The sequence below is a fragment of the Lycium barbarum genome, chromosome 4, assembly GCF_019175385.1.
Source record: "Lycium barbarum isolate Lr01 chromosome 4, ASM1917538v2, whole genome shotgun sequence".
Taxonomy (NCBI): domain Eukaryota; kingdom Viridiplantae; phylum Streptophyta; class Magnoliopsida; order Solanales; family Solanaceae; genus Lycium; species Lycium barbarum.
The window spans coordinates 90,934,292-91,006,380 of NC_083340.1; positions in this window are offsets into that span (position 1 = coordinate 90,934,292).

Here is a 72,089-nt window from a genome sequence, read left to right on the forward strand (position 1 = left end):
CACCTCATGTCCAAGATGGATCCATTAAGCTATATCTTCTGCCAGCCCATGCCCATTGGGAAGTTGGCCAAGTGGCAAATGCTGCTAAGTGAGTTTGACATTGTAAACATACCATAAAAGGCCATCAAAGGACAAGCTTTGGCCCACCTGTTGGCTGAAAGTCCCGTGGATAAAGATCTTGATCCCTTTCGAACTCATTTCCCGAATGAAGGAGTATTGGCCATCGAAGAAGAAATGGTAGAGGCCTACACGAGATGGAGATTGTTCTTTGATGTGGCTGTCAACTACAAAGGTTCAGGAATCGGGGAGGTTTTGATACCAGAAACAGGGCAACATTACCCGATGGCCGCAAAACTCAAATTCCGTTGTACTTAAAACATGGCCAAATACGAGGCTTGCATCCTAGTCCTCGGAATGGTACTGGACATGGATATCAACAAACTAATTATCATAGGAGACTCTGATCTCCTAATTCATCAGGTACAGGGTGAGTGGGCTATCGAGAATGATAAGATCCTGCCATACGTGAACCTGGCACAGAGGTTGTGCAAAAAATTCAAAAAGATCGAATTCAGGCATACCCCAAGAGCCCAGAATGACTTTGCCGATTCTTGGGCCACGCTAGCATCGATGATTCGACATCCCGAGAGTAGTCACATTGACCCGCTGGAAATAAGTCTTAAAGAAGAGCACACACATAGAAGCAGAGCCGGATGGCAAACCATGGTACAACGACCTCAAGCTGTATTTGGAGAAGCGGGAGTATCCCAAAGGTATCACAAGTAGCCAAAAGAAAATCATCCGAAGAATGGCTAATGGTTTCTTATTGAACAAGGTAATACTCTACAAGCGGACAACAGATTTGGGTTTGCTCCGATGTGTGGACGCGGTTGAAGCCACGAAGCTTCAAGAAGAAGTACATGCTAGGACCTGCGAGCCCCATATGAATGGTTTCGTGCTAGCCAAGAAAATCCTCCGAGCAGGATATTACTAGATGATAATGTAAAATGATTGCTGCAAGTTTGTATAGAAAAACCATCAATGTCAAATCCATTGAGATTTAATCAAAGTCTCGCCAAGCGAGCTTAATGTTATGAGTTCACCCTGGACATTCATTGCTTGGGGTATGGACGTCATTGGACCCATGAGCATCGATTCATTTTTGTTGCCATTGACTACTTCACCAAATGGGTGGAAGCAACGTCGCACAAATCAGTGACAAAGAAGGTAGTAGATGTCTTTGTGAAAAACAATATCATATACCGCTTCGGCATACCTTAGTCCATCATAATGGATAACGGGGCAAATCTGAACAGTCACCTGATGAAGCATATCCGTGAGCAATTCAAGATTACTCATCAGAACTAAACGGTCTACCGGCCGAAAATGGATGGAGCTGTAGAAGCAGGTAACAAGAACATCAAGACGATATAGAGGAAGATGACAAACAATTACATGGGTTGGCACGAACAACTGCCATATGCTCTATTATGATACCGTACCACAGCCCGAACTTCAATCGGGGTAACTCCTTACCTGTTTTTTTATGGTACCGAAGCGGTCATACTTACTGAGGTTGAGATACCATCATTGAGAATCATTCAAGAATCTGAATTGGACAACGCAGAATTGGTCCGAGCTCGTTATGAGTAATTGGCTTTAGTTGAGGAAAAGAGGATGGTTATCGTATGCCACGGTCAACTATACCAACAAAGGATGGCACGAGCCTTCAACAAATGAGTCAGAGCTTGACTTTTTCAAATAGAAGAAATGGTACTCAAGAGAATATTCCCACAGCAGGACGAGTACAAAGGGAAGTTTGCTCCAAACTAGCAAGGCTCCTATGTGGTCCGCAAAGTACTCTCCGGAGGAGCGATAGTGCTAGCAAAAATGGACGGGCAATAGTGGCCCAAGCCAATCAAGTCAGGCTCAATCAAGCGGTACTACGCATGAAGACACGCCTTTTTTAAATTGTAATAGTTATTTATTTGCATTTAATAGTTATTCCTTTACATGTAATCGTTTGTAATAGATAGAAAAACAAAATGAATTCCTTATAATATAAACTATGCAATGACCTGACTTCCCCACAGTGGGATACGTAGGCAGTACATTTGGGACCCAGTCATATTATTAGTAAAAAAAATAACTCAATTACTTTTATTCTGAACTACATTTTACCTGATTCCTATTGTGACAGGACACGTAGGCGCTCTTTGTACTCGATCGTACTAAAAGAAAAACCCAAAAAACCCCTAGGAAGACTTAGGGATTAGACTTCAAGGAGAATTCTGAATTGGCATGAAGAGATTGCCATACATGCCTAACAGGGGCAGAATTTTTGAGAGGACCTTAAAAATTCAGGCCACCAGTCCGTCATAAGAATCAGGCAATCCAGAATCTCAAACTGGGGTAGAAATTTTGAGAAGATCTTAAAATTTCTCAATCTTAAGCGGTCAGCGAAGGTTAACCAATTTCAAGACCTTAAACTGGGGTCCTACATTTGAGATTCAGCATCAGAGTTCGCCATGGAAGATAGATCTCAACTGGGGCAGAACTTTTGAGAGGATCTCAAAAATTTCGTACATGGAAACGAGAAGCCCAGCCATTAAAGAAGCACAGAAGGGATTATTTTTCATTCAAAGAGCATGTCATGACAATTAACTTAAAATAGTTTAAGGAAAAGATGCATGTGTTTTCATAAGTAATTAATTCTTATGAAAATGATTTTCTTGCATGATTAAAATAAATTCATCTTTCCAATACCCAATCCAAGGGGATTTGAGTTCCAAAAGAGTCAGCGAAGCCTAAGCCCCAATCAGAGGCAGCAATACGAATCAACTTTAATAGGAAACTAACCCTTTGCTTATGCAGGTCTCCATGTCATCAGGAGGATGACCCATTTTTCTGACATTGTTTCATGTGCATGTAAAAGACGGTTCACCAGACAAGGTTGGAGCCGCTGCCAAAGATAGGGTCCGTAACAGTCGAAGCCACGAGGGCTATAAAAGAATCTGAACGCCATAAGGAAAAATATCTAGCCACGAGGGATTTAAAGGATCAGAACGCCATAAGGGAAAATATTTAGTCACGAGGGCTATAAAGGATCAGAACGACATAAGGGCAAATATCTAGCCACGAGGGCTATAAAGGATCAGAATGCCATAACGGCAAGTATCTAGCCACGAGGGCTACAAAAGGATCTAAAATGCCATAAGGGATACAAAATGACCAAAATACCACAAGGGAAAATATTCGACCAAAAGAGTCACAACAAAGCAAAATGGCACATCCGACCACGAGGGTCACAACTAATATAAATGACGAAAGAAAGATGATTTAGCCGAAGGGGCCAGATCTGTCATTTGCATGCCGTGAGGGCCATTCATTCATTCCTTGAGGGCTATTCATTCAAACACTCCCAAGAGGTTCATTCATTCAAACATGCAAAGAGGTTCATTCATACAAATATGCCGAGAGAGCCATTCATACAAACATGCTAAGAGGGCCATTCTTACAAAAATTACCAAGAGGTCCATTCATTCAAACATGCCATGAAGGCCATTCATAAAAACATGCCAAAAGTACCATTCATTCAAATTTACCAAGAGGGCCATTTATAAAAACATTTCCTAGAGGTCTATTCATTCTAACATGCCGAGAGGGCCATTCATACAAACATTGCCAAGAGGTCCATTCATTCAACCATGCCAGGAGAGCTATTCATACAAACATTGCTAAGAGGGCCATTCATTGAAACATTCCAAGAGGACCATTCATTCAAACATCCTGAGAGGGCCATTCATACAAACATACTGAGAGGGCCACTCATACAAACATTGCTAAGAGGGCCATTCATTAAAATATGTCAAGAGGGTCATTCATACTAATATTTCCAAGAGGGACAATCATTCAAATATGCCAAGAGGGTCATTCATTCAAACATGCCAAGAGGGCAATTCATATAAACATTGCCAAGAAGGCCATCCATTTAAGCATTCCCGAGAGGGCCATTCATTCAAGCATTGCCGAGAGGGCCATTCATTCAAGCATTGCCGAGAGGGACATTTCATTAAAACATCACCGTAAAGGCCATTCATTCATGTAAATTGCCAAACATAATCAAAAGGGTCAGAGCAATGTAAATCCGGTCAAATGAATGCAGTTTTCGCTTTGAAGGTCAAAACAATGTAAATCTGGTCAGACGGCCGCATTATTCATTTCCAAAATCAATCATAGCGTTACCCAATAGACGGAAGTATATTGGAAGTTTCCAAACAGAGCAGGTTGATCAAATCAAATTTAGATATATGTGGAGCAAACGTGAAACTTTTTCTTATACAGCCGGTCGCGAAAGGGTGCCCATGAGAGTCAAGCTCTCTTTCCAGGACTTAGAAGATCACTCCGCTCCATGCTCAGCCACACAAAATTGCTTACATGCTTATTTACCAAATTTCCTTTTCTCTAAATTTTTACCGCGCACACACAAAGGCATTCCCGCATAAGGGATACCCTTTTCCTCCTATCGAGTCAAACTACAAATGCGTTGATTCCTAAAATGAATGATATGTAGACGGACTCAATACTAGAGAGTTAGTCACACTCCAACCAGTCACCCTGGACTTCCCAGTTTTTTACAATGGGGTAATTTGAGATTTGCTTAAATTACATTTAGAAATCTAAATTAAGTCAAGCTACAAGTGGCCTGAATTCTCATGTCACCTGAGATATGTAGGAAACCCATAAACCAGGGTCCGACCATATATTTGAAAATCGCATAAAAATAAAGGTAGTTTGGAGTAGGTTAGCCAAAAATCAGGGTTAGTCAAATTTCGTTGCTCAGGGATCGTCCCGCCATCCTCGAACACCAAAGGGGCAGTTGTTGACACATTATTTTTGACCTCCCATAACTTATTTTAATTACCCAGAGTTCTTGGATATCAAACGGAGTGAAATGTGTATATTTTTTCACATGTAAAATAAATTTTATAAAATTATTTAGATAATATTTTGTCATTTCATTTGGGAAAACAACTTCAATAATATTATAAATCATTTAGAAATTAATTTATACATTTTTATAGTTAATATGGAACATTTTCTAAATTCAATCAAGAAGATAATTTAAAATAATTATTTATTAATTGTCAAAACCATCAAAAAATCAATCAGCAAGCATTTTACTCCGTTTAATTTTAGAAGTCTGATTAATTAAATGAATTAATAATTTTACTCTCAATTCTTAATTTTTCATATTCAATTTGCATTTATGCAATTTCTTGAGTTAATCATAATTAATCAAGTGTCTAATTATGGTTAATCTCATAAGTTGCTTACTAAATGGTTAATTGGGGCCACAATTGAAACAATCAATTGTTGGCTAATCTGGCCTTAATTGAAATAGCCAAATTCATGGCTTAAAAAATTGAGGTCATTATTGCAAAAGTTGTCTTTAATTGTTTAATTAGGCGAATTATGGTCATAATTGAAAATAACCAATTTCATGGTGCAGCTCAATTAAGGCTATATTTGCAATTTAAGTTTTTTTATGCAATTGACCGTGGATTTAAAATTGATTACTTGGCTAATTAGTTTTAATTAGGTCTTAATTGAAATGCTTAATCAATGGACGTTTTTCAATTTTGGCCATGTGGTACAAGTTACGTATTTTCCCCGTTATATATACACATATATACGCGTATATACAGGTATAACATGTATATATAATTAATGATTTGGTCTCCCTTCATTTTCTTCTTTAATATCAGACCGAGTCCAGGCCAAATGGCTGAGAACCGGCCCAAGTCTTCCTTTTTGTACCAAACATATACCAGAGGTATATGCCAATCAACCCTTTCGTTCACAATGAAGGGTTTCTCAACAGAAACCCTAAAACGCCGCCTCAACCCACCTTTCTCTCCCCGCGTTCACCCATAACATTTGTGGAGAAATACGGGTGTACAAACACTTTTTGCAGTCCTTGCATAGCCGGAACGGGAAAAAATTTAATGCTCCGTCTATTTCTTCAACAAACACAACCCAAACACGGTATTTACTCGTCCTTTTTCTTATTTTTCTACAAATTAGCGGTCGAAAAGTACAAATCCCTTAATGGAATTTGTCTCAGTGTGATTTTAAACTCTCAAATCCCATTGGTTTGTTCAGAACCATGTGGATCTATTGAGGGTTGCTCACATCTACCCTTTATTACTTGTTTGTCTCGAATCTCAGCTGTTGAATGTGGGATTAAGGGTTTCATACCCTGAAATTGTGAAAGTCCCACATCGAATTGGTATTAGGTTTTGAGAATTCGGGGTTCTATATAAAGAATCCCATTCTTCACATTTTATTTTAAAAGGGACCTTTGAGCATACTTAAATATCAATATACTAAAAAAAATTGAATTACCTGGGGTTTCTATTATTTGAGACCTTACTTATTCGATTCAGTTAGTTTTTAAAGTTTTTATTCTTTTGTGTGTGGCTGAGTGTGGAGGAGGAAATACCTTCTTCAGTCTATTCTCGACAAGGTTGCGACCAATAAAGGTAATTCCCTATCCTTTTCTTTAATTTTCTGCATTTTTATTGCTTTTATATGCCTTTCTGTGTGTTTAGGTGTTTAGTTTAGCTTAGTTTAGTTAGCTTATGCCTTATATGTATTTATGTGCTTCATTTAGTTTAGTGTTAATTAGTGTTGTTTATTGTTGGGCTGGTTTACATTTGGCTATTAGTGCATGCTTGTTTAGTATAGTTAGTTAGGTTTTGCCATTATGCTTATGTTTAGTTTGAATCATGATGAGGCCAATCAATCATTGAGTATGATTAGCTTGTGATTTATATATCCTTACTATTAACTTAGATTAAATATTATTCATTTAATCATTTGTGAGTATGTCATTTGTTTTATTTAGTTAGCAGTATATCAAGCATGACTGTTGGTTTAGGTTAGTCAGATTTTGTGTATGCTAAGTGTGTATTTACCAAGTTTGTTTTCCTTTAATGTTTAGTCTAGGTTTATCCTGTTTTCAAAGTCCTTTTGTACACATGCTTTCATTTATGAAGAACCTGCCCAATGTTTTTGAAACTAATCATCTAACTTTTCAAGATTGATCATTCAAACCTTGAGCATAAACCTGTCCTGTCTAGAAATTGGGGGCATCTGCTTATGTGTGAGGTTTGTCTTGTGTGATTGAGGTGGGGGCATGCTATATTTGAATCTTTTGGTGCATATTCTTCACTGTGTGGGACTTTGTAAACATAACCTAAGTCTGGACTGATTCTTTCCTATATCTGAAGTGATGCTTTCAAAATGTTGCTGGTTCTTTCATCACATGCTCCTTGAACTGAACATGTTTATTTTTGCCTATTTCACTGTTGAAGCATACTTTCCTTAGCATGATTCCCTTTGTCTCAGTTTCATTAGTCATCCACTGTGTGAGTATTTGTTTAGTTTGATATTGATATTTCTGGTAGAGATTAGTTTTGTCGTACTGATAATCCTGAGAGTAGTTTATAAACGTATTTGTTTTGAGTGCAGTTTATAACTATCTGTCTATCTGTTTGAAAATGATGTTTAAATGCTTGTAGGTTAAGTTAACAAATATCTTATCAAAATATTTTAGCTGAGTTAGTTGTTACTAGAGGTTAGCCTGGACATATAGGACAAATCTTTTATGCTTTTGAAGAATAGGGATATCATGTTTACCTAACCAGTGTTAAATATGTCATTTTGGAGCAGTCCTCTATTTTATTTATTTATTTTGAATCACAACCATGCTTGTTGTTTGCTTAGCTTTAGCCACAGTGCCAACCATCATGATATCTGCCATCTCATGACTACTCAAATGTCTGTCTTTGTCTTGGATCAAGTTTGTTTCAGTCTAAGTTTTTTCATGTATGTATTCTATGGATAAGACCAACCTCAATGTCATGAAGCATGCCACTTGACCTAGTCTGACTGCTTTTATTCTGCACATGTGTTATATATTCTATCTGCTTGATCCCTGTCTAATCGAAATGAATATGCTAATAGGCTCTGTGTGGGTTGATGTTGCTTTATATTTCGTTTTTCACTCTTGGGGGACCATTTTCTTCCAAAATAAACCCAAACACACTTCTAAAACCTCTCCATGAGTACTTATACCAAACCAAATCAAAACTCAAGATATTAGAGAGAATCAAGTGCTAAGAAGATCATTTGTGTTTGTTGAGTGCAAGAAGTTCCTGGTGTTAAAGTTGGAGGTTTCATCCTAGTGGAGTAATTTGATCCAGAGCTTGTTCTTTCATGATTAAGGTATGGTTTCACCTCTATTATACGTTCTTGATATTGTTTGGCAATTATGCAACTTGATTGGAGGAAGAAAAGGTGAAGAGCAGTCCAAACATGAGCTAGGAACTATGTTGAATTCATGGACTGTTTTGAGCATGTTATGGTTGTGTTGTTGAGCTAATTTCCATGTATATGAGTAGCATTTAATGTAGTTGACATGTTGATGAGATTATGCTCCTTGATTGAAAAGAAAGGAAGTGTATTGTTACATCCCGTAATTTATACGTTTGGATATTTCATGGTGGTCGCGGTGAGTTAAGGGAACGACCATCTTCCAAATGCAATTTAATGTACAAGTTGGTTATAAATATTATTTATGAACATCGGTTGTATGGAAATATTGAGAAAGGTTAAGGGTAAAAAGAGAAATTCAAGAAAATTCTAAAATTATCTAGGAAATAAAGAAAGGAGCATGTGGCCATTTCATAAGTGAAAGGGGGCTAATTATAAATAATGAAAGAGTGTATGGACCAAGCTTGCTTAAGAAGACTTTTAGTCTTCTTTGACCATTTTTAGAAATTTCAAAAAAGAAAAGAAAAAGAAAGAAAAAGAAAGAAATCTCTAGAGAGGGGCATGTGCCCCTCACATTCTTGGAAGCTTATATATATATATATGACTAAGTCTTGAAAGGAAGACTAATTCATCAATTGCCAAGTCTAGAAAAATCAAGAAAGATCAAGAAAGAAAGAGAGGAGGAGAAAAGGGAAGGCAATTTCGGCCAAGACCTTGGAAAACTAGGCCCTTGATATCTTGTTCCAAAAATTAGTCTCTTCATGTATTCCTACTAATTCAAGGGCCCTCTTCAACGTGGTGCAATTGTTGGGGCAAGAAAACTATCCTTTGTGGCAAGTCCAAGATTCTAGTCAAGTGGAAAGTTAAGGAAGAAGGTAAGGATTCATGCTCTTTTATGTGTTATGGATGGTGTGTGAATATTGTTGTGTGTAATAATGAATGAAAACCATAGAAATAATGTGTGTTGTAGGTGTGGCCGTGAGTGTATATTGTGTGTATGGCCGTGCATATTTGTTTTATTGTGATGGGATGGTAAGCAAATTTTATGTAGTATATTAGTTGTTGAAATGTATGGACATGGATGAAGAATTCATGAAAATATATATGTAGTTGTGTTAGCCGAAAATAGTTGCATTTGTGGAGAAATGATGAATCAATTTTAGTAAGTATTTTAATTGTTGTGTTATGAATTCCATGATGTTAAATGAGGATTTAATAGTTGGAAATGAAGTTGTGATTGTTTGTGGATCATGGAAGGTAGTGTGATGTTATTAGTATGATGTTGTAGTATGTAGTTCATGAATTTGAAGGAGAAAGGGGGTGTGTTGTTATTGTTCTTATTGGAATTGGAAGGCATCGGGTGAAGTAGTATGTCGGTAGAATCATTTGAATGTTATGCAATGTTAATTGAATATGAATGAAATGTCATTAGATTGTGTGACAAAGGTTGCCAAGGTTACATTGTATCTTGGATTAAATTGTTGACATTGTTGGCATGATTGTTGGTAATGTTGTCGATAGTTTGGCCGGGTTGAATTCCCGGATTATTGTTGATTAAAATTTGACCGAGTCAGAACCTCGGGGATGGTATATTTACAGGGGAAATGCTGCCGAAATTTCGGCAGACAAAGTGTTACTTTAAGGAATCAACTTCTAAAGGCCCTAATTACGTTTTGGTAAACATGACCAATTTGTAGATTTTGGCGGATTTGGAACGTGAATTTGGAGTATCAAAAGGAGCGGAAAAAGGTATGTAAGGCTTCACCCTTCTTTCTATGGCATGTCTTAGACGTAATAAGTTGGATACGAGCCGCGGGGACAATTCTATTCTCCGGAACCCGGACCCAAAGTTTTCCCTTTTTCGTTCAGTAGAATTGAACTAAAAATTGTGCGAAATGTTAGAAAAACTTCCTAAACATCTAAAACTTGTATATAGAGGACCCGACTACCCTAAAACCCTCCCAAGTGACGTCATGAAATGTAACGAACGTAAATTTGGTACGCCGCCTCATTTGACCCGAGGTGGGCCCATGGTTCCCGGATTTTCCTTATTGTTCCGTTTGACCTATTTTGAAGTAGAATCTAAAGGAAACTTTTGATCCTTATGCCGCTTATCAAACGACAAGTAATGTAGCTATTCTAATGAGAATACTTCTATGATGATAATGATAATGATGAAGTAGGGAAGAGAATATGTCTATGACAAGTATGACGAGAATGATTGTATGTCTAAAAGTCTTAAGTGAAGGATTCAATATGAACACAAGAATAATGGACTAGTTCTTGAGTCCAACCCTATTCGTTTGTCATGACTCTATTTTCTAAAGACTCTAAAGTACATGAAATAATGTTTTATAAGCTTTACCATCTTGTCCCATATTTTCCCTTAATGCTATTTTTCATTGATAGTCTCGCCTCATGATATTAGTTCCTTCAAGGTGAGGCATAACGATCATGATTGTTTCATAATGTAATCGGAGGCTACCTACCTTACGTCACTCCGACGTGGACATGGTTTTCTTGGACTCTCGAGCGTGTTGTATGCATGTTATAAGTATATGTATATGATGTATGTAAATGTATATGATAAAAGAGCCAGAGCGCTATAGACGCTGATATATGTACATGATACACGTATATGTATATGATAAAAGAGCCAGAGCGCTATAGACGCTGATATATGTACATGATACACGTATATGTATATGATAAAAGATCCAGAGCGCTATAGACGCTGATATATGTACATGATGCACGTCTACGTATACGATAAAAGAGCCAGAGCGCTATAGACGCTGATATATATACATGATGTATGCATATATATACGGGGAAGATGGGAATGAGGTCAGAGCGTCATATACGCATATCCACCTGATCAGTTGGCATTATATGACATGACATCGTCCCGGACGCGGGATGCCCAGACGCGGGGTGTATATATTTATGGTTAAATGGATCGGCTGCCGACGCCTCGGCAATATGACATGTTCTATTTTTATATATATGAGCAAGAAATGTTTTTTTTTAAAGGAAAGCTAAGCATGCATGGTATCCGCCCTCAGCGGCCCTCATATGTACAGGTTACGCTTTTATCCTATGACATGTTCTATGTTTCCATGCAGTTGTTGTTCATACGCATATTTCTTGCTAAGTTACTAATCTTGCCTTACATACTCAGTACATTGCTCGTACTGACCCCTCTTCTTCGGGGGCTGCGTTCATGCCGCGCAGGTACTCCCAGATGATTAGAAGACCTTACTGAAGATGTTCCAGTGGAGATGGTGAACTCCATTTGTCCCGGAGAATTGCCAAGTCCAAGTATATGCTATGATGTTTTGTTCTATGTTAGAGACTTTGCAGACAGAGCAATGGGTATTGGGTTGTCAGTCTGTAAGCGGCTCCAGCAGCCGATATGTTATTATGTTTCACGTCACGAGTCTTACATGATGTCAGAGTTTACTGATGAAAAGAAAAAAAAATATTGGAGAGCTTACTATGTATTTCTTTCTTTACTGATCCACGAGTTTATATGTGTAATAAGAGTCAGCGGGTTCGCTCGGCTCCAGATATGGGGTCGGGTGCCCATCACACCCTAGGGAGATCGGGGTGTGACAGAGTGGTATCAGAGCAGGTCGGTCTAAGGGTTGTCTGCAAAGTCGTGTCCGGTAGAGTCCTGTTTATAAGTGTGAAGCCGGCCACATTTATAAATAGGAGGTTGCGGGGCATCTAGGGATTGTTGACCTTCTTTCTGTCTCTGATCGTGCGATAGAGCCAAGTCATAGGAAATAAGATTCCTGATACTAACCGTTAATTCCCGCAGACGCATGGTAGCGGCGGGAGCAGGCGAGTGACGATATGACAAGTCACAAAGGTAAGTCCAGATATTTTGTTCTGATACTTGGAACTGGATGTTTTGGATGGCTGGAATAAGTCATATAGCCGTAAGTTCTATGAAGCATTGTCGATATTTTCTGCGAACAGATCTGGAATAGTATAAATGGTAAAGGAGGTTCTGCCAGAACGGATATGCTTAACAGGAAGAAGCGTGGAAAGGAAATACTGTAAATAGGTAATGAGTGAGATGCGTTATTTCAGAAAGGCTAAGGATTTTCCATGACGACGAAGGTGCGATCATTACCATCGGGAATCTGGAAGCCCAGGACAGGAAGTAGTCATACACACAGGTGGAAAGTGAACATTGGGAACCGAGAAGGGTAAAATGGTAATTATGAAAGAATGGACGTGTTACCAAAAATGTCCCGGAGCCCGTAAGACTCCGATTTGCTCCAGAATATGTAATAAAGGTAATGTAAGGAAGTGAACGCGAAAATATCAACATTGAGACATCGAATTCCAGTGAAGTTTTTGGGTTAAGCGTGCTCAGGTGGGAGCAATTTCATGATGGGTGACCCCCTGGGAAGTTGACAAGAAATTTTATAAATTAAGACATAAGAGACAAATGAAAGGCTAGGATAATCTAAGGAAAACTAGAGTGTATAGGATGGTTAGAGACCATAATAAGACGCGTAGGACAAGGCGGATTAGCTCGGTAAAGAGACAGGGAGTACATCACAGCCCCAGAATTAGGATAGGCTTGAACGACATTTGGACGTACCTCGTGGATTAGTTGATAGTAAGTATATACATATATATGTTAGGATGTAGGATATTCCAAAATGAATGTATAGGTGAATCTCACAGTTCCAGTAACCGGCACTATGGCAAGGTTGGCATTAACCAAACAAAGGAATCAAAGCCCGAGCGATAGCGAAAGTAAATGGTACTAGCGCTATAAGGTAAGCTGTTAGTGCCTCTGCGACCGATTAAGACTGGAGAATCTAATACATTAATAGTTGGAAAACAAAAGGGAGCGAGCTAATGGAACAAGGGTGAACAATAAGAAATTGCAGTGAAAGAAAAGTAGGAAAATCTAGCAAGGAGAAACTCCGAGAGAAGCTATCGACAAGACACGAGACTACTTGGGCCCAAATTTAAAAGATAGGTGTGAGAAGGGATAGAGTGTGGCAATATATATCAAAAGGGAAAAATGTGGAGTCTGAGGACCGATTCCAATAAGTAGGGCCAAAGGAATAGTTCACGAGCCTTAGAACCCATATGAAGAAATAACAAGAGAAGGAAGGTACTCGAAGACGGTTAGCATATAAGGAGCCCCCTAAAGGGGGGGAGGCCATATTATAGTAGACCTAAAAAGGAATACCAACACTATTAAGTGTCAGGAAAAGGAATCTATTAGCCTGGAATCAGGGTTCAAAATACGTCAGCGCGTCGCAAGAATACTTGGGAGAAGAATAGAAGCGAAATAACAATGAATATACTAAGAGATAGACCTGAGGATAAAGAAATAGCCTACGACTACATTGAATCGTTAAGTAAGGATTGTGTACTAAGACATGGTTTCCGTTAAGGTGCGGTGACGAGACAATAATAAAAAAGGAAGGACCCGGAAAGAACAAGGATACTAAGGTGACGCAGTGAGTTAGAAAAATCTATGACATGGAGCAGTGACTCATGAAAAGTCAAGGGGTTCGATTATAAGGAAAATAAGGTAAAGGATAAGGAACGGGCATGACGAAAAGAGCAGCTATAAAAGAAACCCATGACATGGAATGAGGACTCATGTAAGGATCCAGGAGTTTGATAGTAAGGAAAGTAGGATAACGAATATGGAATGGACATGGAGAAGAAAGGGCAACTATAAAGGAACCCCCTCCCGAAGTACTACAAGACCCCACAAGGTTAGTTGAACATTCGAGGACGAATGTTCTAAAGGGGGGGAGGATGTTATATCCCGTAATTTATACGTTTGGATATTTCATGGTGGTCGCGGTGAGTTAAGGGAACGACCATCTTCCAAATGCAATTTAATGTACAAGTTGGTTATAAATATTATTTATGAACATCGGTTGTATGGAAATATTGAGAAAGGTTAAGGGTAAAAAGAGAAATTCAAGAAAATTCTAAAATTATCTAGGAAATAAAGAAAGGAGCATGTGGCCATTTCATAAGTGAAAGGGGGCTAATTATAAATAATGAAAGAGTGTATGGACCAAGCTTGCTTAAGAAGACTTTTAGTCTTCTTTGACCATTTTTAGAAATTTCAAAAAAGAAAAGAAAAAGAAAGAAAAAGAAAGAAATCTCTAGAGAGGGGCATGTGCCCTTCACATTCTTGGAAGCTTATATATATATATGACTAAGTCTTGAAAGGAAGACTAATTCATCAATTTCCAAGTCTAGAAAAATCAAGAAAGATCAAGAAAGAAAGAGAGGAGGAGAAAAGGGAAGGCAATTTCGGCCAAGTCCTTGGAAAACTAGGCCCTTGATATCTTGTTCCAAAAATTAGTCTCTTCATGTATTCCTACTAATTCAAGGGCCCTCTTCAACGTGGTGCAATTGTTGGGGTAAGAAAACTATCCTTTGTGGCAAGTCCAAGATTCTAGTCAAGTGGAAAGTTAAGGAAGAAGGTAAGGATTCATGCTCTTTTATGTGTTATGGATGGTGTGTGAATATTGTTGTGTGTAAGAATGAATGAAAACCATAGAAATAATGTGTGTTGTAGGTGTGGCCGTGAGTGTATATTGTGTGTATGGCCGTGCATATTTGTTTTATTGTGATGGGATGGTAAGCAAATTTTGTGTAGTATATTAGTTGTTGAAATGTATGGACATGGATGAAGAATTCATGAAAATATATATGTAGTTGTGTTAGCCGAAAATAGTTGCATTTGTGGAGAAATGATGAATCAATTTTAGTAAGTATTTTAATTGTTGTGTTATGAATTCCGTGATGTTAAATGAGGATTTAATAGTTGGAAATGAAGTTGTGATTGTTTGTGGATCATGGAAGGTAGTGTGATGTTATTAGTATGATGTTGTAGTATGTAGTTCATGAATTTGAAGGAGAAAGGGGGTGTGTTGTTATTGTTCTTATTGGAATTGGAAGGCATCGGGTGAAGTAGTATGTCGGTAGAATCATTTGAATGTTATGCAATGTTAATTGAATATGAATGAAATGTCATTAGATTGTGTGACAAAGGTTGCCAAGGTTACATTGTATCTTGGATTAAATTGTTGACATTGTTGGCATGATTGTTGGTAATGTTGTCGATAGTTTGCCCGGGTTGAATTCCCGGATTATTGTTGATTAAAATTTGGCCGAGTCAGAACCTCGGGGATGGTATATTTACAGGGGAAATGCTGCCGAAATTTCGGCAGACAAAGTGTTACCTTAAGGAATCAACTTCTAAAGGCCCTAATTAAGTTTTGGTAAACATGACCAATTTGTAGATTTTGGCGGATTTGGAACGTGAATTTGGAGTATCAAAAGGAGCGGAAAAAGGTATGTAAGGCTTCACCCTTCTTTCTATGGCATGTCTTAGACGTAATAAGTCGGATACGAGCCGCGGGGACAATTCTATTCTCCGGAACCCGCACCCAAAGTTTTTCCCTTTTTCGTTCAGTAGAATTGAACTAAAAATTGTGCGAAATGTTAGAAAAACTTCCTAAACATCTAAAACTTGTATAAAGAGGACCCGACTACCCTAAAACCCTCCCAAGTGACGTCATGAAATGTAACGAACGTAAATTTGGTACGCCGCCTCATTTGACCCGAGGTGGGCCCATGGTTCCCGGATTTTCCTTATTGTTCCGTTTGACCTATTTTGAAGTAGAATCCAAAGGAAACTTTTGATCCTTATGCCGCTTATCAAACGACAAGTAATGTAGCTATTCTAATGAGAATACTTCTATGATGATAATGATAATGATGAAGTAGGGAAGAGAATATGTCTATGACAAGTATGATGAGAATGATTGTATGTCTAAAAGTCTTAAGTGAAGGATTCAAAATGAACACAAGAATAATGGACTAGTTCTTGAGTCCAACCCTATTCCTTTGTCATGACTCTATTTTCTAAAGACTCTAAAGTACATGAAATAATGTTTTATAAGCTTTACCATCTTGTCCCATGTTTTCCCTTAATGCTATTTTTCATTGATAGTCTCGCCTCATGATATTAGTTCCTTCAAGGTGAGGCATAACGATCATGATTGTTTCATAATGTAATCGGAGGCTACCGACCTTACGTCACTCCGACGTGGACATGGTTTTCTTGGACTCTCGAGCGTGTTGTATGCATGTTATAAGTATATGTATATGATGTATGTAAATGTATATGATAAAAGAGCCAGAGCGCTATAGACGCTGATATATGTACATGATACACGTATATGTATATGATAAAAGATCCAGAGCGCTATAGACGCTGATATATGTACATGATGCACGTCTACGTATACGATAAAAGAGCCAGAGCGCTATAGACGCTGATATATATACATGATGTATGCATATATATACGGGGAAGATGGGAATGAGGCCAGAGCGTTATATACGCATATCCACCTGATCAGTTGGCATTATATGACATGACATCGTCCCGGACGCGGGATGCCCGGACGCGGGATGTATATATTTATGGTTAAATGGATCGGCTGCCGACGCCTCGGCAATATGACATGTTCTATTTTTATATATATGAGCAAGAAATGTTTTTTTTAAAGGAAAGCTAAGCATGCATGGTATCCGCCCTCAGCGGCCCTCATATGTACAGGTTACACTTTTATCCTATGACATGTTCTATGTTTCCATGCAGTTGTTGTTCATACGCATATTTCTTGCTAGGTTACTAATCTTGCCTTACATACTCAGTACATTGCTCGTACTGACCCCTCTTCTTCGGGGGCTGCGTTCATGCCGCGCAGGTACTCCCAGATGATTAGAAGACCTTACTGAAGATGTTCCAGTGGAGATAGCGAACTCCATTTGTCCCGGAGAATTGCCAAGTCCAAGTATATGCTATGATGTTTTGTTCTATGTTAGAGACTTTGCAGATAGAGCAATGGGTATTGGGTTGTCAGTCTGTAAGCGGCTCCAGCAGCCGATATGTTATTATGTTTCATGTCACGAGTCTTACATGATGTCAGAGTTTACTGATGAAAAGAAAAAAAAATATTGGAGAGCTTACTATGTATTTCTTTCTTTACTGATCCACGAGTTTATATGTGTAATAAGAGTCAGCGGGTTCGCTCAGCTCCAGATATGGGGTCGGGTGCCCATCACACCCTAGGGAGATCGGGGTGTGACATGTATATTGGTATACTTTGGGTTGTTTGGTGCATATTCTTTCTATGGACAGTGAAAGGAGTATTTAAGGACTTTTGTAAGCTTGTAGTTGTTATTGTGGGTTGTTGTATATGTTGATATGATTGGAGAGTAAGGGGAAATTCTGCCCGTTTCATTTTAGAACCAAGTTATCATTGATATACGTGATATACTAGCGCCATCTAAGTTTGCATATGTATTCTTTGTTATAGGATATGCGTGCTAGTTGTAAGTAGCTCGGTCGTTGGATTGCTTGGACGACTTGAGGTACGTTAAGGCTGTCCCTTTTCTTTCTTATGGCATGATCTTGCTAATACAAACCTATACGAATGATATCCATAATAACTCCACTCTTGGAAATAATGGAAGCTTATGTTCTTGATCCTCTTGTGATTTTACTGATATTGTCTAATGATTATTGACCTTATATCATGATTATTGATCTTGTTTATGGTTGATGATCTCATCTTATGGTCATTGATTCCTTCAAGATGAGATATTTCGATGATGTTAGATCCATAATGAGATATTTCGACGATGTTGATCCATAATGGTAATCGGTGGTATACCAACCTTTCATCACTCCGAAAGAGTCGTAACGTTTCTTTGAGATCTCATGCATACTTTATATATATATATATATATATATATATATATATATATATATATATAGCTATTTTCTGACACCGAGCCACGCTATAGTCAGTCGGGTACGCCACCTATTGTGCATACCACTGCAGTGGGGTATAGTAACACCGAGCCTATTATGGCCGGGTATGATGACACCGAGCCTTATTATGGCCGGGTACGATATGATGATGGTATGACTTATAGATATGTATGAAAAAGTATTTTTTTAAAAGGAAAGCGTGCATGTCATCCGCCTTTAGAGGTGTTCAGATGGACAAGTTGTTTCTCTTTTATCTCATGTTACCTTCTCGCCATTACTACGTTACTTTCATTCCTTACATACTCAGTACTTTTTTCGTACTAACGTCCTTTTTGCCTGGGGACGCTGTGTTTCACGCCCGCATGTCTTGATATACAGGTTGGCTCTCCCAGTAGGATGTCGGCTCAGTAGACCGTTTCGTTGCACTCCACTTGTTCTGAAGTTTCTTTGTGAGTCAAAATGGTTACATATGCATATGCATGGGTATGGCAGGGCACTGTCCCGATCATGTTATGTCATGTATTCCAGTATAGGCTTGTAGACAGTTATGTACAGTTAGACGTTGTATGGCCTTGTTGACTTATGTACTATTGCATAGATGTGTGTGACAGCCTTGTCGGCTCGTCTGGTATGTCAAGCTTGTTATGCCGTTAGCAGACTACCTCATGGTAGACCTAATGGCCCACTTATGCTTTTGATTACGTTGCGGATGCATGTCCAGTGGTACACTGTAAGTAAGACAGGGTGCCCGTCATGGCCCTCCAGTTTGGGTCATCTTGTTTATGGGTGTGTTGCGCGGCACACTTATAAACAGGAGACTACATGGCATTTAGGATGGTTACCCTTCTTTGTTTTCTAGATCGTGCTATAGAGCTGAGTCATAGGGTGTAAAATCTTCAACCCTGACCTCTGTTGTTTTACAGTTTGAGAACGACTTCTTTAGAAAGAACTACAAGCGATTCGGGGATTGTAATGATGACAAGGGGAGGATTAAGTTACTCTTTGGAGGAGGACCCGAGTGAGGATGTACCCTCAATTAAGATGGACCCATCTGAGATCATGTCTTCTATGGAAACAGACCCCTCGGTTATTCAGGATGAATCAGTGCTGTAGGTATCATTGACTTTGATAAGTATTGAAGAGCAAGGAAAAGCTCCGATGTTGCCAGTTTCACCCTTTGGCCATAGCTGACCAAGGAAAGGAAAGGCCAATGCTGGGAGTTGATCCCTAAGCTTCGTATTATGGTAGACCAACAGAGAGTTCAGGGCCTTTCGAGAAACTGAGGAGTTTGCAGCCTGAGGACCCTATTAACCAAGACTTGATGGCATCTTCGGAGCAAGGTTCAAATGAAGGTAGTGGCCAAACCGGACAGGTTGGTATAGTTGGTACATGTGTAGAAGTTCTGGGTGGCGGTGAACAACCGATAGAGATACAACTGGAAGATGAATTTTCCCAACCCATGTTAGAGTGATTCATGCCAGATCAAGGTTCTAGAGTAGGGCCATAGGAAGTCCCACATCCGTCGGAGTTTCAGGACCAGAGCAACCAATAATGGAAGGTATATTTGTCGCTTTTATAAAGTGTTAAAATTAATCAAGTATGATTTTGAAATGTTTTATGTTATGCAACGACGATAAGTCGTAAAACCCCAATGATTATATTAAAGAAAGGGAAAGGAGTAATATTAAAGTGGAACCTTTAATGGAATCTGTGGTCCGGTTAAGACTGAGCCTGGTAACATGGCAATGGTATTATTAGATAGGAAAAGTATATATAAGACATGGTTCGACGAAGAAAATATATCCACTGAATTTCGAATAATGGGTGTCAAGAGGAATCCGCAAGATATGAATATCTTGTAAGTAAGAGGAGATAGTACAGTATGAGGGGATGAGTGATGACGCCAGGTACAATTAGTGTTGTATTAATATTTATACACTTTTGATGATGGTATAGATATATACTATATAATATTTTTGACATAACTTTTGGAGTACTACTGATCTGACTTAAAAAGAAGAGAAGTTTGAGGGGATTTTTAGCTAGACGATAGCAAAAGATTGTGTTTATATTTTGAGTGGCCAGTAACCTTAGAAGTATTTTATAAAGAGACATCGATATGATTAGATAGGAGTTGTAACTTTCCTTTCAGGTAAGACGTGGAAAGGATACATATGTGTTTAAATATGACCCTTGAGTGTAAATATGCAAATGATTTACGAGCAGAAAGAGTTAAAACAGGAATTACGAAAACGAAAAAGAGTATCAATTATAAGGATGATGGTGGTTAATGTCTCAAGGCGGTAGGATACGGAATGCACGATTCTCCAAGGATAGTTATTGTTTTGAATATTAAAAAAAGATATGATTGGTTAGAAGAGGTAAAAGAATGATATATGTCACTCAATGAGCTGGATATTGACGAGGGCCTTCTTATCATATAGAGTATATTGGCACGGATGTTATACAGAGGTATGAGTATAAGGATATATGAATCATGTGTTGATCTATAGGAATATATAAGACGAAGGTAGGACCGAGTTACAGGAAAAAACATTCCTCTAGAAGTTTTATTATTACAGGATTATTGAGTTAGTAATACAAGGCTGAATAGCTAATGAAGGAAGTAAGTGATGTTTTGAAAAGAATTATTTGTACGATGGACATTGGATGAGTTTGAAGTCATAAATTGTACAAAATACGCCCTTCATTGATGACACGAACTTGTTGTCTAAAATAGACCTACCTAAAGAATGGGCGTTTATGTAACGAAGAAAAGGAAGAATATTTACAATCAGGTCAACTTTTTGAGAATAGAATTTTGTGCTAGATTGTTATACCCCATACTTTATATGCTGAGTTTCGCCGTAAGATAGCCGACAAGAAGTTGGTAAGCCAGGATGTTTGTCAAGGCTACAAAAGACTCTATTTAATTATTCTAAATATGCGGAAGTTTAAGTTGTGTACACCAAGTATCGAAAGATTGGAGGAGGAATAAACCAGAAAAATCTGAGTTCTCCAACAGAGTAATTCGACGGTCAAGTCAATGGACTATCGACTGGTCGACGGATCGTCGACCTTCCAGTCGAAAATCTCTAAGAGATTCAGAGGGTCCCGCAGGTCGATGGTGGCAAGTCGACGAACCGCGGACATGTCGACCGACCTTCGACCTCGCCGTCGAACAGCAGACGGTGGAAAATTTTCCTCTCTCCTATAAATAAAAGGCCACTACTTGGAACATTATTTTTCAACAAAAAGCAAACCTTTCTAGATCCTTCAAGTTCTCTCTACACACCCTACTCATCCATACATTCCCTAAGCCAAATTCAAGTAAGAATCAAAATTTGAAACCTTAAGCTAGTCCATGGGTGATGATGATCTTTGCTCTTAAGATTAATTTTTATGGTGGTTTTGGGTTGAAACAATGTTGGGGAGCTAGGGTTCTTCAGGTTTGAGGTATGTTCTCTCTTTATTTCCTATATTGAGTTGATTTGGAGATTAGTAAGTCATAAAAATGAAGAAACTTTTGGTAGGAAAGAATATGGGACATGGTGTTGTAATTATTGGTTGTGAATGAAACTTGGAAAGAAGTTTTGGAATGTTTTACGCGTAAATTGTATATAACCTCCTAATTATGGAGTTGTTGATGTTGTTATTGTTGATGGGAGTTGAATTGGAAATTGGTGGAAGTTAATAAAATAGGAGAAGTGCTACCCACATTCTGTTAGCCACTAATTACTCTAGTTTGAGCTTATAAGTGTTTTCAAGACCTAATTCTAGAACTACTAATTTTGAATGTAGACTTGCGAACTTGGGGAGAGAACGTTCGGTAGTTAATGAGACACAAAGGTATGTTTAAGGCTGTCCCTTTATTTCTTAAGGCATGATTTCATTGCTTCGAGCTTACACAAATCATGTCCATAATGATTCCTCTCTAAGAAATATTAGAAGCATATGTTCTTAGTGATCTTAAGATATTATTGACCTTTGTTTCGTGATTATTGATTATTGATCTTATCTTATGATTATTGATCTTGTTTATTGACATTGATCTCATCTCATGATTATTGATTCCTTCAAGGTGAGATATGTTGGCGATGATTGATCCATAATGATAATCGAAGGTTTACTGACCTTACGTCACTCCGATAAAGTCATAGCTTTTATTTGGGCTCTCATACATGCTTTATATATATGTATGTATTTTCTCACACAACGCCGCACTATAGTCGGCCGGGCAGGCACGTAGATGTGTACACCACTGCAATGGGCAGATTATGATGTTACCCCAGATGCAGGATGTCCCGGACGCGGGATGATATATATATATATATATATATATATATATATATATATATACATATATATATGTATGTATGAAAAATGTTTCTTTTAAAAGCTAAGCATGCATGATATCCGCCTAAAGAGGCATCCAGATGTACATGTTACCTCTCTTATCTCATGTTACTTTCCATATTTTTATTATGTTGTTATTCATGCCTCGCATACTCAGTACATTATTCGTACTGATGTCCTTTTACCTGTGGACGCTGTGTTTATACCCGCAGGTAGGCAGGGAGACGGATCAGACCCTTAGGAGCTTTATTAGCAACTTCTCAGGAGTGCTCCATTTTCTTCGGAGCTGCAGTCTAGCAGTATTATCCTTTTGTGTACATATGGGCACGACGGGCTCCTGTACTGTCCTTATGATTTTTTTTAATCTTTGTAGAGGCTCGTAGACAGATGATTATTGCTAGATGTTCAGTAGCCCCATTGGTTCCTATCTTGTATATCATTCTAACAGCCTTGTCGGCTTGTACATATGACATAGTTTATGATGTTTATGTAGATGTGTTTTATCTTGGAGCTTATGCCCTTATGGATTATGATATCTATGAGTTAGCCTTGTGGTCCACCTAGGTATGAATATGAGAAGTATGTTAGGTGGTGCTCGACAGGTCAACTCCGGGTACCCGTCATGGCCCTCCGGTTGGGTCGTGACAGAAGTGGTATCAGAGCTAGGTTTGTACTAGGGTGTGTCTACGAGTCGTGTCTGGAATGATTGACCTTTCTTTCTCCTCTTAAATCATGCGATAGAGCCATGTTAAAATATTTCCCTTTTTCCTAATTGTGTGTTATGATTTCAGCGATGCTCGTGAGGAGAAAAGCTACAACATCTCAGAAGGGTAAGACAGTGGCAGGCAGGATGACTGAGCGGGTACTGCCTACTGATATAGAGAAGGGCATGTCTCAGAATGAGATTCCATCTTGGTCTTCTCATATTGCACCCGCTCTAGAGTAGCATAAAGGAGCCTCAGCTCCAGCTCCAGCACTTCCAGCCCCTCCACCGGATGCTTCAAGCCAGGGAATGAGGAAGGTCATTCAGTTGCTGACCCAGTTAGTAGCCGCTCAGGCTTAGCGGCAAGGTGTGGGTCATGGTGACAAAGCTATCAGTGCCAGAGTCTGTGATTTCATTAGCTTGGACCCTCCAAAATTATTTGGGTCAAAATTGGACGAGGACCCACAAAACTTCATAGATGAGATGTTGAGGAAACTGCGGGTAATGCATGCTTCGGATGTGGAGTCAGTAGAGTTGGCCTCTTATAGATTGCGAGATATAGTTGTCCATTAGTATTGTACCTGGATATCTTATAGAGGGGCGAATGCGCTTTCACCGGTATGGCAAGATTTCGTAGATGCATTTCTCCGACACTATTATCGGCCAGAGGTACGATGGGCCAGACTTGATAGATTCCTAAACCTCAAACAAGGGAATATGAGTGCCCCGGAATATAATCTTTATTTTAATTCCTTGGCTAGGTATACTCCACCTATGGTTGCTGATATGGAAGATAGAGTCCACTGGTTTGTGAATGGTTTGGGGCCACATTTGGCTGATGAATGTTTGACAGCCTCACTTCAGGAGGGTATGAATATTTCTCATATTCAGGCCCATGCCTAGAACCTGGAAGAACGACAACAATAACGAAAGAGTGAGCTAGTGCACGTCTGCCTTTTGTAGGAAAGAGGTTTGATCGCCCTATTTATTCCGGACAAGGTCAGAGTTCTAGAGCTCCGAGTTCTCAGTACAGGGGTGACTCCGATTAGATTAGACCACCCTTGCCATAGTACACTCAATGTGGTAGGCTACATTCGGGACTGTGCCGCCTAGGTATAGATGCTTGTTATGCCTGCGGACTGACAGGTCATTTGATGCGTGATTGTCCGTTGAGAGGTGGCAGAGGTATGGTTCAGCCCACAGGATCAGCAGTGGTTCTTCATCATTGGTACACCCTCTAGGGCAGCGTTCACAGACATTGGGAAGCCGTGGAAGTGGTAGAGGGGGAGCGTCCAACTCGAGCGGCCCTCAGAACCATATTTTTGCATTAGCTGGGCACTAAGATGTCGAGTCTTCACCCGATGTAGTTACAGGTATATTATTAGTATCTTCTCGTGACGTATATGCATTGATTGATCCAGGGTCTAAACTATCATATATTACTCCTCATATTGCCGGCCGAATTGGGGTGAAACCTGAGTCGATTAAACCTTTTGAGGTATCTACACCCGTTGGTGACCCTGTTGTAGCTAGTCGAGTATATAAAAATTGTGTGGTTATAGTTTGTGATCATCGTACCATGGCAGATCTGATAGAGGTCAATATGGTAGATTTCGATGTTATTATGGGTATGGATTGGTTGGCTTCTTGTTATGCAAATGTTGATTGTAGAACAAAGATGGTTCGTTTCCAGTTTCTAGGAGAGCCAGTTCTAGAATGGAAGGGTAATGCAGCCTCTCCGAGAGGTAGGTTTATTTCTTATCTCAAGGCAAGAAAGATGATTGCTAAGGGATGTATTTATCATCTACTTTGGGTTCAGGATATGGAGGTGAAGCCACCAACTCTTCAATCCGTTCCAGTAGCGAATAAGTTCTCAGATGTGTTCCCGGACGAGCTTCCAGGTCTTCCACCAGAACAAGAGATCTACTTTGCTATTGACGTGTTTCCGGATACTAAGACAATATTTATTCCTCCCTATAGAATTGGTCCTGCAGAACTGAGGAAGTTGAAGGATTTGCTTGAGAAAGGGTTTATCAGGCATAGTTCGTCCCCGTAGGGAGCACCCGCATTATTAGTAAGGAAGAAAGATGGCTCCGTACAGATGTGTATCGACTATAGGAAGCTGAATAAGGTGACAATAAACAACAAGTATCCCCTTCCAAGAATCGATGATTAATTTGATCAGTTGCAGGGTGCCAAATAGTTCTCAAAGATAGACTTGAGATCGGGGTATCACCAGGTGAGAGTTAGGGAGAAAGATATTCTGAAGACAGCTTTTCGAACCAGATATGGTCATTTCGAGTTTCGGGTAATGTCATTTGGGTTGACTAACGCTCAGGCGGTATTCATAGATTTGATGAATAGTGTATCTAGGCCATTCTTAGATTTGTTTGTGATTGTATTCATTGATGACATTCTCGTATATTCTCGATCTGAGGCAGAACATTCGAATCATGCGGATCATTTCTAAGAACTCTTCAAGCTCAGGAGTCATATGAAAAATTCTCAAAATGTAAGTTTTGGTTGAATTCGGTAACTTTTCTAGGGCACATTATTTCAGCTGATGGTAGTCGGGTGGATACCCAGAAGATTGAAGCAGTGAAGACTTGGCCAAGACCTATAACACCTACTAAGTTTGTAGTTTTCTCGGTTTGGCAGGTTATTATAGGAGATTTGTAGAAGGTTTTTCTTCCATCTCTGCGCCATTAACGTAGCTAACTCAGAAAGCAGCTAAGTTACGATGGACGGATGCTTATGATAACAGTTTCCAAGAGTTGAAGAACAGATTGACTTCTGCCCCGGTCCTGACACTTCCAGAAAGATCCGAGGGATATGTTGTTTATTGTGATGCCTCAGGCATTGGCCTAGGCTGTGTGTTTGTCACGACCCAACCAGAGGGCCATAAAGGGCACCCGGAACTAACCTGCCGAGCACCTTTGAACATACCTCTCATAATCATCTCTAGGTAGACCAAAAAGATAGCTCATGGGTGTCATGATGTATAAGGGCATATGTCACAAGATAACGACACATTTCTATATAATCATAAACAATTATACCCATCATCACAAGCCGACAAGGCTTCCAAAATATTATACAATACTATGAACTACTAAGGTTATGGGACATCTAGCTACATACATCTGTCTACTAGCCTCTATATAGCATATAGGAATCCATAAAGACGTGGCAGGACTCCGCCATGCCAAGTACATACACAAAAGATGTAATACCAACAAACTGCAGCTCCGAAGCAAATGGAGCGCTTCTGAGACTCCGCTGATGAAGCTCCTAGGATCAGATCCGTCTACCTGTCTACCTGCGGGTATGAACGCAGCGTCCACCAGAAAGGACGTCAGTACGAAGAATGTACTGAGTATGTAAGACATGAATAGTAACATGATAACAGCATGAAGAATAACATAAGATAAAAGAACCGTTTATACCTCATAATACCTTTTAAGACATTCGTCTTGCTTACTTAACCTTTTTCTAGAAGAAACATTTCATATATCCACATACATACCTATACAATATCGGTACCCGGACTATGGCTCGGTAATATGGGTACCCGGCCATAATAGGACTCGGTAATATCGATACCCGGCCATAATAGGACTCGGTAATATCGGTTCCCAACCATAATAAGACTTGGTAATATCGGTACCCGACCATAATAGGACTCGGTAATATCGGTGCCCAGCCATAATAGGACTCGGTAATATCATAAAATAACTATATACGTATAAAATATAAATAGCATGCATGAGAGCCTAAATAAGAGCTACTACTTTATTAGAGTGACGTAAGGTCGGTAACCTCCAATTTATATTATGGAACAATCATCATCGCTATATCTGACCTTGGAGGAACAATTATCATAAGGTGAGATCAACAATAATGAAAAAAATCAAGAAAAAAAAATGAAATAAACTCATTAATCTCATAATAGCATCAAACCATATGCTTTGGAATCTCCAAAAACGGAAACATCCTCATTATCATTATCATCGTAGAAAACATCTATCTCTAGTATCATAAGAACTTTGAGAAGCATGAACTTCAAGCTTTTTGGGGATAAGGATGTTATGGAAAACATGTATGGGTTCATAAGAAAAGAATCATGCCTTTAGAAAGAAAGGGTTTAGCCTTAGCATACCTTTTGGTGTCTTTAACTACTTAACACTTGACATTCAAGAGAATTCATACTATTGTTAAGCTTATCGTCATATGCTTATCTTAAGCCTTCAAATTAAATCCTTTTAGAATCTACCGAAATTCGAACAACATCTTCTCTGTTTATATCCTTAGCCCTAAATCACAATACCAACAACCAACAACAATAACAACAACACTAACATCAACAACATCATCATCAATACCAAAATACTCCATAAAACATCCCACACGATGTTTGTTCGATTTCTCAACCAACTAATTCATTATCCGACCATTTAGTAGCTCTATCTTCGTTAATACACCTAAATCACTATCAATAAGGAGAGTTCTTACCTTATTCCCACTAGAGCTGCAGTATCTTCAATATCCCCCTTGTATCCAAGCAAAGATTCACCATAAAACGATACTATAATCATAACTATACGCTATCCAAACCTAAATCCCGAGATTACACTTGATTTGGGCTAAAATTTATGGGTGGAAGTTAGGAGAAAGTTCTAGAGGTTTTAGGATATTTTTAAGGGGTGGTTTGGATGAAAAGAAGGGGTAAAACTCCCTTTATAATGTTCTAGAGTCGGTTTGCATTGACCTAGAAATGTCGCTCATTGTAGCTGCTCGTTCGCGCACTGTAGCTGGGCGCGCCTCTGTACCGCCGACCTAACTTGCAACGTCCATAACTCTCTACTCCGACGTCATATCGATGAGTGGTTTGTTGCGTTGGAAACTAGACTTCATCAACTTCAATTTAGGCTTTAGTTCCACCTCAAAACTCCTGATATACTAAAAGATATAGAAGTTGACCCAAAATTCTGCCAAATTTTTCCAAATTTTCGACAAAACTTATTTTCTTCGATTTGCTTAATCTTAGAACCTTTAGACACTTGCTTAACACTTGTTAATAGTATTCCTTAACCTTATAAGGGTTCCATGACCTCTTCGAGCTTACGTTAGTTTACTCACGATGCAAACGACGCGAATATTTTTGAGGTTTAACATTCTCCCCCTTTTAAAAACATTCGTCCTCGAATGTTAAACTCTCAGAGGTCTTATGGAAGTTTTGGTTGAGCTTCCGCTGTAGCTATAGTATTACCAACTTGAAGGTTATAATGTCTCAATCTAGATTTCCTTTAGTAATGGAGACAAATGCGGATACTAGGATCTCATATCTTTCTTAACTTCTCAAGTCATCTCTTCTACCTTCACATTTGTTTCATAGTACTATTACCAAGGCTACATCTCTGGTTTTTAATCCACAATCCTAGAACTTTGGCGATCTGAGAGGGTAGTAGGGACTTCCTCATATGATAATTGTTCTGTACTCCAAACATCATGAATTGGTAAAACTATAGGGGATTTCTCAATACACTTGCAAAGCATAGACATGTAAAAGACTGAATATACAGATTTCCATTTTGAGGGTAAATCTAGTAGGTCCTTCGACCATCATCTTGCATAGTCTAAGATATCCAAGGGTCATACTTACCTTCCTTATTACTTTTCGTAAATTTCTTCAGGAGGAGTTTCAAAATTTCAAACAATCTGACCTTCTTCCATTCTTATAGAGCTTCATATGAGCCATATGGATATTGGAATGATGACCTAATACCATATGCAAATTCAATCCATACTAACTGGTCATCCTAATTTTCTTCAAGGTTCTAATATACATGCTCATGACATATTCTTAGACGTCGGAAAAGTATGCTCTACTTACCCACTTATCTTAAGGTGGGAAAGAATACTGGAATAATCTATATTCTTTAGGTTTCTCTGTATATACTGATCCTCATGTGATAGTAGAGAACTGAACATCTTCATCAGGTAACCAAAGCTACTAGATAATCAAATAATTCTATGCTGATCATTTCCAAAATATTCTATGCCTGGAATTCTCATATCATCATCATACACATTTGCGTCATCAAATAATCGCGTTCTTCCTAATAGTTCATTTTCATTTTAGTCCTTCTCAATTGATAACTCCACTTCTTTCCATCAACAGGATGTTACTAGATTCTGGCTCGAATACTTTTACCTTTAAGGCTTCCCTGTACAATGCTTTCCTAACTTTTCTGTGATGCTGGAACTTTGTATCTACACAACTAGATCGCGGTAGCTATTTTACTTAACTTTTATCTTAGTCTACTATCTACTTCAAATACCATCATACTCAATCCTCCTCTGCTTCTTCATTTTTGAACATCCTATTACACCCTTATCTTGAAATTCTAAGTAATTTCCTCCTTAGTGTACTCCCTTTCAATCTTTACTTAGTCATGCACATGATTGACTCATGCACATGACTGACTGGTTATGTTTATCATCAAATAATCCTTACATCTTGTCGGCCCGCTAGTGTAATATCCCTTTGAGGTAGTTTCCAATTCCTTTATTATCATTTTTCTATCTTTTAACCAGGCCTACTTCTGATCCGATTCTTCTTTGTCTCATCTTCCCCCATAGGGTGTTAGCCTATTATTCTATATTTAACATCCCATTCGTTCTCCTTTTTCTTACAAGTACATACTCTCAGCGAATTCACAACTAATCTTAGTTGTGACTATTCATAGTCCGACATTATCTAATCAGTTGGACATATTTGTAATGAGTCACGTATTCTCGTAAACGTACTGGTCCTGGATGGGCCTAATCTTTCCTCAAAAGGATCTTCATAGTTTCTTTATTGTTCTTCGGAAATCACCTTTCTCCTATTACTCACTTTCCCATTTCATCATCATGATGGTATCTGGCGCAAATTTTATTCTCAAAATCTACCCTGATTGTTAATATTCCTCCTTTTCTTCGCTACGTAAGCACTCGGTCTTTAGACAACCTCCTTTAAACTACAAATTTATCTTATTAATGAAGATCACATCGTATATCAACTCGCGACTTCAAACTCATTCATCTACCATCATATAACCAATTCCTTCAAATCATCATTCACATCCTTCATTAGCTATTTAGCATTGTATTACTAACTCAATAATCTTGTGACAAGAGAGCTTTTCAAAGACAATATTTCTATACCTTAGTCCTACCTTTTTCTTATATTCATATATCCTTATACTCGTACCTCCGTAAATCATCCTTAGCAATATATTTTATACGATAAAAAGGCCTTTGTTGATATGTGGCTCTTTTAGTAACGTACATGTTATGTCCCGTGTTTCGTATAATTGGAAATCGAGAAATAATTACGACTTGTGGGTTATAAGGACATATTTTGATTTTAGTGAATATGACTATGTTGGTTATGGAATCTTTAATGTTAAGACATCGGGGAAGGCCGAGGGTAAACTTGGAATTTCAGAAATTAGTTTCGGGAATTACAAAACGGGGCATTTTGTGAATTGGGCCAAGAAAAATATAATACAAAAATTTGAAGCCCAATGTGAAGGGTAGCCGGCCATAACCATGGCCCAAACCCATTCCTTTAATGTCATGTGCAAGGCACATGACCAAGGATATGGATATATATCATGTTACACTTGCACTTATCAAGAAAATAGATCAAAATTCAAGAACACCCCTAAAAGAGGCATTCGGCCGAAGTGGAGAAAGAAAGGAAAGGAAAATTTCCAAGCCTTGTTTGTGATCCAAAAATCCTAATTTCTACATAGTTGTGAAGTACTCAAGACCCTCTTCAACGGGGTATAATTAGTTTGGCACAAGAACCTCGTTTGCGACAAGTCGGGTTTTCAAGAAAAGGTAAGAATTTTGCCCCTTTAATGTTATAGAATTGTTATGAATGTGTTAAGGATTGAGAATAGACGGGAATCCCGTAACTTTGATGTATATAGAAAGCCGTGGGTGTGTATGTATATGGTGTGTTGGCCGTGAGTTATATGTAGTGCAAAGGTATGGGAATCTTATCTTGTTTAGTTGGTTTGTGGCGTCGTTATAACACTTAGGACGTAAATGATTGGTTAGTGAATTAAATGGGCACTGGAAAATGATTTCGGACATTATCGGAAAGTTTATACCTTTGGTATAATTGTGTATATCATTGTATATTTAGAGTGCTAAAGACTTTAAATATGAGTTATAGTTGAGATTAATGAATTCGGAATGAAACGACGCAAGTTAGAATGTTCGTCGTGAATTTTCGTTGTTTTGAAGAATTATGGAAAGTAATGGATTTTGGGCAATTTCGTGTATGGCTTGGAATGTATTTTGAATGTGATGGCATAATCTTGAATGAGTGAATGAATACAATAATATGGAAATAGATTTGGAATTTTGAAGTTTGAATGGAAGATTTCCAACTTGTGTAGTATGGTAGGCTTTTGAAGTTGGAATATGGTTATATTGTTGAATGAGGTTTGGGTTGTTGTTGTTGATGTATTCTGAGCCGAGCTAAGCCTCGGGGATGTTAGATTTATAGGGGAAATGCTGCCGAAATTTCGGTAGGCAAAAATGAAGTTAAAGGCATTTTTAAGCCTAAGAATCTCAATTGGTAACTTTAACCATTTGCAGATTTTAGACGGAACGGGACTTGACTTTTGGGAGAGCATACGACGTCTGTAAGGTATGTAAAGCCTCCCACTCCTTTATTTGTCATATCTTAGTATGTTAGGCGAATATGAGAACTTCCGGAGCATTCCTGCTCCTCGAAACCCGATCCACAGAAAAGTTACTATTCATTCAATTCAATTGTAGCCTAAGGGCTCTACTTTGGCTAGAATGCCACCACTCGTCTGAAACCTATCGAAATGTGGTCGGGTAACTTAGAAATGATTATGTATGACCCTTTGGCCTATGAATGTTCAGAAAATATGTTCGCCACCTCAATTTGACTCGAGGTGGGCCCGCTAACCCCGATACGCCCTATTTGCCTTATTGGGCTATCTTTGTGAATAAAGTTTGATATGATACTTTCGATTCTGGAACAACCTCCTATGAGATATGTTTTGAATATTATGATGTGATAAGTTACGTTTGAGCCATAGGTACCATTTTGGAAACTTTTGTGAAACGGATCTTTGTATCGACTAGGTATTCGCTTATTTTGTGCTATGGAACGATTTGTAAAACTATTATGTTTTGAAAGACTATTTTGAAGTATGATTTGCATTTGTTTGCTCACGACTCCGCTCGTGCCTTATTATGACTTCGTTCACCGGTTCCCGGGCCGGTTATGATTCGTGCGCCTTATAATAATTCGGCCGTATGCTGTGTTACGGTTCCCGAGGCTTCGCCATAGGGCCGGGTTTCGTTTGGAGTTATGCTGTGATATGGCTCGTGGTGCGATACGCTCACCTATGATTATGTTTGTGTTCGGGGATGTACGGAGATTTGAAACCTTCTGGTGTTATGCTGTGTGTGGCGCCAGCGTCGGAGTGGCGACCACGTTCCTAAGCGTTTGCATGATTTCGTTTGCATTGTATATACGTATATGATTTTGATACGGATTTTGACATACCGATTTGTATTCCATTTTGTTATCTGATTTGCTGTCAGTTTTGATCCATATTTCTGTACTCCGTGCTTTACATACTCAGTACATATTTCGTACTGATCCCCTTTCTTCGGGGGCTGCGTTTTATGCCCGCAGGTACAGACATTGGTGACCCTCCGCAGTAGGCTTCACTCTTCGCTATTCCGGAGTACTCCCCTTTGATCCGGAGTCCACTTTTGGTACAAACTCCTTTTGCTTTGTATATATTCTGTACATTTGACCATTTGGGTACGGCGGGGCCCTGTCTCGCCATATGTCTTTGTTTTGAGTTCGTAGAGGCTTGTAGTCATATATGTGGGGTGAGGGTCCTGTATATGTGTTGGTTGATTTCATTTTCTGGTCTTAAAGCGGTCTGCTTGTTATGATGGCCCCAAATGGCCCTTATGCTTATGTTTGTACTTTTGACCGGCGATGTCTATTCCGCCGCTCAGTTTGTATTTGATTTGTGCGACCGCTTAAGACATATTTTGATATAAATTGCATTTGATATGATTTCGTAAAAAAAAAAAAAATCGAAAATACGTTTGGACCTTATAATTAATGTGTGATTCGGTCTGGGCACCCAGGTAGGGTGCCAGTCGCGGCCCACGGGGCTGGGTCGTGACAAAAGTGGTATCAGAGCGGTTTGTCCTCGGAATGTCTACAGGCCGTGTCTCGTAGAGTCTTGTTTATCGATGTGTTGTGCACCACACCTATAAGCAGGAAGCTACAGGGCATTTAGGATGTTACTTTCTTTGGAATCTTAGACCGTGCGATAGAGCTGTGCTATTAGGATGATTTTGATCTGACTCGCCTTTGTGTTTGCAGTGATGCCTCCGAAGAAGGCAACGGCGGCCCAGAATTGCAAAGCGAGGATGGGAGAGACTAGCCAGGCACAGCGAGCTACCCGGGCTCGTGTTTATGATTTGCCTGAGGATGTGCCTCATTCTGAGGGGTCTGCTACACCCCCACTAGTACAGCCTAGAGCAGGACCTTCAGCAGCTCCAGAGGTCCGTGTACCTGCACCTGAGACTCCAGCTCCTCATCCAGGGGCGGAGGATAGGACCCTGAGAGAGGTTGTACAGTTGCTGACTACATTGGTGGCAGGACAGGCTCGCAGACGCGGGTGGAGGGATGATGATGACGATGACAGGCGGGACAGCCTGAGAGTTCGGGAGTTTCTATTATGTGGCCCTCCAGAGTTCTTCGGGTCTAAGCCCGATGAGGACCCCCATGACTTTATTCGGGGGATGCGACGCTCACTGGACTTGGTCAGGGCTTCAGAGACCGAGTCGGTGGAGCTGGCTTCGCACAGGCTTCGTGATGTGGCTACCCACTGGTACGAGACTTGGGAGCTGTCTAGAGGAGAGGGTGCCCCTCCAGCCACTTGGGATCAGTTTGTGACAGCATTCACCCGCCACTTTTTGCCCCCAGAGTTACGGCGGGGCGCGGGCTGACCGGTTCTTACGTCTACAGCAGAGGGGTCGGAGTGTTCGCGAGTATAACCTTGAGTTTGATTCTCTGGCCCGATATGCACCGGCCGTGGTAGCAGATATGTCCGATCGGATGCACAGATATGCTATGGGATTGGACCGGTATTTGGTTGATAGCTGTATGGCAGTGTCATTGCAGGCAGACATGGACATTTCCCGACTTCAGGCCTATGCGATGGGTATGGAAGACCGTCGCAGGTCTGATCCTACTGGCAGGGATCGAGATAGGAGGCCTCCCAAGAGGGCTAGGTCCGCAGGTTATTCTGGGGATTCCCGAGGCGGACAGCCTCAGCAGCAGCAGTCAGATAGACCTTTTCCTCCCTCCGGCCGGAGTACTCAGTCAGGCAACCGGAGATTCGATAGTACGGGACCGTCTGGGGCCGGTCAGAGCTCCAGAGTGGCAGGTTCGCAGGTATCCAGGGGCCCCAGCCAGGCCAGACCACCCAGGCCCCGTTGTCCTCATTGCGGGAAGTCTCATCCCGGGGAGTGTTACCGAGCGACTGGAGCTTGCTTTTCTTGTGGTGGTCAGGGCCACTTTATGAGAGACTGTCCATTGGCTAGCGGTTCTGGTAGTGCTGCTCAGCAGACAGGGTCAGCCGCCGGTTCTTCATCTGCTCCATCTGTTGCACGCCCCGGAGGGCGAGGTATGCCAGCACCGGCAGGACGCGGTCGAGGCCGCGGTGGCGCTTCAGGTTCTAGCGGTCCCTCGAACCGCATATATGCTTTGGCCAGCCGCCAGGATCAGGAGGCTTCGCCAAACGTCGTCACAGGTACATTACTGGTTTTCTCCAGATCTGTATATGCATTGATTGACCCTGGCTCTACTTTATCATATATTTCCCCGCTCGTTGCTAGTGAGATTGGGATAGTGTCTGAGCCTATAGAGCCATTTGAGGTAGCTACGCCAGTTGGGGATTTTATGTAGCGAGACAGATCTATAGAGATTGTTCTGTGACCATTTATGATCGTAGCACTAAGGCTGATTTGATAGAGTTAGACATGCTTGAGTTTGACGTCATTATGGGCATGGACTGGTTGTCTTCCTGTTATGCTAATGTCGACTGCCAGAAAAAGGTAGTCCGTTTTCAGTTTCCAGGGGAACCAGTCATAGAGTGGTTCGGATCTACAGCATCGCCGAGGGGTAAGTTTATTTCATACCTCAAGGCTAAGAAGATGATCCAGAAGGGGTATATCTATCATTTGGTTCGTGTGCACGATACTGCAGCGGAGATACCTACCCTTCAGTCTGTTCCGGTCGTCAGTGAGTTTCCAGATGTATTTCCTGACGAGCTTCCTGGCCTTCCGCTTGAGCGGGAGATTGATTTTACTATAGAGTTGATGCCGGATACGTAGCCTATATCTATTCCCCCGTACAGGATGGCACCGGCTGAACTGAAAGAGTTGAAGGAGCAGCTGAAAGATTTGTTGGATAAGGGCTTTATCAGACCCAGCACATCACCCTGGGGAGCGCCGGTATTGTTTGTTAGAAAGAAAGATGGGTCACTGCGGATGTGTATCGACTACCGGCAGCTAAATAAGGTGACTATTTAGAATAAATATCCCCTCCCCCGGATTGATGATTTGTTTGATCAGCTGCAGGGTGCTAAGCATTTTTCAAAGATAGATCTGCGCTCAGGTTATCATCAGGTGCGAGTACGGGAGTCAGATATCCCGAAGACTGCTTTCAGGACCCGATACGGGCATTATGAGTTCAGAGTTATGTCTTTCGGGCTGACTAATGCTCCAGCAGTATTTATGGATCTGATGAACCGGGTATTTCGGCCTTTTCTGGATATGTTTGTTATTGTGTTTATTGATGATATCTTGATTTACTCGCGATCAGCCGAGGAGCATTCAGATCATTTGAGGACGGTACTTGGCATTCTCCGTCAGCAGAAGTTATATGCTAAATTCTCTAAGTGTGAGTTCTGGTTGACTTCTGTGGCATTCTTGGGCCATATTGTCGGCGCAGATGGTATTCGGGTCGACACGCGGAAGATTGAGGCTGTGCAGAATTGGCCCAAGCCTACTACTCCGATAGAGGTGCGCAGTTTTCTGGGATTGGCTGGGTATTATCGCAGGTTCGTGGAGGATTTTTCTTCTATTGCAGCACCACTGACGAGGCTTACCCAGAAAGCAGCAAAATTCCAGTGGACAGATGCCTGCGAGCGCAGCTTTCAGATGCTGAAGGAGAGATTGATTACAACACCAGTTTTGGCTCTTCCAGAGGGATCTGACTGGTATGTTTTCTATTGTGACGCCTCTGGTATTGGGATAGGATGTGTATTGATGCAGCACGGTCGAGTCATAGTCTATGCTTCCCGGCAGCTCAGACCGCACGAGAAGAACTATCCCACTCATGATCTTGAGTTGGCCGCGGTGATTCATGCTTTGAAGATTTGGCGGCACTATCTATATGGGGTCCATGTTGATATCTATACGGACCATAAGAGTCTCCAGTATATTTTTAAGCAGAAGGAGCTAAATTTGCGGCAGCGGAGATGGCTCGAGCTACTAAAGGATTACGACGTTGATATTCTGTACCATCCGGGGAAAGCCAATGTGGTAGCGGATGCACTTAGCCGCAAGTCTATGGGCAGCTTGGCTGATGTACCGTTGGGTAAGAAAGATTTGGTTCGTGACATTCGTCAGCTGGCCAGCCTCAGAGTTCATTTGGCGGATTCTGGAGATTCTGGGATTTCTGTTCGTCCAGTTGCTGAGTCATCTATTATTCAGGAGGTAAAGCAGCGCCAGTTTGAGGATCCTCTTTTGATTCAGTACATAGATGTGGCCCTTGGTAGAGCAAAGACTCAGTTTGAGATCTCGCCTGAAGGAGTATTATTGTATGACGGCAGATTCTGTGTACCGGACATTGCGGGCTTACGACGGCAGATTATGGGCGAGGCACATAATGCACGGTATTCTGTTCATCCTGGTTCCACTAAAATGTATCGGGATCTCAAGTGTTTGTATTGGTGGGACGGCATGAAGAAAGATATTGCTGAGTTTGTTAGTCAGTGCCCGAACTGCCAGCAAGTTAAGATAGAGCATCAGATGCCCGGTGGACTATTACAGGAGATGAAGATTCCAGCCTGGAAATGGGAGATGATTAATATGGATTTCGTTGTTGGGTTACCGCGCACTCCACGCATGTACGACTCTATCTGGGTTATTGTTGACAGGCTGACGAAACCAGCCCATTTCCTTCCGGTTCGGACTACCTATTCGGCTGAGGACTATGCCAGATTGTATATCAGAGAGATAGTCAGGCTTCACGGAGTCCCTATATCTATTATTACGGACCGAGGTACCCAGTTTACAGCTAATTTCTGGAGGTCATTTCAGGAGGGATTAGGGACTCAGGTGAGCCTCAGTACAACTTTTCACCCTCAGTCCGACGGACAGGCCGAGCGCACTATTCAGACGCTCGAAGATATGTTGCGGGCCTGCGTTATTGATTTTCGGGGCAGCTGGGATGATCATTTGCCGCTTATTGAGTTTGCCTATAATAACAGTTATCACTCCAGCATCCAGATGGCACCGTATGAAGCCCTGTATGGCAGGAAATGCAGATCTCCTATTGGTTGGTTTGACGTGGGCGAGACTAAGCTGATTGGGCCAGATGTGATCCAGGAAGCCGTAGATAAAGTAAAGCTTATTCGAGAACGGTTATTGGCTGCTCAGAGTCGACAGAAAGCTTATGCAGATAGACGACGTCGATCGTTAGAGTTCCAGATTGGCGACTGGGTATTCTTGAAGGTGTCGCCCATGAAGGGTGTCATGAGATTCGGTAGAAAGGGTAAGTTGAGCCCCCGGTACATTGGGCCGTATCAGATCGTTCGAAAGATAGGCGAGGTCGCCTATGAGCTAGACTTACCATCCGACTTGGAAGCCGTACACCCGGTGTTTCATGTGTCTATGTAGCGGAAATGTATTGGTGATCCTTCCAGGATATTCCCAGTTGATGACATTCAGGTGACGGAGCAGTTATCTTATGACGAGCAGCCTGTATCTATTCTGGATCGACAGGTGCGGAGACTACGCACTAAAGAAGTGCCCTCCGTCAAAGTCCTGTGGCGCAACAATAATCGGGAGGAGATGACTTGGGAGGCGGAGGACGAGATGAAAAGGAGATACCCTCACTTGTTCCCGACGTCCACAGGTATTCTAATTTTTTTCAGTTTGTTGTGTTGATTGATAAAATGAATTATGTATGTCATTATTAAAAAGGGACACTCCTGCCTTGATCATAAGACCTTATAAGCTTAATTTAACATTCGGGGACGAATGTTCTTAAGGGGGGGAGAATGTTATGTCCCGTGTTTCGTATAATTAGAAATCGAGAAATAATTACGACTTGTGGGTTATAAGGACATATTTTGATTTTAGTGAATATGACTATGTTGGTTATGGAATCTTTAATGTTAAGACATCGGGGAAGGCCGAGGGTAAACTTGGAATTTCGGAAATTAGTTTTGGGAATTACAAAACGGGGCATTTTGTGAATTGGGCCAAGAAAAATATAATACAAAAATTTGAAGCCCAATGTGAAGGGTAGCCGGCCATAACCATGGCCCAAACCCATTCCTTTAATGTCATGTGCAAGGCACATGACCAAGGATATGGATATATATCATGTTACACTTGCACTTATCAAGAAAATAGATGAAAATTCAAGAACACCCCTAAAAGAGGCATTCGGCCGAAGTGGAGAAAGAAAGGAAAGGAAAATTTCCAAGCCTTGTTTGTGATCCAAAAATCCTAATTTCTACATAGTTGTGAAGTACTCAAGACCCTCTTCAACGGGGTATAATTAGTTTGGCACAAGAACCTCGTTTGCGACAAGTCGGGTTTTCAAGAAAAGGTAAGAATTTTGCCCCTTTAATGTTATAGAATTGTTATGAATGTGTTAAGGATTGAGAATAGACGGGAATCCCGTAACTTTGATGTATATAGAAAGCCGTGGGTGTGTGTGTATATGGTGTGTTGGCCGTGAGTTATATGTAGTGCAAAGGTATGGGAATCTTATCTTGTTTAGTTGGTTTGTGGTGTCGTTATAACACTTAGGACGTAAATGATTGGTTAGTGAATTAAATGGGCATTGGAAAATGATTTCGGACATTATCGGAAAGTGTATACCTTTGGTATAATTGTGTATATCATTGTATATTTAGAGTGCTAAAGACTTTAAATATGAGTTATAGTTGATATTAATGAATTCGGAATGAAACGACGCAAGTTAGAATGTTCGTCGTGAATTTTCGTTGTTTTGAAGAATTATGGAAAGTAATGGATTTTGGGCAATTTCGTGTATGGCTTGGAATGTATTTTGAATGTGATGGCATAATCTTGAATGAGTGAATGAATACAATAATATGGAAATAGATTTGGAATTTTGAAGTTTGAATGGAAGATTTCCAACTTGTGTAGTATGGTAGGCTTTTGAAGTTGGAATATGGTTATATTGTTGAATGATGTTTGGGTTGTTGTTGTTGATGTATTCTGAGCCGAGCTAAGCCTCGGGGATGTTAGATTTATAGGGGAAATGCTGCCGAAATTTCGGTAGGCAAAAATGAAGTTAAAGGCATTTTTAAGCCTAAGAATCTCAATTGGTAACTTTGACCATTTGCAGATTTTAGACGGAACGGGACTTGACTTTTGGGAGAGCATACGACGTCTGTAAGGTATGTAAAGCTTCACACTCCTTTATTTGGCATATCTTAGTATGTTAGGCGAATATGAGAACTTCCGGAGCATTCCTGCTCCTCGAAACCCGATCCACAGAAAAGTTACTATTCATTCAATTCAATTGAAGCCTAAGGGCTCTATTTTGGCTAGAATGCCACCACTCGTCCGAAACCTATCGAAATGTGGTCGGGTAACTTAGAAATGATTATGTATGACCCTTTGGCCTATGAATGTTCAGAAAATATGTTCGCCACCTCAATTTGACTCGAGGTGGGCCCGCTAACCCCGATACGCCCTATTTGCCTTATTGGGCTATCTTTGTGAATAAAGTTTGATATGATACTTTCGATTCTGGAACTCCCTCCTATGAGATATGTTTTGAATATTATGATGTGCTAAGTTACGTTTGAGCCATACGTACCATTTTGGAAACTTTTGTGAAACGGATCTTTGTATCGACTAAGTATTCGCTTATTTTGTGCTATGGAACGATTTGTAAAACTATTATGTTTTGAAAGACTATTTTGAAGTATGATTTGCATTTGTTTGCTCACGACTCCGCTCGTGCCTTATTATGACTTCGTTCACCGGTTCCCGGGCCGGTTATGATTCGTGCGCCTTATAATAATTCGGCCGTATGCTGTGTTACGATTCCCGAGGCTTCGCCATAGGGCCGTGTTACGACCCAACCCCGTGGGCCGCGACTGGTACCCTAACTGGGTACCCGTACATACCTACCTGACCGAATTTCGTATCATACAGATTTTTTTTTTTTTTTAAAACAGATGTTACAGAAGTAGGCCGATACAGATACGGCACGCGCGCAAACATATATATGTATATACCTGAACATGCAGACATTTACAGATAAGCTGATAAGGCTAACATACAGACGAAACCCGTAACCCACACATCTATCTACAGGCCTCTACAGACATACAGAATCATATGATGGGACAGGGCCCCGCCGTACCCCAAAATACCATACATACAGAGTCTACAGATAACAGAAGATATATACCAAAAGTATTTGCTCCGGATCGAAGGAGCTCTTCAGAATAGCAGAATCCGAGCCCTAGACTGGCGGCGTATCACCAAGTGCGCCTGTACCTGCGGGCATGTAACGCAGCCCCCGAAGAACCGGGGGTCAGTACGAAAAATGTACCGAGTATGCAAAGCAGAAATATATCAAACATAATCATGATCTGGACTGGAAGCACAGAAATATACTAGACAGGCTCATAAGCCGGACGGACAGAGTCATAGTCCCGACAAACGGACAGAATCATAGTCCAGACAGACAGAATCAGAATTCATACGGACGTACAGAATCGGAACCCGTCGGCCAGATAATCCAGACGGACAGACGGAACCGTAACCGGTTGGACAGATAATCCGGACGGATATACAGAAGCATAACCAGTCGGACAGATAATCCGGACGGACATACAGAATCATAACCAGTCGGACAGATAATCCAGACGGACATACAGAAGCATAAGTCATACAGACAGAAAGAATCACACGTAGGGTGCAGTAACGTGGTCGCCACTCCTGCCATTGGCACCACAACACGTCAGATATCAGAAATTCTTCACCGATCTCCATCACACATCATAACATAACCACGACACCCGGGGGCGGACAGATAACACAGCACCCCGAGCCCGGACTCATCATACTTCGTAATATATCCTCGGTAACCGGGGACGGACATATAACACGGTACCCCGAAACCGGACACATCATACTTCAGAATTCACATATGGGGCTCGGCGGCCCACCGCACGATATACGTACCGGCCCGGGATCCGGTGAAAGGAATCATAGCATGTGCACGAACTGATTAATGAGGAACCACATACATACAGATCGTCATACAGACTCAACAGAACAGAAGTAGGCCAACTGGCCGATCGAACCAAGTATTCGGATAGTTTTCAAGGTACGTGCCTACACGTCACTTGGGGAGGCACGACAGATTATAACCAGAACCAGATTTCCAAATGTCAAAAACTATTTTGTAAGATTTGTATAAAAACAGTCGTATCGTGATCAGAATAGTAGTTCAGGTGTTTTCTGAGAAAATTGGGCAAAACTAAAGTAATTAAGGTCATGCAGAAGGTATCGGGCCTCGTGGGCCCGCCTCGGATCAACTCGAGGCAACATAGGTAAATTACCGATAGTAGACCTTATAAGGTCATCCAAAATCATCTGGAAGTGTTCTGACTCCGTTTAGGGAAGTTTTGTACAAAAATTCACTTTAAAGGCAATTTGTAAGAAAATAGCATCAATTGGATTGAAGGAATTGGAGCGGTTTTCCGTCTCGAATTCCGGGGGACGGAGTCGTACTTAAGGCTCGCGGCCGAGCCTATCACATCCAGAACATGCCTAGGAACAAAGGGAAATGCTTCACATACCTCGATAGCGCCTTACGCTCGCTTGGCGTCAATCCAAATTTCGTCCAAAATCTGGAAATGGTCAAGTTTACCATTTGTTAGTTTCAAACTTTCAATATTCCAACTTAACACATACTTGCCTACCGAAATTTCGGCAGCATTTCCTCTGTATATACGACATCCCCGAGACTTAGCTCGGCTCAATTCATCAACACAACAACCCAGAATAACATCAAAACAACAATAGACATTAAAACATACACTATGGCATCACTAGCCATCTTTCGACATAACGAAACATCTTTCGTTTCAAACTTACATTTCCAAACCAAACTTATCATTTTCATATTCATCAACCATCAAAATCATTACAACATACGTCGAAGGCATATCATACCATTTTCACACAATATACATAAGATATGCAAACATTCAAACTCTCCATTAAGCCACTACTTTTCCAATATTTCCTAACCTTCAACATACAAGTTCATTATACATTTCCATCTTCCAAATTCATCAACACATAACAATACCACACGGCCACCTCCTACATTCTTCAATTTTCACTAATTCATTCCACTTCCATTTCTAATACAATTTCCACCATACTACAACTAAATTACAACATGAATTCAAATCATCCAAGACATGTAATACATGTACATGTATTCGACCAACAAGCATATTTTTCAACACACAAAATTTCCATGTTTTTCATTCATTCACACATACTACAACATACATATACCTTCCATAACATATCAAAAGCATAAAATCCTTACCTTTCTTCAAGTTCTTCACTTGGCACTAAACTTGTCCTCTTGCCAAACTAATTGTACCAAGTTGTAGAGGACTTTGCACTTAGTAGTATTCCCACAAGAATTGAATTTTAAACTCAAGGATTAGGCTCCAAAATTTTTCTTTCTTTTCTTTCTTTTTCTCCTCTCAAACCCGAAATGGTCTTGTTCCTTTTTCTTGATTTTTTTCTTGCTTTCTTGAACCTTCTATGGATATGTATAACCATATATAATATTACCTAATTAAATCATGGACTTGGGCCCTTCTTTTTACATAGCATGCCTGGTTGGGCCTCCCCTTTTGGGCCTTGTTTTATTATTTTTTTTTAAGTCCAACTTGTTGGCTACATATTGCAATCCATAAGGCAAATTTCCAAAATTCCAAATTTTACCCTTGGCCACCTTTCGTAATTCCACACCATTGTATTCATTACTTACACATTCATGCCAAGTAAGGTCCAATTGTGGCCTTATTCATTGCAAGTCAATTTACCTTGAATTTTCGAATAAGCAAAAATGTCGGATGTAACATCCTCCCCCCCTTTAAAAACATTCGTCCTCGAATGTTAAATCGACCTTATGGGGCGTCATACTACTTCGGGAGGATTCTCTTTATAGTTGTCCTTTGTTGACCTTCCGACATGGCTTCTTCACCAACATTATGGGGTAATTTTTCACATCACTGATTCAAATGCCTTCATAATATATTTTCTCATACCCCACATAATCATCGAACTATAAGCTATATTCTTGTAATAAACGAACGCTTTCCAAACATCATAGTCAATATCATTTCTTGTTACACTACTGAGTTCCCTACCACATTATCGTAATCCCTCTTCATACCAGACACTTCATACCAGTGGATTCAGAACTAGGACCGAACGCGTAGAAGAATATCAGACAGATTCGTAATCGGAGGCAGACGTACTAAACCATGGCAGATAGATTCGTAGTCGAAGTTAGATGTACAGAAGTATGTCAGACCAATCTGAGATCGGAATCAGACGTACAGAGAGGCATCAGACAGATTCAAAATCAGAATCAGACGTACAGAGGCATATCAGACAGATTCATATCCAGAGTCAGACATACAGAGGCGTGTCAGACAGACTCGCAATCAGAGTTAATCATACAAAGGTATGTCAAACAGAAATGTATTCAGAATCACACGGACAGAGGTATGACAAACGAAATTTTGATCAGAATCGGACCACTCTTGTTGAGGCTCCTGTGGTTTATGAAAATTTCCTCTATCGATATCTCATCATTAATCCCGACGATTATACCACAGGTTTTTTTTTTCTTTCTGCATCCTTCCCAGGGGAGTCACCCATCCCAGAATTACTCTAGCCTTAGCACGCTTAACCTCGAAATTTTCATGCGTTTTGATACGTTACGGCTAGTATAATTTCGTCGACCGCCCCGCACGACCTTTGTCACGTGATTTAGGGCAAATCGGGATCTTGGTACATTTTCGGAAAATTCTCGTAGTGGGTCCCACCCCGGGCTAAACCGTACAATTATCATATCGCCCTTCCGAACTCTCGGTGTCTATCGAGTTAGACATTACCTTACCCCTACTAGTACCCAGAAGAAGGAAGTCATATGACGTAATGAGATACAGACTTGTTCATACACACATCCCTCAAAAGAGATTAGTAGCATACATGGGTGTGCACTGGAAGACGCTCCTGGGTCCTGCCGGCCGGTCAAAGCAAATACGCGGTTCGAAGGACCACTGTAACCCGAAACTGCACCGCGACCCCTGCCACGACTCACTGGCGCTGGTGCTGGTGCTGGTGCTGGGGCCCCTCGCCCCGTGTGGCGTATGGCTGCCAAAGGAGGGGATGAGCCAGCAACTGACCCGGTAAGCTGGGTTGAACCACCTGGACCACCCCTATATGGACACTCTCTCATCGTATGGCCTTGTTGGCCACAAGAATAGCAGGCACCAGTGGCACGATAACACTCGCCGGGGTGGCGCCTCCTGCAATGAGGACATCGAGGTATGGATGGCCCCATCTGACTGAAATTCCCATCTACTCGCGAACTCGAAGCCAGGGAGTTTTGTCCCGAAAACTGTGGGGGCGTACTGTATGCTGGCTAGGACGGATACCTGTTACCCTGCCACTGAACAAACTCACCTTGGAATCCCCCTGAATATCCGGTCGATCTGGCTCTCTTAAGCCGGCCCCTATCGGGACCCCTATCAGGCCGACGCTCCCTAAGCCGGTCCTCCATGCCCTGGGCATATGCCTGTACTCGGGCAACATGCATTCCTGGCTGGGAAGCCATCGCCAGGCAACCATCAATCAAATAGGGGTCTAGCCCCATCACATACCGGTGCACCCTGTCGGCCATCTCTGCTACTATAGCGGGTGCATACCTATCCAATGAGTCGAACTCCAGGCTATACTCTCGAACACTCCTACCGTTCTGCTTTAGATGCAAGAATCGATCAACCCTGGCTCTCCGTAGCTCTGGAGGCAGAAAATGCTCAAGGAAGGCCTTAGTAAACTCGGCCCATACTGCTGGGGGAGCTCCGTCACCCCTGGAGAGCTGCCAAGACTCATACCAATTTGCCGCCACCTCATATAGTCGATACGAAGCCAACTCCACAGACTCAATCGGCGAGGCCTTAATCAATCGTATTGTGCTCTCCATCTTTCTAATGAACTCCTGGGGGTCCTCCTCAGGTTTTGTCCCGGAGAAATCTGGAGGATTACACGTCAAAAACTCACGAGCCCTGGAGCTCTCATACCTGTCCGTACGACCACCCCCAAATCCATGCCTGCGAACCTGCTCCGCCATCAGTGTGGTCAATAGTTGAACCGCATCTCGCATGGCCCTACCCTCCGCCCCTGCCTGTGGAGCTGGAGGCTCGGGCACTGGAACCTCAGGAGCTTGCGGTGGAGCCGTCTCCCGATTAGCAGCTCCTGCTGCTCTGATATCCTCCGGCAAGGGGGGTGTAACAGATCCAGACGACGGGGGCACATCCCCAAGTGCAGGCTGCACACTGGCCCTGGTAACCCTCGGGGCCCGGCTGGTCTCTCCTGCCTCAATCCTCGCCTTGCCCTTCTGGGCAGCTGTTGCCTTCTTCGGAGGCATCACTGAAACATAGCAGATCGTTAGGAGAGGATCATTATACTAATACAGTTCTATCGCACGATCTAAGAATCCAAAGAAGGGTAACATCCTAAATGCCCTGTAGCTTCCTGTTTATAGATGTGGTGCACAACACATCGATAAACAAGTCTCTACTAGACACGGCCTGTAGACATTCCGAAGACTAACCGCTCTGATACCACTTCTGTCACTACCCAACCCCGTGGGCCGCGACTGGTACCCTAACTGGGTACTCGTACATACCTACCTGACCGAATTTCGTATCATACAGATTTTTTTTTTTTTTAAAACAGATGTTACAGAAGTAGGCCGATACAGATACGGCACGCGCGCAAACATATATATGTATATACCTGAACATGCAGCCATTTACAGATAAGCTGATAAGGCTAACATACAGACGAAACCCGTAACCCACACATCTATCTACAGGCCTCTACAGACATACAGAATCATATGACGGGACAGGGCCCCGTCGTACCCCAAAATACCATACATACAGAGTCTACAGATAACAGAAGATATATACCAAAAGTATTTGCTCCGGATCGAAGGAGCTCTTCAGAATAGCAGAATCCGAGCCCTAGACTGGCGGCGTATCACCAAGTGCGCCTGTACCTGCGGGCATGTAACGCAGCCCCCGAAGAACCGGGGGTCAGTACGAAAAATGTACCGAGTATGCAAAGCAGAAATATATCAAACATAATCATGATCTGGACTGGAAGCACAGAAATATACTAGACAGGCTCATAAGCCGGACGGACAGAGTCATAGTCCCGACAAACGGACAAAATCATAGTCCAGACAGACAGAATCAGAATTCATACGGACGTACAGAATCGGAACCCGTCGGCCAGATAATCCAGACGGACAGACGGAATCGTAACCGGTTGGACAGATAATCCGGACGGACATACAGAAGCATAACCAGTCGGACAGATAATCCGGACGGACATATAGAATCATAACCAGTCGGACAGATAATCCAGACGGACATACAGAAGCATAAGTCATACAGACAGAAAGAATCACACGTAGGGTGCAGGAACGTGGTCGCCACTCCTGCCATTGGCACCACAACACGTCAGATATCAGAAATTCTTCTCCGATCTCCATCACACATCATAACATAACCACGACACCCGGGGGCGGACAGATAACCGGGGACGGACATATAACACGGTACCCCGAAACCGGACACATCATACTTCAGAATTCACATATGGGGCTCGGCGGCCCACCGCACGATGTACGTACCGGCCCGGGATCCGGTGAAAGGAATCATAGCATGTGCACGAACTGATTAATGAGGAACCACATACATACAGATCATCATACAGACTCAACAGAATAGAAGTAGGCCAACTGGCCGATCGAACCAAGTATTCGGATAGTTTTCAAGGTACGTGCCTACACGTCACTTGGGGAGGCACGACAGATTATAACCAGAACCAGATTTCCAAATGTCAAAAACTATTTTGTAAGATTTGTATAAAAACAGTCGTATCGTGATCAGAATAGTAGTCCAGGTGTTTTCTGAGAAAATCGGGCAAAACTAAAGTAATTAAGGTCATGCAGAAGGTATCGGGCCTCGTGGGCCCGCCTCGGATCAACTCGAGGCAACATAGGTAAATTACCGATAGTAGACCTTATAAGGTCATCCAAAATCATCTGGAAGTGTTCTGACTCCGTTTAGGGAAGTTTTGTACAAAAATTCACTTTAAAGGCAATTTGTAAGAAAATAGCTTCAATTGGATTGAAGGAATTGGAGCGGTTTTCCGTCTCGAATTCCGGGGGACGGAGTCGTACTTAAGGCTCGCGGCCGAGCCTATCACATCCAGAACATGCCTAGGAACAAAGGGAAATGCTTCACATACCTCGATAGCGCCTTACGCTCGCTTGGCGTCAATCCAAATTTCATCCAAAATCTGGAAATGGTCAAGTTTACCATTTGTTAGTTTCAAACTTTCAATATTCCAACTTAACACATACTTGCCTACCGAAATTTCGGCAGCATTTCCTCTGTATATACGACATCCCCGAGACTTAGCTCAGCTCAATTCATCAACACAACAACCCAGAATAACATCAAAACAACAATAGACATTAAAACATACACTATGGCATCACTAGCCATCTTTCGACATAACGAAACATCTTTCGTTTCAAACCTACATTTCCAAACCAAACTTATCATTTTCATATTCATCAACCATCAAAATCATTACAACATACGTCGAAGGCATATCATACCATTTTCACACAATATACATAAGATATGCAAACATTCAAACTCTCCAGTAAGCCACTACTTTTCCAATATTTCCTAACCTTCAACATACAAGTTCATTATACATTTCCATCTTCCAAATTCATCAACACATAACAATACCACACGGCCACCTCCTACATTTTTCAATTTTCACTAATTCATTCCACTTCCATTTCTAATACAATTTCCACCATACTACAACTAAATTACAACATGAATTCAAATCATCCAAGACATGTAATACATGTACATGTATTCGGCCAACAAGCATATTTTTCAACACACAAAATTTCCATGTTTTTCATTCATTCACACATACTAGAACATACATATACCTTCCATAACATATCAAAAGCATAAAATCCTTACCTTTCTTTAAGTTCTTCACTTGGCACTAAACTTGTCCTCTTGCCAAACTAATTGTACCAAGTTGTAGAGGACTTTGCACTTAGTAGTATTCCCACAAGAATTGAATTTTAAACTCAAGGATTAGGCTCCAAAATTTTCTTTCTTTTCTTTCTTTTTCTCCTCTCAAACCCGAAATGGTCTTGTTCCTTTTTCTTGATTTTTTTCTTGCTTTCTTGAACCTTCTATGGATATGTATAACCATATATAATATTACCTAATTAAATCATGGACTTGGACCCTTCTTTTTACATAGCATGGCTGGTTGGGCCTCCCCTTTTGGGCCTTGTTTTATTATTTTTTTTTTAAGTCCAACTTGTTGGCTACATATTGCAATCCATAAGGCAAATTTCCAAAATTCCAAATTTTGCCCTTGGCCACCTTTCGTAATTCCACACCATTGTTGTCACGACCCAATCCCGTGGGCCGCGACTGGTACCCTACCTGGGTACCCGTACATACCTATCTGACCAAATTTCGTATCGTACAGATTTTTTTTTTTCAAACGGATATTACAGAAGTAGGCCGATACAGATACGGCACGCGCGCAAACATATATATATATACCTGAACATGCAGACATTTACAGATAAGCCGATAAGGCTAACATACAGACGAAACCCGTAACCCACACATCTATCTACAGGCCTCTACAGACATACAGAATCATATGACGGGACAGGGCCCCGTCGTACCCCAAAATACCATACATACAGAGTCTACAGATAACAGAAGATATATACCAAAAGTATTTGCTCCGGATCGAAGGAGCTCTTCAGAATAGCAGAATCCGAGCCCTAGACTGGCGGCGTATCACCAAATGCGCCTGTACCTGCGGGCATGTAACGCAGCCCCCGAAGAACCGGGGGTCAGTACGAAAAATGTACCGAGTATGCAAAGCAGAAATATATCAAACAAAATCATGATGTGGACCGGAAGCACAAAAATATAATAGACAGGCTCATAAGCCGGACAGACAGAGTCATAGTCCCGACAGACGGACAGAATCATGGTCCAGACAGACAAAATCAGAATCCCTACGGACATACAGAATCGAAATCCATACGGACATACGGAATCATAACCAGTCGGACAGATAATCCGGACGGACAGACAGAATCATAACCAGTCGGACAGATAATCCGGACGGACAGACAGAATCATAACCAGTCGGACAGATGATCCGGACGGACAGACAGAATCATAACCAGTCGGACAGATGATCCGGACGGACAGACAGAATCATAACCAGTCGGACAGATTATCCGGACGGACAGACAGAATCGTAACCCGTCGGTCAGATAATCCAGACGGACAGACAGAAGCGTAAATCATACAGACAGACAGAATCACACATAGGGTACAGGAACGTGGTCGCCACTCCTACCATTGGCACCACAATACGTCAGATATCAGAAATTCTTCTCCGATCTCCGTCACACATCATAACATAACCACGGTACCCGGGGGCGGACAGATAACACAGCACCCCGAGCCCGGACACATCATACTTCATAATATATCCTCGGTAACCGGAGACGGACATATACCACAGTACCCCAAAACCGGACACATCATACTTCGAAATTCACATATGGGGCTCGGCGGCCCATCCGCACGATATACATACCGGCCCGGGATCCGGTGAAAGGAATCATAGCACATGCACGAACTGATTAATGAAAAACCACATACGTACAGATCGTCGTACAGATTCAACGGAACAGAAATAGGCCAACTGGCAGATCGATTCAAAGTATTCAGATAGTTTTCAAACTACGCGCCTACACGTGACTTGGGGAGGTACGACAGATCATAACCCGAACTAGATTTTCAGATATCAGAACCATATTGTGAGATTTATATAAAAACAGTCATATTATGTTCAAAATGATAGTTCAGATGTTGCCTGTGAAAAACGGACGGAAATGAGGCAATTTAGATCATTCACGGGGTATCGGGGCTCCGTGGGCCCACCTCGGACCAACTCGAGGCAAGATACATAAATTACTGATAAAAGACTTTATGAGGTCACCCATAATCATTCGGAAGTATTCCGACTCCGTTTAGGAAGGTTTCGTACAAAAGCATACTTTAAAGATATTTTATAAGGACATGGTTTCAATCTTACTGAAGGAATTGGAGCAGATTTCCATATCGAATTCCGAGGAACGGAGTCGTATTTAAGGCTCGCGGCCGAGCCTATTATGTTCAGAACATGCCTAAGAATGAAGGGAAAGACTTTACATACCTTAGCTGCGTCTTACGCTTGTCCAAATTCAATTCCCGTTTCGCTCAAAATCTACAAATGGTCACATTTACCAATTGTCAATAGTAAGACTTTTAGCATTCTTTAATTCACTATTTGTCTACAGAAATTTGGGCAGCATCTCCCCTGCTTATATGCCTAGCCCGAATTTTTAATTCAGCAGTCAACAACACAACAACAATACCAACATCAATAATATCCTTTTTTCATATCAACATATTCCATAAAACAGCCCACACGCTGTTTTCCAACTTTCCTAACTAATTAACTCAGTATACAATTATTTAATCGCGTCTTCTTCGTAAATAAACTAGTATTAACACAAATAGGAAGAGATTCATACCTTTCTCCTTTTAATATTGTTGTATCTTCCCTTTTTCACCTTATTTTTATGCCACAACACACCGCCATACGATTCTGCAGTGAAAATTATACGCTATCCGGACTGAAATTGGGAAATTATACCTGGTTTGGGCTAAAATTTGGTGGTGGAAAGTTGGAGAGTTTTCTGGGATATTTGGGGTGGTGTTCGTGGTTTTAGACTGAAAATGAGGGGGTCTCCCCCTCTTTATAATTGTTTTGGAAGCTGCCAGAAGCAGCTGGAAAAGTGTTCATCGCGATCGCGCTGCCTTCTGGCGCGTTCGCGCAGGGTTAAAATTCCTGACTGGATGTTCGTTCAGTAAAACGGTCATAACTTTTGATCCCGATATCGTATGAGGGCCCACGACCTATGGATGGAAAGATAATTCAATTATCTACAACTTTTATTTCTGGGCGTTTTCCCAAATTCCAAACTTATAATACCGTTTTTGCCCCTAGAAGTCAGATCATCCGAAAATGCTTCCTTAAATTGTCCTTTTGGAGGGCTTCCACTTTAATTTGGCCCAAGGGTCCTTCTTGGGTTGTGTTTAACTTCACATATGTGAGTTATATAATTTGTCACATGTCCCAAAAAAAATCTTGACGTGTGGGCCCCACCTCAGCTTACAAATAATTCGACGTTCGAAAATGCAGGATATAACATTCTCCCCCCCTTTTGAACATTCGTCCTCGAATGTTCGATTGACCTTAGGGGGTCTCGTGACACTTCGGGGAGTTTCCTTTCTTTCCTTCAAAATTCCTTTCAACGTTACGATTGCCATCAACACCTTTCACCTCTTGTCACACTTCTCGGTTCCTTACAACGTTATCATAATTTCACGTTACATCAAACAGGTTCATTACTAGAGGCAGACGCACAAAAGCATACCGGACAGATCCATAATCAGAGACAGATGTACTGCACTATGTCGGACAGATTCGTAGTCGGAGTCAGACGTATAGAATTATATCAGACAGATCCACGATCAGAGTTAGACGTACAAAGATGTACCAGACAGATTCGTAATCAGAATCAAGCGTACAGAGGTGCATCAGACAGATTCGTATCCAGAGTCAATCATACAGAGGCATATCAGACAGAAGCGTAGTCGGATCTAGAAGTACAGAGGCGTAATAGGCAGAACCTCATCAAAGTCAGAGGTGCAAAAGTATAACAGATAGAGTTTTGATTAAAATCAGATCACTCCTATTAAGGCTCCAGTAATTTACGAAAATTTCCCTTTTGTCGACATTTCATTGTTCACCCTGACAATTATACCACGGATTATCTCGTCGAAATCTGTTCACTCATTCACAAACTTGTTCGTCAAATTGTCATACAAATCGTCTCACGTGTCGCTTATCGACTCTTTCAGAGTTTCTGCTTATTCACACTTCTTATCTTTCATCTTTCCTGTTATCCATACTCATTTTCTTTTTCAGACATCGTCATACCAGACTGAATTATAATGGAATAGGGGTTTTTCTATTCTTTGACAACATTCGTGTCCTCACCCCCGCTTCGTTTCATGTATTCGATTTAGTAAAACCTTCCGTCTATCACAACATTAGTTACCGGGACTCGGCTCTTGATTCATATGGGCACCAGACGAAAATCATACACATACATATACGCATATACGTATACATTTACTAATATCTTATCTGTGAGCGCCTTCGTCCGTTGTTCAAACTCGCCCAATTTCCAAGCAGTATTGCGCTTTTTCTTTTCGCCCATTTAGTCCACATCGGTCTACGCGACTCCTGTAAGGGCACTAGTTACTCCACACATTCTCTTTTCTCATAGGTTACCCCAAATTTCCGTTTATATCTATCATACTTACACTTGTGAAAAATTTTGCATTACTTCCCAGGGGGGTCACCCATCCCAGAATTGCTCTGGCCTTAGCACGCTTAACCTCGGAACTTTCATGCATTTTAGCGCGTTACGGCTAATATAATTTCGTCGATTGCCCCGCACGACCTTTGTCACGTAATTTAGGGCAGATCGGGGTCTTAGCAAATTTTCGGAAAATTCTCGTAGCGGGTCCCACCCCGGGCCAAGTCATACAATTACCCTGTTGCTTTTCTGAATCTTCGATATTCACTTTCATACACGTATACCTACGGTTACAGACAGTCCACAGATTTAAGTCTTCGTCCCACGAATTCCATCTCCAAATAGTCGGTGAAATCTGATAAAATATCACCATAAGGTGCTCTCCAACCACCGACAGAAGAAAACTAAATTCTGACAAGTATCGCGGAACCTGTTGGTACTTAATCTATATATATTTACTTCCATATCTCTGGAACAATTTGGGCAGAGGTTCCTCTGTATTTCTTACTATCCGAAACCTGTACACAAGAAATACCAACCATGCCTCACAGGGCCAACACATATACGCATATATATACATCATATCATGTCATCTCGTAGCCACACAGGGCTAACAATTACCGATAAAATTATACAGATGTCGAGGCTTACCTCACATGCCCTACTCAAACAACATCGGAGGCTCCTTCCTGTTCACTTTTCTGTTCGATCTTCAACCTTATATTTCTACCACACTTCAAACAACTTCTCCGACACACAACTTTCATATTATTTCTTACCTGAGTACTGTGCGGCCTCCAATATCATCAGCCATTGCCTTCTGTCGATGCCGTCCTTTGGCTGAAATTAAAAGTTAGTCGAAAGGAATTCATATCCTACACCTGGCTCTATCGCATGATCTAAGATTCAAATAAGGGTAACATCCTAGATGCCCTGTAGCTTCCTGTTTATAGATGTGGTGCACAACACATCGATAAACAAGACTCTACTAGACACGGCCTGTAGACATTCCGAGGACTAACCGCTCTGATACCACTTCTGTCACGACCCAACCCCGTGGGCCGCGACTGGTACCCTAGCTGGGTACCCGTACATACCTATCTGACCGAATTTCGTATCGTACATTTTTTTTTTTTTCAAACGGATATTACAGAAGTAGGCCGATACAGATACGGCACGCGCGCAAACATATATATATATACCTGAACATGCAGACATTTACAGATAAGCCGATAAGGCTAACATACAGACGAAACCCGTAACCCACACATCTATCTACAGGCCTCTACAGACATACAGAATCATATGACGGGACAAGGCCCCGCCGTACCCAGAATTTCCATACATACAGAACATACGGAAAACAGAAGATATATACCAAAAGTGTATGCTCCGGATCAAAGGAGCTCTTCAAAACAGCTGAATAAGAACCCTACGCTGGCGGCGTATCACCTGGTGCGTCTGTACCTGCGGGCATGTAGCGCAGCCCCCGAAGAACCGGGGGTCAGTACAAAAATGTACCGAGTATGTAAAGCAGAAATATATCAAACAAAATCATGATCTGGACCGGAAGCACAAAAATATAATAGACAGGCTCATAAGCCGGACAGACAGAGTCATAGTCCCGACAGACGGACAGAATCATGGTCCAGACAGACAAAATCAGAATCCCTACGGACATACAGAATCGGAATCCATACGGACATACGGAATCATAACCAGTCGGACAGATAATCCGGACGGACAGACAGAATCATAACCAGTCGGACAGATAATCCGGACGGACAGACAGAATCATAACCAGTCGGACAGATGATCCGGACGGACAGACAGAATCATAACCAGTCGGACAGATTATCCGGACGGACAGACAGAATCGTAACCCGTCGGTCAGATAATCCAGACGGACAGACAGAAGCGTAAATCATACAGACAGACAGAATCACACATAGGGTACAGGAACGTGGTCGCCACTCCTGCCATTGGCACCACAATACGTCAGATATCAGAAATTCTTCTCCGATCTCCGTCACACATCATAACATAACCACGGTACCCGGGGGCGGACAGATAACACAGCACCCCGAGCCCGGACATATCATACTTCATAATATATCCTCGGTAACCGGGGACGGACATATACCACAGTACCCCGAAACCGGACACATCATACTTCGAAATTCACATATGGGGCTCGGCGGCCCATCCGCACGATATACATACTGGCCCGGGATCCGGTGAAAGGAATCATAGCACATGCACGAACTGATTAATGAAAAACCACATACGTACAGATCGTCGTACAAATTCAACGGAACAGAAATAGGCCAACTGGCAGATCGATTGAAAGTATTCAGATAGTTTTCAAACTACGCGCCTACACGTCACTTGGGGAGGTACGACAGATCATAACCCGAACTAGATTTTCAGATATCAGAACCATATTGTGAGATTTATATAAAAACAGTCATATTATGTTCAAAATGATAGTTCAGATGTTGCCTGTGAAAAACGGACGGAAATGAGGTAATTTAGATCATTCACGGGGTATCGGGGCTCCGTGGGCCCACCTCGGACCAACTCGAGGCAAGATACATAAATTACTGATAAAAGACTTTATGAGGTCACCCATAATCATTCGGAAGTATTCCGACTCCATTTAGGAAGGTTTCGTACAAAAGCATACTTTAAAGATATTTTATAAGGACATGGTTTCAATCTTACTGAAGGAATTGGAGCAGATTTCCATATCGAATTCCGAGGAACGGAGTCGTATTTAAGGCTCGCGGCCGAGCCTATTATGTTCAGAACATGCCTAAGAATGAAGGGAAAGACTTTACATACCTTAGCTGCGTCTTACGCTTGTCCAAATTCAATTCCCGTTTCGCTCAAAATCTACAAATGGTCACATTTACCAATTGTCAATAGTAAGACTTTTAGCATTCTTTAATTCACTATTTGTCTACAGAAATTTGGGCAGCATCTCCCCTGCTTATATGCCTAGCCCGAATTTTTAATTCAGCAGTCAACAACACAACAACAATACCAACATCAATAATATCCTTTTTTCATATCAACATATTCCATAAAACAGCCCACACGCTGTTTTCCAACTTTCCTAACTAATTAACTCAGTATACAATTATTTAATCGCGTCTTCTTCGTAAATAAACTAGTATTAACACAAATAGGAAGAGATTCATACCTTTCTCCTTTTAATATTGTTGTATCTTCCCTTTTTCACCTTATTTTTATGCCACAACACACCGCCATACGATTCTGCAGTGAAAATTATACGCTATCCGGACTGAAATTGGGAAATTATACCTGGTTTGGGCTAAAATTTGGTGGTGGAAAGTTGGAGAGTTTTCTGGGATATTTGGGGTGGTGTTCGTGGTTTTAGACTGAAAATGAGGGGGTCTCCCCCTCTTTATAATTGTTTTGGAAGCTGCCAGAAGCAGCTGGAAAAGTGTTCATCGCGATCGCGCTGCCTTCTGGCGCGTTCGCGCCCCCTCTGGGCGCGTTCGCGCAGGGTTAAAATTCCTGACTGGATGTTCGTTCAGTAAAACGGTCATAACTTTTGATCCCGATATCGTATGAGGGCCCACGACCTATGGATGGAAAGATAATTCAATTATCTACAACTTTTATTTCTGGGCGTTTTCCCAAATTCCAAACTTATAATACCGTTTTTGCCCCTAGAAGTCAGATCATCCGAAAATGCTTCCTTAAATTGTCCTTTTGGAGGGCTTCCACTTTGATTTGGCCCAAGGGTCCTTCTTGGGTTGTGTTTAACTTCACATATGTGAGTTATATAATTTGTCACATGTCCCAAAAAAATCTTGACGTGTGGGCCCCACCTCAGCTTACAAATAATTCGACGTTCGAAAATGCAGGATATAACAATTGTATTCATTACCTACACATTCATGCCAAGTAAGGTCCAATTGTGGCCTTATTCATTGCAAGTCAATTTACCTTGAATTTTCGAATAAGCAAAAATGTCGGATGTAACAGGCCGGGTTCCGTTTGGAGTTATGCTGTGATATGGCTCGTGGTGCGATACGCTCACCTATGATTATGTTTGTGTTCGGGGATGTACGGAGATTTGAAACCTTCTGGTGTTATGCTGTGTGTGGCGCCAGCGTCGGAGTGGCGACCACGTTCCTAAGCGTTTGCATGATTTCGTTTGCATTGTATATACGTATATGATTTTGATACGGATTTTGACATACCGATTTGTATTCCATTTTGTTATCTGATTTGCTGTCAGTTTTGATCCATATTTCTGTACTCCGTGCTTTACATACTCAGTACATATTTCGTACTGACCCCCTTTCTTCGGGGGCTGCGTTTTATGCCCGCAGGTACAGACATTGGTGACCCTCCGCAGTAGGCTTCACTCTTCGCTATTCCGGAGTACTCCCCTTTGATCCGGAGTCCACTTTTGGTACAGACTCCTTTTGCTTTGTATATATTCTGTACATTTGACCATTTGGGTACGGCGGGGCCCTGTCTCGCCATATGTCTTTGTTTTGAGTTCGTAGAGGCTTGTAGTCATATATGTGGGGTGAGGGTCCTGTATATGTGTTGGTTGATTTCGTTTTCTGGTCTTAAAGCGGTCTGCTTGTTATGATGGCCCCAAATGGCCCTTATGCTTATGTTTGTACTTTTGACCGGCGATGTCTATTCCGCCGCTCAGTTTGTATTTGATTTGTGCGACCGCTTAAGACATATTTTGATATAAATTGCATTTGATATGATTTCGTAAAAAAAAAAAAAAAATCGGAAATACGTTTGGACCTTATAATTAATGTGTGATTCGGTCTGGGCACCCAGGTAGGGTGCCAGTCGCGGCCCACGGGGCTGGGTCGTGACAGTACATTGTTCTCTTACCTCTTCTACCCCTTTGTACTCATAAATCATTAGCATATTTATACTCAAGGGTCATATTTAAACACATACTTATCCCTTCCACTTCTTACTTCGAGAAGAAGTTACAACTCCCTTCTAGTCATGCTGACGTCTGATTAATGAAACACTTTAAAGGGTTTAATCTACTCAAGTTTTGCCCCAATCCGACCAACAATATAAGGAGCAACATATAACAATGTAGAACCCAAATCAATCAATGCATATACTTCATAAGAGAATACTGATAATATACCTGTGAAAACATTCGGGGAAGACTTAAGATCCTGTTGCCTAGCTAGTACATAGGTATGATGCCGACGACCACTCGAACTGGACGCCAACCCTAAATGACACCGTACAGATTGTGGCTTACCACACTAAGCGCATCGTGGTGAAGGTAGTCTCATCTAACTAGAACAACTCCTGATCTGAGAACTGGAAGCTCTGGACTCTGAACTAGGCTAAAATGAGCGGGTCTGTCAACCTTGGGTCCATGTAATTGTGGAGGTGCACTAGTTGCTAAATAAGCTGAGCATTTAGAGAATTGTTGCCTTAGGCCACCTCTGAACTCACTGTCAAGCCCTGAAGACCTGACCCTCTTCCTCTGACCCTTATCACCATAGCCCGTACCCTGCCACTGAGCCTGAGCGGCTACCAACTAGGTCAGGAAAATGATTACTTGTCTCATCTCCTGGCCTGTGGCATCCGGTGGATGACCTGGGGGTGCTGGAGCTGAAGCTGAGGCCCCTTCATGCTCCTTTGAGACGGGTGAAGTATGAGAGGTTCAAGATGGAACCTCATTATGGGACTCACCCTCCTCTATGTCTACCGGCGGTTCCCGCTCAGTTCTCTATCCAACCATTGTCTTGCCCTTCAAGGCCGCTATTGTTTTTCGCTTAATAGGCATGGCTGAAATCATAACACACGATTAGGAAAAAGGGAATTCTGATAGCATATCTCTTTCGTACGATCTAAGATGATAAAGAAAGGTCAATCATTCCTAAATGCCCCACATCCTTATATTTATAAGTGTGGTGTGCTTCACACCCATAAACAAGACTCTACTGGACACGGCTTATTGACATACCCTAGGACGAACTGCTCTGCTACCACTTTTGTCACGACCCAACTAGAGGGCCATGATGGGCACCCGGAACTAACCTACTGAGAACCTCTGAACATACCTCTCATAATCATCTCTAGGTGGATCACAAAGATAGCTCATGGGTGTCATGATGTATAAGGGCATATGTCACAAGATAACGACACATTTCTATATAATCATCAACAATTATGCCCATCATCACAAGCTGACAAGGCTGCCAAAATTTTATACAATAATATGAACTAATAAGGTTATGGGACATCTAGCTACATACATATATCTACGAGCCTCTTATAGCATACAGGAATTCATAAATACGGGGCAGGACTCCGCCATGCTAAGTATATATACAAAAGATGTAATACCAACAAACTGCAGCTCCGAAGCAAATGGGGCGCTTTTGAGACTCCGCTGATGAAGCTCCTAATGATTAGATCCGTTTACCTGTCTGCCTGCGGGCATGAACGCAGCGTCCACAAGAAAGGACGTCAGTATGAACAATGCACTGATTATGTGTTACACCTCTGAGATTTCAGACTCATTGCATTGAGAGTAGATTAATGCGAGCTTAAGGTGAACATGAAGTCCCTATTAGATTAAGGAGAGTATTTGATAGTCTTAGTTGCGTACCACAAGATTTTGAAGTTATATGAATATGTAAAACTAAGTTCATTGATGGAAGTGAAGTGTAAGTCATGTTTGAGAAGGTTTCATAGCAATTGATCTAATATTTATTTAGTAGTGTCTTGATGTCACACCCTAATTTCCCTAGGGTGTGATGGGCACCCGACCCTTACTTAGGGCCGAGCGAACCCTCTGACCCTTAGTGCACACATAATCTTTTGGACTTTTAAATCAAATAAAGATGAAACGCATAATACAACTTTCAGAAATATTCTTTTTCGTTGTTCTCAAATCAAACAAAATCTATAATCATATGGAGTTCATATCATAACACAGAATGACACATCGCCAAGTCTCTAACTTCAATCAGAAATCATAACATACAAACTCCGACTCGGCAATACCCCAGAAGAAAATGGAGCTCGCCAATCCCGCTGGAACATCTACTAGTAATGTCTTCTACTCATCTGGGTGTACCTGCGTGGCATGAAACTAATCCCCCGAAGAAAGGGGGTCAGTACGGAATATGTACTGAGCATGTAAGGCAAGAATCACAGTAAAAGAATCATAACTGATATAAGGGGTACAAAAACATATACAATGTCCAGAATACCAAAACTCTTGCCTTTAAAGCATTGATTATACATATCATTATCACATAGCGTACCCGGCCCGTCATGGGACTCGGTGGATAAAATCGTGTCATCATACTTTCATATCATCATGCATGCATATACATATACATACATATATATATATATACCGTACCCGACCCTCTAGTGAGGGACTCGGTGAATGAAGTCATACTGTACCCGGCCCATTAAGGGACTCGGTGGATAGAATCATGCATGTGAACATCATATATCATATACATATCGTACCCGGCCCATTAAAGAACTCGGTGGATAGAATCATGCATGTGAACATCATATATCATATACATACCGTACCCGGCCCTCTAGTGAGGGACTCGGTGAATCAAATCATCATATGCCCTCCTGGCCACCATACCATATCATCATCTCATCATATCATCATATACATACACCGTACCCGGCCCTCTAGTGAGGGACTCGGTGAACAATGCAGTGGAGTGCGCACGATAACATACCCGGCCCGGGACTCGGTGAAAGACATATTGAGGTGTGTACGAGCAGAGTAGTGAGAAACTATATGCATATAAATCAAGACTCGATAGAAAAGTATACTTACCGACACCTGAAGGCTCAGAAACAAGTTTCAGGTCAGTCCGACTTAATATAAGAAAGTTATGAGCGTTTCAAGTACAGAACCTTCTACGAACGTTTCAGAAGCCAGTTTTGGAAAATCAAAGCAACAATCATATCAAGTACCTTTCGGATATCGTTATGGATCAAATCAAATAGAGCTTTTGGAACCATATGTACGTATCAAAATATATCAAAGACTCAATGGAATAATCGAACGTGCTAGCATTTGAAGATCAACACTTTAATCATATCAATTATCTTTCGAATGCCATTCGGAAACATATCAAACAGAACTTCGGACATCATAGATACGCATCAAAACCATATGAAACGGCTCATGGAAATCAAGGATATTAGCCATCCTAGTGGCTCAAAGAATACGAGTTTCTTTGAAATCATACATATACGTCATTTGCCCATTTCATAAAGATCATGCCAAAAGAAATAAAAGGGTAGCCTTACATACCTGTCCCACGTTCAATTAGCTACGCTTATTCGTCCAATCTTGCTAGTCTACATTCAAGAGAATTGACATAATCATTAGACTCATTATCATATACTTATCTTAGTCCTTCAAATGAATTCATTTATAATCTGCCGAAATTTCAGCAGCATTTCCCCTGTAAATACACCATCCCCGAGAATCTAATTCGGCCAATTTATCAACAACAATCCGAGAATTCACTTCGGCCAAATCATCAACAACAATACCAACAATCATACTAACAACTTCAACAATCAATCCAAAATATATTCCAACATTAACAACCTTCGTCACACAATTCAATGACATTTCGTTTATATTCAATTCAATCACATATAATCAAGCCAATACCAATGATCCCATATTCAAATATTAATCCGAAATCATTCTAACATGATTCAAGAACACTTCAACAATTTACACAATATTCAAACAACCCAACCAACATACTACTTCACCCGAAACCCTCCAATTTCAACAAGAACAATAACAACATATTTCCTTCTTTCAATTTCATAAACTACACCAATAATCTATACATTAACGACTTCATTCTCGTGATTATGAGAAACCATACTAATGTCGGATTAACTTCTTCAACACTCCCACAACAATTTCAACTTCATTTCAAACCATTAATTCTTCATTTAACATCATAGAATCCACCACAACAACAATTAAAATACTAAATAAAATTAGTTCATCACTTCCATACCATGCAACTCCCACACGGCTTCACTATACACATACACATTTCATAAATTTCATTCATTTCTTCAGTCTCCAACATATACAAATCATCCATAACATATGAAAAGAAGATTAAATCTTACCTTTACCACTTCACTTCTCCCTCGGCTAGAGTTGCAACTTGCAAGAACAAATAGTTTATTTGCTCCAACAACTACTCCACGTTAATAAGGACCTTCCAATTGGTTGGAATGCTAGAAGAAAATATTTTTTTCTTGATCAATTTCATGGACACCAAATTTGGAGCCATGGCCGAATACTACTACATATTTTCTTTTCTTGAAATTTCTTCAAGTTTCTTGAAATAAAAGAAGATGAATAATATAATCCACAGGTCATCTTTTATTTATACCCATTAAGCATCCATGTGGGCTTTGGCCCACCTATCTTGGACGGCCATGTGGCCTTTTATTTCAAGCCTATCATTTTTTTTTTATAATTCATGTAAAATTTATTTTCCAAATTCCAAATTTTCCCTTAGCCTTCCTCCATATTTCTAGGAGTCATCTTGCGAATTTTCCTTTTTACCCTTAGCCTTTCTCAATATTTCCATACTAGTAAGCAACTTGTTCATTAAAATAACTTTGGAAAATAGTCTTGCCCTTAATTTCTCGCAATTATCTCGAATTATCCGAACATACAAAATACGGGCTATAACATCCTCCCCCCCTTTAGAACATTCGTCCTCGAATGTTCAACTGACCTCATGGGGTGTTATAATACTTCGGGAGGGTCCCTCTTATAGTTGTCCTCATTCCGTGTCATAGATTTTCTAATCCACTGCGCCAACTCATTATCCTTGTATTCCTCAGATCATCTCTTCTCTGTTATTGTTTCGTTACCACACCTTAACAGAAGCCATGTATTTGGCATGAAATCTTCACTTGACGATCCAATATGGCCACAGGCTGTTCCTTACTCTTATTTTATCTACAGTGTTACAGTCTTGCTTACCATGCTATAAATATCCATCGGCCTTCGGTGTTCTCTTTTCTTCGCCCCCTGTTTCTTTATGTCTTTTTCACTATCCCTCTTAATCTTTCATTCTAAATATTTATCCAAAAACGTATGTACGTAATATTTCTTTACCATTTATCATCCTTCGCAGTCCAGTTACACTTATGGTAACTTATGATCCGAGTTCACTTAACTTCTTAGTTCGCAACATCTTTGAATTCTTACTACAACTTTTTCTTTACTTCCTTCCTCACATTTCTCGACACCAGTATACTTATTTTTGATTTCTTTTTATTGGCGCTCGTTTCGTCCATCGTTATTCCTTATTGGCTCTCCGGTGTGGATTCCTTACAAGCATGATCGAGCATCGCTTCACGTCGATGATTCATATAATTTCATAGCGTATATTCTCAAGTTTCGTATAATTAATGGTCCATGAACTATTTTCTAGTATCCGGTGGACTCTTTTATTTCATTCATAGGCACAGCGTTCTTTCTTTCTTTCAAAATTCACAGACTACCAATTGTTGATTCTTTTATTACAATAGTCGTTGTCCGAAATATCCTTTGAATCTTATCATTTTCCTCCATTATCCTTTGTGCACTTAGCTTGTAGCCATTTTCTTGCTCTTTTTATTACCCTTTAGAGCACGTCGCTACATACTTAGATACTGCGCAATTTTTGATCGATACAGGGGATTCAAATTATAGTCTAACCATATCATAATTCATGTCGGCACGAAGCATTCTCTTAAGGTGTCTTCCATCCTTTCCCTTCATGTCGGCCTCACGGTACACTCATCGTCAATTCGTTTCTACTTCTTTCATGTATTCTCTTGATATGCCGATATGTTTTGAACTCCGACCCCGAGCTAAGAAAATTCCTTTTCTGGCGCTTGAAAGTGTAGTGATTCCTTTAGAGTCTGATATAATATTTTCTCCCCCCTTTATAAGGGGCTCCTTATATGCCAACAGTCCTTTTGTGAAGTCTTCGTTTATATCTTACTCCTCATCTTTCTTTCCAACTCTGTGCATATCATATCGAAACTTCTCACCAAAAGTTTTTCTTTCATTTTCTGTCGATATCATCATTCTTATCAACATTCCCATATCTTTTCCATCCATTATTAGTCTTTTCGCACATGTAGCTCGCTTGCTCGTAAGTCTTCTTAACTATGCGCTTGTGTTGCAACTGCGCGTCCATATTTTTCGAGCGTCCCGCTACTTTTGTTCTTAGCACAGAATCCTTACAGTTTGCACCTTTTCTATCCCCGCTCATCGAACCTTTAACCATATTTATGATGTTATGACCAAGCGGTCTCCCCTGCACGTTTCTTGCATTTCATTGCATTTCCTCTGAGATCAAATCTCCCAGACCTCACATAAATCCTCATTCCATACCATTAATTTCCCAATCAACAGTGTCGACCCATTATCCTTATTCTTTCCTTGGTGCGTAATTGGGTTCCTATCGCTAACTCGTTAAGGTATCCTTCTTACTCCTATCGTCAGAGATTTCCAATTGCCCTACGCCTAAATGCTCTCCTCTTCCTTTGACCAACCCATTAGTATACTTTTCCTACTTTCATCCTTAACTTTCCTTAGGTTTCTTCCTCCTTGAGCACCTTTGTTTTCTTGTTATATGCAACATCAACTTTAGAGTTCGTGAAATATTCCTTCTAACACACGAATCCGTCCTATTCTTAAGTCATCCTTCCAGGAAAGCATTTCCATGTCCGAGGAAACCATATTAATATAGCTGCACATTTTATTCCTTTATATACCTTTCAAGGGCCGGAATCTTCTAACATTGTCACAAGGCTTAATCATTCTTTTCTCTTACCTTACATTCCTTGTTGCAGTCACTATTCCTTCAGTCCCGCATATCGATATTGGTTCTCGAACCTCACACATCCCTCTTTTGTTCCATATTACCACACTTAATCCTTTTCGCGTGCCTACCTTTGAATTTTTATCCAAATAGTCACGTACTTTGCCGGTAATTTCTCTCGGGGCTTCACTCACTAAGGTTTCTTACCTTTCACCTTTTTCCGACATTTTAATCTCCTTCTCTTCCATTTACTCACACTCTTTCTTTTCAAAATATCGTTGTATTAAAATTTCCAATCTTAACCTGTAGTAAAAATAATATAGCTTACCTTGTAACACTTGTACCATTTATTTTTGCTGTCACTCAAACTTCGGTACCTTTGCTCGATTGAGGCCTTCCTTACCGTAGCGCCGGTTGCTGGGACTCACATGTCCACCGATACAATCACATATGAGATATCATACGCATTTATATATATATAATTACTATCACCTAGCCCACAAAATACTTCCAAACGCCATTCATGTCATGACCCAACTAGGGGTCGCGACGAGTACCCGATACTACTATACCGAGCACCCATTATTTCGCATCGTACTCTTATTACGGAGTGGGCCGTATGAACGATACTGTCATTGCTTTACACAACACAATCATTAATAGCATACCCGTAAACAAGTGACAATAAACTGTACTAACATATTATACGGCGGTAAGGACAAACAAGGTTGTGAAACATCTGACTGTACATATCTGTCTACGAGCCTCTAAACAAGATACATATATTTACAAGAAGGGTCGGGTTCTGCCGTGCCCAAATGTACACACAAAAGTAGTACCGATAAACTGAAGCTCCGAAACAACTGGAGCGCTCTCAATGTACCGCTGGTGGAGCTCCCAGGAATCGAACCCGTCTACCTGCTTACCTGCGTGGCATGAAACGCAGCGTCCACAAGAAGGGACGTCAGTACGAGTAATGTACCGAGTATGTAAGGCATGAACGATAATATAATAATGGATACAAGTATGGATAATGACAAAATGGAAATATAGAGCATATCATAAGATAGAAGGATAACCTGTACATGTGAGTGCCTCTTAGGGCAGATGCCATGCATGCTTAGCTTTCTTTGAAAAACATCTCTTGTTCATATATATATAGAAAATAGAACATATCATGTTGCCGAGGCGTCGGCAGCCGATCTATTTAACCACATATGTCCCGCGTCCGGGCATCCCGCGTCCGGGATGATATCATGTCATATACGGATACATGTATCGTGTGCATATCCCAGCGTCTATAGCGCTCTGGCCCTTTTCCCATCTTCCCCATATACATATACATATACATATATCATATAAGCAGCATGCAAGAGAGCCCAAAGAATGTTATGTCTCTATCGTAGTGACGTAAGGTCGGTAACCTCCGAATATATTATGGAAGACTCGATGGACAAGTATACTTACCGACACCTGAAGGCTCAGAAACAAGTTTCGGGTTGATCCGACTTAGTATAAGAAAGATATGAGCGTTTGAAGTACAGAACCTTTTGCGAACGTTTCAGAAGCTATTTTTGGAAAATCAAAGCAACAATCATATCAAGTACCTTTCGGATATCGTTATGGATCAAATCAAATATAGCTCTTGGAACCGTATGTACATATCAAAATATATCAAAGACTCAATGGAACAATCGAACGTGCCAACATTTGAAGATCAAAACTTAGGTCATATCAATTATCTTTCAAACGCCATTCGGAAACATATCAAATAGAACTTCGGACTTCACGGATACGCATCAAAACCATATGAAACAGCTTATGGAAATCAAGAACGTTGGCCATCCTAGTGTCTCTAAGAATAGGAATTTCTTTGAAATCATACATATACGTCATTTGCTCATTTCATAAGGATCATGCCAAAAGAAAGAAAGGGTAAGCCTTACATACCTGCTCCACGCCCTATTAGCTACGCTTATCTATCCAAGCTTGCTAGTCTACATTCAAAAGAGTTCACACAATTATTAGATTCGACGTCATACACTTGCCTTAGTTTCTCAAATAAATTTACTTATGTTCTGCCGAAATTTCAGCAGCATTTCCCCAGTAAATACCCCATCCCCGAGAATCTAACTCGGCCAATTTTATCAACAACAATCCGAGAATTCAACTCGGCCAAATTATCAACAAAAATACCAACAATCATACTAACAACTTCAACAATCAATCCAAAATATATTCTAACATTAGTAACCTTCGTCACACACTTCAACGACATTTCATTTATATTCAATTCAATCACATATAATCCAACTAATACCAATGATCCCACATTCAAGTATTAATCCGAAATCTTTCTAACATGATTCAAGAATACTTCAAACAATACGTACTATATTCAAAATAATCCAACCAATATGCCATTCCGCCCGAAACTTCCCAAATGCAATAACAACAACACATTTTCTCCTTTCAAATTCATGAATTATACTAACAATTCACACATTAACAACATTACCTTCCATAAATACAAAAAGTGACATTAAAATCACATTAGCTTCTAAAACAACTCTCCAACACTTACAACTTCAACTAGAATCATTAAACTTTCATTTCCATCATAGATTCCATTACAACAACAACCGAAATACTTAAGAAAAATTGATTCATTCTCTTCCATACTATACCACAACCACACGGCCACAACACATAGTCCATATTTTCCTGAATTTCACTCATTTCTACACACTACAACATACACAACCATCCATAACATATAAAAGAAGATTGAATCTTACCTTTTTCCACTTATCTTCTTTCTTGGCTAAAGTTGCTCCTTGCAAGAATAGATGTTTTTCTTGCTCCAATAATTATACCACGTTAAAGCGGACCCTTGAATTAGTAGGAATACTAGAAGAAAGTATTTTTTCTGGATCAAATTTGAAGGCTCCAATTTTTCCTCTCTTGGCCGAATAGGCTATCCCCTTTTTTTTCTATCAAAGTTTCTTGAATCTTCTTAAGGTAAAGATGATAAAATGATCCATAAGTCATCTTTTTAATTACACATATTGGGCATCCATATGGGCCAAAGCCCACATCACCTTGGACGGCCCACTTGGCCCATTAACTCAAGCCCACCCCTTTTTTTTGTTTTGTAATTCATGAAAATGTATTTTCTAAATTCCAAATTTGCCCTCAGCCTTCCTCCACATTAACATAGACCATTTTGTGAATTTCCCTTTTTACCCCTAGCCTTCCTTAATTTTTCCACATCAAAAAATTTCATAAGCAACTTGTGTGCTAAACAAAATCAAAATATAATCTTGTCCTTAACTTCTCGCAATTATCTTGAATTATCCGAATGTACAAAATGCGGGATATAACATCCTCCCCCCCTTTAGAACATTCGTCCTCGAATGTTGAACTGGCCTCATGGTGTATTATAATACTTCGGGGAGGTTTCCCTTATAGTTGTCTCATACGATCACTTAACATATCCGTTTTAGAGGCTTAGGTTTCCTGTCGGCCGTGGGCCGATTAACTTAGTTCCGCCGACACCGAACCAACCGATTGGTGACTTGCACTTCTTGTTATACGAATCCTCATATGGTGTCGTCTCAGTCGTCCTTTTTATATTTATTGACCTCTCCATGTATCTTCCGTATTTTCCCCCTATATCTGCGTCATATTACACTCGTTGTCAATTTATTTCTACGTCCTTTCCTTCATGCCCGTTCTTTATCTTTCATCCTATCTTCTTTATAGTTGAACCTCTCGATCTTTACATGAATCTCTCATTCTACATCATGGGTTTTCTGGTCAACTGCTCATTATCCTGGTCCTTTCTTTGATATTTCTGATACTTCGAAGTTCCTTATTCTCTCCGTACTCACTTTCTTTCTATTCCGAAATATCACTGTATTAGAACTTTCCAGCCTTAACTAGTGGTGGATCCAATATCAGTTTACCCTGTAATATCTGTACTTATGTCTTTCACTCTGTCTCTTGAATTCCGTTCGGTTAGTGCCTTTTATATATCGCAACACTGGTTGTTGGGATTCACCTATCGATCGATACAGTCACAAATGAGATGTCATTTGCATATATATATATATATATATATATATATATATATATATATATATATATATATATATATTTAATTACTATCATTTCACTCACAAACATTTCCAAACGCTAATCAACTTACTCTGATTCTAGAGCTGTGTTGTGCTTTCTTCCTTTTCACTAGTCTAGTCCGTCTCAACCTACGCGACCTCTATAAGGTTTCTAACCACTCCACATATTCTAATTTCCTTTAGCTTGCCCTAGTGTCACATTCGTCTCCTATATCTACATTTATGGAACTTTTGTATACTTCCCAGGGGGTCACCCATCCTAAAATTGCTCTCACCCTAGCATGCTTAACCCCGAAACTTTAATGCATTTCGGTGCCTTAATGCTGGTATATTTGCCTCCACTCCCCTGCACAACCTGTATCACGTAGTCTGGAGCAAGTTGGGGTCTTGACAACTTTCGAAACACTTTCGTAACAATTACTATTTTAGCCCTCGCAATCCCCAACACTCACCTTTCACCTATTTGTACAACTATCTTTCGTCTTGGATTTCCAGATTCCCAATAGTTGCGAAAACACCTTGGTCACCAATAGGCATAGACATCCTAAACCGTTTGATTTGGCTCGGGTTTCAACCCAATATGTTCAACAATACAATGAGCGATATATGATAGAACAGAATCTAGATCAATCAACACATACGCATCATAGGAGAATGCAAATAATGTACCTGTAGTCACGTCTGGGGAAGGTTCAAGAACCTGCCGTCCCGCCAATGCATATATACGGTTCCGAGGACCGTCTGAACTTGGTGCCCCTCCTCTGCCTCGGCCACGGCTTGCTGGAACCTGGGAAGTCTGTCCAGGAGGGCGCACGGACGATGATGAACCGATTGCCGACCCGGCGGGCTGAGCTCTGTTTCCCTCATTCCTCAGTGGGCCATCACGCATCAGATGGCCAACTTGACCACAAGTAAAACAAGCACCTGTACCTGCGCAACACTCTCCAGAGTGGGGCCTGTCACACCGAGGACACCGTGGTAGGGGTGGCATCGTCCTGCTAGGATCAGCTCCATACTAGGACCCTGGAGCTTTGGCACTCTGGCCAGGGCCTGAATAGGTAGGACGATCAAATCTTCTACTCGCAAATTGAGGAGGTGCGCTGGCCGCTGATTTTTCTGCATACTTGGAATGCTGCTGTGTCTGTCCCCCTCTATACACACCCCTAGTTTCAAAAGATTTAGCCCTTTTTATAGAACCCCTATCAAAATAACGTTCACCTCTCTGTAGTTGCTGCTGTTCCTGCAAGTTTTGGGCGTGGGCCTGGATACGAGCGATAGTCATTCCATCCTGGAGTGAAGCCGTCAAGCAATCCTTAACTAAATGTGGCCCCAACCCACTCACTAATCGATGTACACGATCGCCCATATCAACTACCATGGCTGGGGCATACCTGGCTAAGGAGTTAAAACGGAGACTATATTCCCGGGCGCTCATATTTCCCTGTTTGAGATTCAAAAACATATCGGCTTGAGCCCGTCGAACCTTCGGTGGTAAGCAATGTCGCAGGAATGCTTCGGTGAACTCTTGCCAAACCGGGGGAGGTGCATTTACTCCCCCGGAAGATATCCAATTATTATACCACTGGACCGCTACATCCCGCAATCTATATGAAGCCAACTCTACTGACTCTGTATCCGAAGCATGTATTATCCTCAGTGTCCTCAGCATCTCGTCTATGAAACCTTACGGGTCTTCCTCTGGTTTCGATCCAAAAAACTCCGGAGCATTCAGGGTGATAAAATCACGGGCTCTTGCACTCACCGCCTTATCTCCTTGGCCCGCACCTTGCCGCTAAGCTTGTGCGGTAACTAACTGGGTCAGCAACTGAATAGCCTCTGTTATCTGCTGGCCCGAAGCTACTGGCGGTGGAACTGGAGGTACTGGGGCTGGAGCTGGAACTCCTCCCTGCTCTGCTGACATGGGGGGAGCATGAGAAGTATGAGGAGGAGCTTCGTTGTGAGACTCACCTTCTTCTACTTCCGCCGGTGGCTCCCCTTCAACTCTTCTTCCAGCCACCGTGTTGCCCTTCTGGGCCGCCGTAGCTTTCCTCTTCACCGGCATTACTGAAACCATAATACAGGATTAAGAAAAGAACATGGAAACCTGGTAACATAGCTCTATCGCACGATCTAGAATACAAAGAAGGTCAGATTTCCTAAATGCCCTGCAGCCCTCTGTTTATAAGTGTGGCGCGCTTCACACCCATAAACAGCACTCTACTGGACACGGCTCGTAGACAACCCCTAGGACGAACTGCTCTGATACCACTTTTGTCACGACCCAACTAGGGGTCGCGACGAGTACCCGATACTACTATACCGAGCACCCCTTATTTCGCATCGTACTCTTATTACGGAGTGGGCCGTATGAACGATACTGTCATTGCTTTACTCAACACCATCATTAATAGCATACCCGTAAACAAGTGATAATAAACTGTACTAACAAGGTTGTGAAACATCTGACTGTACATATCTATCTACGAGCCTCTAAATAAAATACATATATTTACAAGAAGGGTCGGGTTCT